Source organism: Eubalaena glacialis, chromosome 4, assembly GCF_028564815.1.
Source record: "Eubalaena glacialis isolate mEubGla1 chromosome 4, mEubGla1.1.hap2.+ XY, whole genome shotgun sequence".
In the NCBI taxonomy this organism is placed as follows: Eukaryota; Metazoa; Chordata; class Mammalia; order Artiodactyla; family Balaenidae; genus Eubalaena; species Eubalaena glacialis.
The window spans coordinates 43,347,559-43,419,647 of NC_083719.1; the positions used below are offsets into that span (position 1 = coordinate 43,347,559).

At 37.7% G+C, this 72,089-nt stretch overlaps 1 protein-coding gene across 4 annotated transcripts; it reads right to left on the minus strand.

Moving 5' to 3' along the window:
* Positions 1 to 9,449: 9,449 nt before the first annotated feature.
* On the minus strand, positions 9,450 to 56,368 carry IL6ST (interleukin 6 cytokine family signal transducer). 4 transcript variants are annotated; one of them, XM_061189265.1, is made up of 17 exons: positions 56,147 to 56,368; positions 45,922 to 46,009; positions 42,070 to 42,148; positions 36,180 to 36,485; positions 35,154 to 35,274; positions 31,101 to 31,267; positions 30,396 to 30,550; positions 28,458 to 28,617; positions 26,421 to 26,503; positions 25,200 to 25,410; positions 24,433 to 24,615; positions 22,532 to 22,633; positions 22,198 to 22,344; positions 21,784 to 21,924; positions 17,223 to 17,319; positions 13,525 to 13,606; positions 9,450 to 12,667 (listed from the first exon to the last, which is right to left on the minus strand). In XM_061189265.1, the coding sequence occupies exons 3-17, from the start codon at positions 42,131 to 42,133 to the stop codon at positions 11,930 to 11,932; spliced, it is 2,757 nt and encodes a 918-aa protein (XP_061045248.1). In that variant the 5' UTR covers positions 42,134 to 42,148; positions 45,922 to 46,009; positions 56,147 to 56,368; the 3' UTR covers positions 9,450 to 11,929. The 4 variants fall into 4 exon arrangements, with proteins under 4 accessions (XP_061045248.1, XP_061045249.1, XP_061045250.1 ...); XM_061189266.1 differs by lacking the exon at positions 45,922 to 46,009; XM_061189267.1 differs by lacking the exons at positions 42,070 to 42,148; positions 45,922 to 46,009.
* Between the last annotated feature and the right edge of the window lie 15,721 nt (positions 56,369 to 72,089).

The window sequence follows — 72,089 nt, forward strand, 5'->3', positions numbered from 1 at the left end:
CTGGAATATAGGAAGGAGGGATAAAGGAAGATATTAATTGGGCAGTGGTATTGACTACAATTGTCTTGAAAGTGGAATTGAGGTATTTCTCAGCTCTTTGCCATTAGCAGTTGCCTGGAGACACCCTTGTGAAGTTCCCTGTCTAGTCATACCCTGGAAGTCCTCCCTTGCTGTCGGCCCAACCCTCCCCAGCTCATAGGTACAGCCAAAGACATGGCATGAACATGAGCCCCTGAAACCAACAAATTGGCCTCCCCAGGACAGAAGTCTGCCAGTCCTAAAGAGGGAGGATGGAACCTGGTGTCATATGACAGGCACCTGGGACCTCAGGCTTCCCTAATTGTCTGCAGGATGTCTCTCTTTGGAGACAGCATCAAATGTAGGGTAGATTTTCCTTTGCCTCTCTGGCTCATTTATCCAGATATATCTCCTTTCTCTCTTTCCTGACTGGCTATGTGGCATCTTAAATGTCTTGTGAGCTGCTTTTGCCTTCCTGTTTTCCTCCTAGTCTAAGCCCCCTTTAGTTTTCACCAGCATCAGAGAAACTCTCCTTAACAGTTTCTCATTCCAGGCTTTACCCTCTCTTGTCCATTCCTCACACAAGTGCTAGAATAATCCTCTCAGTCATCCCACTTGCCCCGTTGGAGAACCTGGACAACTTGCAACCTCATATGATGACAGGAAACCTGGCTCCCAGCTGGGTACATGGTCACCAAGCAGGGTGGGGTTCACCCCCAGGGTTGAGCATGTGCACTGAATGTCTCCTTTGGCTGTGTGCCCTGGGCACCTCGCTGGCCTCATCTGAGCATCAGCCCTGTCACCAAGCTCCTGTCTGTCCCACTCACTTTATTTCTTACTATCCCCTCTGTGCTATGGGAGGCCCTGCGGAGGTCTCTGACATCATGGAGTCATGACACTTCATTTTTCATGGGATCAGGAGAGAATCTGACACCTGCAGGATTGTTTGCACAAGCCCTCCTTGTTTGGAAATGGGAATGGCTTGCTTTCCATGATTCTATTGGAGAAGAGAGAAACCTGCCCCATGCTGCCTCAAATTCAGTAAAAATGTGGTGATTGGATGTCTCTATTGAACTTTCCTTAATTTAGGTCAGAGATTTTTTTTTTAATTAATTTATTTTTGGCTGTGTTGGGTCTTTGTTGCTGGGTGCGGGCTTTCTCTAGTTGCGGTGAGCGGGGGCTACTCTTCATTGCGGTGCGCGGGCTTCTTATTGCAGTGGCTTCTCTTGTTGCAGAGCACGGGCTCTAGGCGCACGGGCTTCAGTAGTTGTGGCTCGTGGGCTCTAGAGCGCTGGCTCAGTAGTTGTGGTGCACGGGCTTAGTTGCTCCGCAGCATGTGGGATCTTCCCAGACCAGGGCTCGAACCCATGTCCCCTGCATTGGCAGGTGGATTCTTAACCACTGCGCCACCAGGGGAGCCCCGAGGTCAGAGATTTTGATTAGATGTCATCTTGGGCATTTCTGTTTCTGTCCTGGGATTCTCTCCCCCCAGCACTTGACTGCGGGTTGCAGATCAACCTGACTGTGGCCATGCTGAGAAAAATGGAGATGTGACAACTGGGGATCCTTGATTACTTTTGGCCAAGGGCTGGAAGCAGGGCAGGTAATATCTGGATGTTGCTCAGAGAGGTTAACAAAAATTCTTTTGCCCAATTCTGCAATTTAAATCATACATCACAAAAAGAATTATAGTTCAATCTGACCCCAAAAACCAAGGCAACATTAATATGAGAACAGTTTGCACACACTAGTCCCTCTCCTTTTCACCAATTCATGCCCATTACTTGTTCAAAATTCCACAGAAAATTATTTTCTTCCAGGAAGGCATGCCTGATGAATACAGCTTTTTGCTTGAATAGAAAATGAGTGTTTCCCTTAAAATCATTTCCTAGAAAAGGAAGAATCCCCCAGTAGTAAATTTCTTATAAGGTTTCTCATTTTATAGGTTCTCTCTCAATTACTTTGAAAATAAGTTCTGTTTAGGAAAAACCCGTTCATCAAAATTCACACTAGTTTGGAAAGCATGTGGAGATCACCAGGAGAATTTCCATAAAAGGAACCAAAGGCAAAACCCAAAGATTTAGCAATAAATAACTCCTGCAGTAAGATCTCAATTTTTAATGTGTTAGATTTCATTGTAAACAAATTTTTAAAAGACTCCTTTAAAAAACAAAATGATAAGAGGTTACATTAGAGATGATACATAGGCATTTCTAAGATAATTGGGGGAAACTGTGTTAATATTACACGAGTGGTACTTAGGGCTTGGAATGCTGTTTCCATTGACAGCTTCATCATGCTGTGTCTCAAACAACTAGATGGGCTGAGCTCTGGAAAAATGTGCTGATGATTCAAAAAGGGGAGCTTGTGATGACAAGGAAAGGTCTTGCTGTCCAAGAGCATACAAAGATTTGGATAGAATTATTTCATAAGGTATGAGTGAAAAAAATCAATAGTCTATATTCCTATATTCTATATAGTCTGACTTAAAATATGGACTGTAGTTAGACATCTGACTATTTAATCAACATCTCTGAAATTTAAACATTCAAGGTGTCCACATTTTTTTCTTTAGGATCTTCTCATTGAGAAATTGAGGTATCACTCTACATTTGGGGCTGTCTCATCGTTTAGCCTGGAGATAACTCAGAGCCTGGTGTGTGGCTTGGATTTATTTGACTTTTCTGATGTGTTCTTTTTTAAGGATAAGCCTGATTCTAAGCTTGTTTATTTCATCTTCCTTTCCAGACAATGACTTCTGAGGGCAGGGCTGTCCTCTTTTTCTATTAGAACCCTCCTGATCGAGTTTTTTCCTCTTGAGGTGTTGGAAAGTTCACTCATTCATCTTCTCATTTTCCTTGTCTGCAGGATGATAAGATTGAATAAGCTAGTTTGTAAGGATCCATACTGGCTTTAATTTTTTTCTTGAAATTAAAAAAAAAAAAAATATTTATTTATTTATTTTTGGTTGCGTTGGGTCTTCGTTGCTGCACGCAGGCTTTCTCTAGTTGTGGCGAGCGGGGGCTACTCTTCGTTGCGGTGCACTGGCTTCTCACTGCAGTGGCTTCTCTTGTTGCGGAGCACGGGCTCTAGGCGCGCGGGCTTCAGTAGTTGCATCACACGGGCTCAGTAGTTGTGACTCGCAGGCTCTAGAGTGCAAGCTCAGTAGTTGCAGCGCATGGGCTTAGTTGCTCCGCGGCATGTGGGATCTTCCCGGACCAGGGCTCAAACCTGTGTCCCCTGCATTGGCAGGCGGATTCTTAACCACTGCGCCACCAGGGAAGTCCTTGAATTTTTGTTCTTTGACTCACCAAGTATATGTGTTGCTTTAAAAAAGCTTTTGCCCTTGGTGGGGGTGGAAGTGTGGTGGGGATGGGAATCAGGAGATGCTTTCATGTTGGAGGTGAAGAAGAGGGTGGATTCCCAACTTCCCATGGCACTATGCAACTCTGGGTAAAATAAAATCTGAGACACATGCTAAAAATTAAAAAAAGAAAAGTTTCACTAACAAATTAAAAAGTCTGTTCTGTCTCTTCATCCATCCAGCTCTTTCTATAAACAAGATTTATCAAGCACCTATAAATACCAAACACTATGCTAGGTGCCAGGGAGTCAGAGACAAATAAGACGGGGACCCTGCCTCCAGGGGGTTCAGCTTCTAAGTCAGAGAGAGACAAACACTGGCCATCAGTCTGGTCTCAGGACACAGAAGGCCCTTAACTCTGCAGGGAAGGAGAGAGGAGGAGAATGGAAGGTCTCACCCAGGAGGATCTGTTTGAGGCTCTTACTGGTGAGTAGGTAAGAATTTTCCAGCTGAGCTATGGATTGGGGGCAGGAGAACATTTTAGGAGAGGAAATCATATGCACGGGCTGGGAGGTAGAAACACAGTATATTCCGCAAAAGAGGGAGTGTGTACCTGGAGAGGGGGCTATATGAGGCTGGAAAGAGAGGCACAGCAGGACCAGGAAAGAAGATGGAGCCTGAAAAGCAAATGTTGGCAGTTTGGTCAGAGTAGCAGGACCTCAGCAGGCCCTTCACGCTGCCAATGCTGCCCCCTAGTGGAGTAGTAGGAGATGGGCAGGAGCAGCAGGAAACCATGTTAAAGGGAAGGCCCCAGAGGTGGACAGGCTGGGAGTGGGTCCCTGCGCTCGGCAGCAGTCCCGGGAAGCCTGTGGCAGAACCACCTGGGACAGATGATCTGAGCACTCAGGAAAGATGCCCTGCCCCCAGATCCTTTCGTCACCGGCTGCAGTCGCCAGATTCCACCGTTAGAGGTTCCCCCCCACCCCCGCCCCCAACTAATGAGACTGTAGGAGTTGTGTCAACATGCATTCTGCTCAGGAAAGTGTGACATCTTTACCTCTCTTTTAGGTGTTCCTATAAATGCATGTGCTGTGGGGAGGGAAGGCAGGCTTCAGAGCTAACTCAGATGAGGGCATAAGGGGAGAGATCCTGATTAAGGAACTGTACTCTGGGCTCAAGGCCCAGTTAGGACGCTTTGAAGTAGTCCGTCGGGGAAGGGGGGAGCGTGAGGTGCTGGGGTAGGGAGGAAAGGACGAGGAGGGGGAGAGAAACTCAGAAAGAAGTTAGCAAGGTCTGGGAAACAGAAGTGCATTCCTGTACAAGCTGGCCTTCCAGCATGCCCACCATCCAGGGTTTTGCTAAGAGCGGTTGGGTACAGTTGGTATACATGGCAGAGAATATAGGCTTTGCAGTCAGGCTGGAGTTGGAGCCACTTCTCCTCTCTGTCAACCATAAGACCCTGAGTGAGTTGTTCTTTTCTGAGCCTATGAGTCTAAATGGTTCTGGTATTTACCTCTTGAGTTTTTCAAGGATTTAATGACCCAAAGTGAACATTCCATAGATGGTGTGCATTTGTTAACCTGTATACACCCTGCACCAGCATGGCCCCCAGTAGGTGATCAGAAACGTCTTGGGCAGGGAATGGCCCCTCGCCACAGCAACATGAGCAGCCAACAATTTCTAGTCACAATTCTAAACGTGGAACTTAGATGTTCTCAGAGGTCCTTTCCTGGGCTCTGATGCCTGCTGGGAGCTCAGGTGTTTGTAAGTCTAGATTGAACGTTGGGCAAAATCCACACTGACTTTGACCTATAGGGAAGAGTGGTTGCCTTTTCATTCTTTTGGGGGGGGTTTCTTTCTTTTTAATTAATTAATTAATTTGGTTGCACCAGGTCTTAGTTGCGGCAGGCGGGCTCCTGAGTTGCAGCACGTGGGCTCCTTCGTTGCGGCAGACGGGCTCCTTAGTTGCGGGTCCCAGGCTCCTTAGTTGCAGCTTGCCAGCTCCTTAGTTGCAGCACTTGGGCTCCTTAGTTGTGGCATGCAAACTCTTAGTTGCGGCATGCATGTGGGATCTACTTCCCTGACCAGGGAGCGTGGAGTCTTATCCACTGAGCCACCAGGGAAGTCCCTGCCTTTTCATTCTTTAAATGCTCCTGCAGAGTTCTTTCTGTTGTCAGAATCTCAGTGCCTTTGAGTACCTTTTCACTTAAATATTCTCTTTCAGGCCATTCATTTAAAACCATGATCCCCTTTCTGGAAGCGTACAGAACTAGTTCCAGAGAAGTTGATATTCATTTAAAAGCTATCACTAGTCAACAGGTTTTTTCTGACTTTGGCCAAAACTGTAGGGAAAACAATTTCCTATAAGGACAGGATCCAGGTGTGTACTTATGAGTTTCATCTTTAACCGTTAAGATTCTTCTAGCAGAGAGAGTGGCACTGACATATACACACTACCAAATGTAAAACAGATAGCTAGTGGGAAGCAGCCGCATAGCACAGGGAGATCAGCTCGGTGCTTTGTGACCACCTAGAGGGGTGGGATAGGGAGGGTGGGAAGGAGACACAAGAGGGAGGGGATATGGGGATATATGTATGTGTATAGCTGATTCACTTTGTTATAAAGCAGAAACTAACACACCATTGTAAAGCAATTATACTCCAATAAAGATGTTAAAAAAATAAAAAAGATTCTTCTAGCAAAGGAAGCCTGGACTGAGTCAAGGGGTGGGATCTCATTCAGTGTTTGAACCAGTGCTCTGGGGAATAAATCACTTTTGACCGCTTGGTTAATCTGGCCACTCTGTATCAAAAGGACCGTCCACAGCCCTCGCTGATGAGGTAGCCGGAGCGAGAAATGCTTGATCTGAGTTGTCTTCTTTTTCCCCTTTTATTTTTGTGTGTGAGGATTCCCACTATGTATCTCACCACATTATCCTGGAAGGATTCTAATTTCAACAAATGCATAAATGTATAAATAAGAGCCATTTAATGTTTTTAAAAAAATGTTCAAGAATGAGGAAAGACAATTCTAGTTATACTTTTCTGACACGTAAAATGACAAAACCAGAGTCACAAGGGATAAATGTAAAAGAATTGGGTTTTGAATGTCCACAGATTTCTAAAACTAAGCTATGCCTTCCCATCTGTTTGAAACCTTTTTAGCAATTGGGAAAAAATAACTATAATCTAAAAAATTTTGAACTTTGAATTTAAAGGTAGGTTTTTCTCCCTCAGTGTAGATAGAACTGTTTTAAGCTGTTGAGGAACCAAGTAGCCTTTCGAAGGTCTTTCTAGGTCGGCCAGCAGCCAACCTAAGTGAGCAGCAATGGGGGCATGAGCTGTTGACCTGGGGTCACTACCTGCTTCCCTCTGCTTCTCCACACTTCCTTCTCTTTCCACCTCAGGTCTCTTTTTCTCCTTCTCTTCTGTACTCTATTAAGTAACCAGAGCATGTTAACTAGACTTAAACATCTCTGTAAGAGCACAGTTTGTTGTACTCTTGTTTATATTTTGAAAGCATGGAAGGAATGTTTTATATTAATTTAAAAAGAAAAAAGTTTAAACCAGAAGTTAAAATTGCTTCTCTGTCTCTGGGCTAGGGAAACTGAATGCTGAGGGAACTCTGTAATCTTTTTGGCAGTAGGATGGATTGGATCCATAATATAAATTAGGGTTAGACAAGAGGTACCACAAAGAAGTCAGGCTGAGCCCGTAAGAGCCACAGCCAAAGATTTTAAACAAACACATAGCCCAAACCCAAGACGCTATTTCTACAACCTTTAGTATATATGTGAAGGGATGAAGTTAACTTGTGTGTTTGTGGGTTTTTCATTTACTGCATATTTAAGATAAAATCACAATGTGAAGACACAAATCTAGTAGTTCAGATTTCCTTCCAGGTGGAACTGTTACTTTCATACACTACTACTCAGCAACCTCAGGGGGTAGCAGTGGGATGCTGTGGATCAATTGGCTTCGTGCCTCACTGTGATGAGACTCTAGTAGAGTGTGGGCACAGACAGGCCACAGGATAGCACAGCACCTCTGTACTTGGTTGGTCCCCTGGCAACCCAGTTAAAAAATATCCAGTGGGAGGTAAGATGCTGGGATTCCAGAAATCATCTTAGTAAATCCAGAAAAATGGTAAACGAATTTGCCACCTCCGAATCTGTATTTATTAAGGCCAAGATAGGGTATTGATTTTCTTCTAAACCCTATCCATTATGCTAAATGAGCATTTAAAAAGCCACAGAACCCTCAAAAAGCACCTAGTTTACACAAAGGCCCAACACCAGTAATGATAAATACTGTTACCTTAAACATTATGTTTAATGACATCTGGTAGTGACCACACCCAGAAAAAAACTGAGTTAAGAATTTATTAAATTTACTTAAAGGATGCGAGCTGATATATAAGAGAACATTTAAGAGTTATGTCAACATAAAAACAATAGCTGTGGTTACAAGTTGCACATGCAATTCACTGTGCAAAAGTGAAAATACATACAATACTCTTTCTAGACAAGCCTTCTATATGAAGTTAGATTAGGTCGGGGTAAAAGAGCAAGTGAACTTAAAAGGATTGCACTTACAATTAAATGGGACATAGGGTATAAATAGGAGACATACCTAATGCTACTCACTGTACTGTAGTACTAGTAAATTGCACACTTATTTTTAGAGTATACTATTCTATATATATATATATATATATATATATATACTAAGACTAAAGAATTTTCAAATATCCACCTTTAAACTATCCCTTTATTTCTGACACATCACATTTTGATATTCATGTAACAGCATCTGAAGCATGTAGTTATCATTCTCAAAGCTTATGTTTAAGGGATAAAAGGTCTGTAACATCTATCACCATTGGCCTTAAATTCATTCTCATCATGATCTATCAACTTTAAAGAACTGTGTAATGAAGTTTAACCCGTTTTAAGGAACTACTGACTACAAAAAGCCTTATTAAAAAATTTAGAAATAGGTAACAAAAGAGCTCATCCAGAGCTGCCTTTTTATTTTTAATGCAATGTATATTAGAATATCGTGGGAATACACATACAAGTAGCATATACAATGAAAAAAAAAATAGATTAACCCAAAAGATATTACATTTAGCTTTGGAAAGTTTTGTTTTGACGTACATCTAAATTCTGTTTATAAATAGCCTGAAAAGGAACGGCTACCAAGGACCAGTTTATAGAATTAGGTTGTAAGTTTGCTAGTTTAAAATTTCTTAAGCCTAAATATCTTGCCATTTTATGGCTTCATATTCTTTTAATTTACAAAAAAGTGCAAAAAAAATTTTAAAGTAATCTTACCTGGGCAATAGAATCTAACACAACCTACAACAGAAAGCTATCCCAATATTTTTAAACAATTGAACTTTAAGTTTTATGTAGCTTATTATTTTGACATTTTACTCATTTCAACAAAAAACTACTGAAACAGAAATGTATGGTATAGAAATTTGTTCCTAACACCAAACAGAGGAGGAGATTGGTGTGGAATATAATGGAATAGACTAGGAAGAGTTCTCCTACTTAATTTATAGTTGGTCAGTACATGCCAGTTAACAGAAATATTTTAGGGAATTCTACTATATAATTATTTTATTTCTAAATTTATGTCATGATTTTAACTAAACTATGTGAGTAGAAAAAAGACATCTTTTAAAATCTGATGTCTATTTATAGTGCTATTTTAGATGTTCCACTTTAAATTTGACTTTTCATAAATATATGTTTTAAAAGTATATTTCAACTTCATTAACCTTTAACTTCAAAATAAACTAGGGTCTTGGATGACTTCGTGTGTAAAAAAAAAATCTCTTATCAAAGAAAAAGGTTGAAATTAAACAAACAACTAGGCACAGAACAGATGTGAACACAAAACACGTGAATGATTCTGCTTTTTCCCTTGCTTCTGCTCACATGTTGGGTATGTTCCCTAGTGCTGAATGATCCATGTTAAAAAAGAATTAAACTTTTAGATTTTAGTGGGTTTGAAGTCTGACAGTTTTCCAACAGTTATTTAGCCTCATGCCTTTATGAAGGATGAGGGTAGGATACCAAAGACACCAGTAACAATCAAATTACAATAACAACACATGTAACATATGCTTATTATTTTTTTAATCTTACAAGAGGGCAACTGCATCAAATTTTTGGATACTAGATATTTAATGAGTAGCTTATCCACTATCTTAAACATAGTCTAATTTTCACATAAATTAACTGGATTTGTTTCTGGGCCTACCTAAAATATAATTTACATATATCAAGACAGATTATTCTAAGACATGCCTTATGAAAGTAATTTTGTACTTAAGTTTCATGACTCCTTTTCTCTTTTGGGGCAAAGATGTATATTACATAAATATATTTATTTCCTGAATGAAGTTTTGCACAGTAACTATGTCCATTTAATATGCCTAAAGTGCTTTTGTGGCTGGGGGGCATTCACTCACTGCACCATGTTCTATACAAGTTTCAACATACAAATTTGCTTATATGATGTCCTTTCTTAAATATCTATTTGTTCTGATTCCCATAGATCATGAGTTCACATTTTATAACTGCCCACCTCCCACGTACAATTTCCACACTAAAATGTTCTTCGCAACACTGCTATTTGTTAGGAGGAAGGTTAGAGCTAAACATGGTTATAACAACATGACTACTTATTTTGAGGAAATGAAAAATGTAATAGATATAAATCTGTTGACATTTAGCAAGATAAATCTTGTTCTGATTTGGACCAGCCTTTGACGACCAACTTAAATGGTGGTAATGCTTATTACCTTGTAGTGTGTAGTGTGTGTGAGTTCGGGGTCTCTCTGTTCCAACCTGACCTGTCTGTGCCTAATTTTCCTCATCTACTACTAATTCTGACATTCTACCAACCTCATGTTGGTGTTGCCTAAAGTAGAACTGGATATATCAGAATAAAGCATCTGCTCTGTCTCGCAAAGACTGTATATAAGAAAGAACTCTGAAAAGTATCGGGCAAGAATACAAGGGATAAAGCATAACAGCAAGTCTAATGTGAACAATATTGAGAGTAATGAGTTGAATTACATCTCAACTGTAAATGTGTACTAATTTTTCTCAGCCTTTTATTCTTCAATAACCTCTACAAACTATTTTAAGTTGGCTTGGTTTCTGTAACTTAAATATGACAGAGAAACAACAAACTTACTTGACAGCAGTAGTCAACCACATGACAATTTCTTCTTACTTACTCAGCTCCTAGTTTTAGCCCCTGCTTCCTTGTCAAACGTGGTGGGTAGGGAATAACATAAATGTGAAAGTGAGTTTAGTGCTAAACTCTGGAAGCCCGAGTCACTTTTCCCCTGAAGAACAGGACATGTGGGAAGAGGTTTAAAATATTCCTAAATCATCATGTAGAACTAAGTTTCACCTACCTCAGAACTGGCAGACATTAAAATACTATCTCTTCATTAAGTGCCTCTACAATAAGGATATTTGCTAACTGTGATATTTCCTAAGATCAATATGTACATTTTTGGGGCGGTGCTTTGTTTGTTTTGGTGAGTATTGCCCAAGTCCTCTAACTTATTAGTCTGCTTCAAACACCTGCTAGAAAGAAAGAAAAAACTCAATCTACTTAAAAACAAAGCATATTAAATCAAAACACATTTTAAGGTGAAGACATACTGTATAAAGTGCTTCATCAACCAAATTCTCTGACGTCTTAACAAGAAGGGTCAATAATGTTTACATACATGTATAGAAAAGTGTTAACAATTTAAGCCTTTATAAATGGCAAAGAATTTTTTAAATGTTTAAGATAGTTCGTCGCATTCATTCCTAGCTCTTATCTGGACCCTCTGCTGAGTTTGTGAAATGGATCTTCAGAGGCTGTCAATAGTGATAGAAAGCAAATGTTTGAAAATTTACTTATTGTCTAATATTCAAAAATTAGTATTTTTAGTTTGCCAAGTTAAAACTCCAGAATTCCTTTTCTCCAGTAACTGGCAGCATCACTACCAATGGACGAGAACTAATATTTTATATGTTGGTATGATTATAAATGAGCCCAATTTTTTTCTTTTTTTTTTTTGTCAGACAACAAAAGCTAGGCTCATATTAGTTGTACCATCTGGACTCTTTTTAAATTATGTTGTCACTTGAAGTAGAGGGTCTAGACCTTGCTCCTCTAATTTTTATGCTAATTCTCCCCAAGATTTGATATTTGATGACTATTCTCATTAAAATCAGTATAGCTGTGCTAAGTTTACCACTGCTTTTAATTTAAATACCCTCTGTTTTCTAGATAGCAAAACAAAAAGTTTCACTTTATAAATTTCAGACAAGCTTTGTTTTTCTTCAGTGCAAACATCCTGAAACAGCAGTCATTCAGCTATTTGGAGGATGAAGTCAGTTTATGTAGTGCTTAAAGTCAAATCCCAGATATTCTGGAATGGAAACAGCCCACATGGGAGGACAGTACCTTCTTGTCCTTAAGGGCAAATGATCATCTTCAGTGAGTGAAGATCTGAAATCACAGATAAAATATTTTTAGCTTTACTTTACAGGTATTTCCAAAGTTGTAACAGGAGTTAGTCCTTCACTGAGGCATGTAGCCACCTCGTCTTACAGTCTGTGGTAAGTAACTTTTAGGCATTCCTTCATCAATTGCAGCCTCCATCCCAACTGTTTCAAATCTCTCTACTTGTCCCTCAGTGCCTGGACCAAAAGCATCTGCTGCAGGAACTTCCTGAAACATTTTCATTTGCCCAGATCCATAGGGCTGTGAAATATGATCTGAAATCTGTTGCTGTATAAGTCTAACAAAATCTTCTTCATTGACGGATGAAACTTGCTTTGACCTTTCAAAATGCGAAATATCTGGACTGGTTTCATGTTGACTGCAGTTTTGTTTGAAATACTGTTGCCTGGGCAAAATGCTGTCACTGCCATCCACATTCTCTACCAGCTGTAGATCTTCTGGCCGTTCTTCAGAATCTAACAAGGGCTGGGTGGACTCGGATCTTGAGAAGACTTGGACCGATGGCACCTGGTGTCTGTAGCCGCTATGTACCACAGTGGAATACTGGACAGTGCTCGAAGTGTTCTGCGCAGATTCATTTTCATCACTGCTAGAAATGCTTGGCCTAGAAGATGACATGCATGAAGACCCTCCAATACCACTGCTGTGTCCTTCAGTATTAATTTTTTCCTTCTTGAATAGGTCCAATGATTTTAGATCTTCTGGGAAAGGCTTTTTGTCATTTGCTTCTATTTCCACAACACTTACATCAGTGAAATTGCCATCTGGATACATTTGATCTTTTGAATTAAAATGCTAAGAAAGAGAGAAAATGAATTATTACCTATGGTGCATGTTCATTTAGAAACTCTGAAATAATTACATATGACATCTTAGTTAAAGCCACAGAGTAATGAATCTCTGAAACGTCTCAGTAACTTTTAATGGTGCAGAGATAATCTATATCACTAACTAAATCACGTGAATCACGGACATTGTGAAATGATTCTAAAAAGTATGAATTAGGCTGTATTTCCTCAGAATTCTCAATCAATATTGTTGGTGTTACATTTTGATAAACTTACTTAAAGGTCTAGAAATAAAATTTCATATTTCATGCCTAGTCTGGGCAGCCTAGGATTAATTGGATAGAAAAATGAGGAAAACATTAAATCAAACTCAAATGACTGACTGAGGTTTCATAGGATATACATTTCAATCTGTTAATCTAAAATTAACGGACTGTCAGAAGATAATAAGTACAAATCATTTCCCCTTTAGGGAAGTTCAAGGAATTTACTGTAGGTTTCCAGAAGCCATTTAATCATGTTAAAGTGGTAGATTTAAAATTTTATTTTAATATACAATCTAAAATGCTTGCCTTACAACAGAATTATCACATAGCAGCATTAAAACATAGTAGGTTTTCAACTTACAAGTTCAATCAAATATTTTTAATGTATACTAAATAGAATTAGGAATATAAGGACAAATATGCTATGGTGATAATAAACTCCTAGAATACATAAGTATTATTTTAAATTTTGACTAAAATTCTCATTTATGTACTATTTTCCTCTACTTTTCGATTCAGTATTATCTTTTGCTTGAACTCTATAATATATCCGAATATGCTTGTGTATTACAAGTAAGTCAGAAATATTTTATCTTACCCTTGGAGGTGTGTGAGGTGACCACTGGGCAATATGACTCTTTGAAGGATCTGGAACATTAGGCCAGATGTGTTTTTTAATTCTGGAGAGAAAAGAAATATCTCATATGTAGAACCACATGTAATAAACAATGAATAGTCCCTATTTCTAAACATTATCATCCAAGAATCTTAAGAATCAAACCAACCCAATTAAATAAACAAAAAATACCTGCTGTATCCCAAATCTAACAAAAACGTTATTTTTCTTGTAACCAATAGAAATACTGTTAAAAATGTGTAAGGATCTTAATCTTTATCCTTAAAGAAAAAGTGTTTGTTTATAAGACTAAAGCTGGTAATCAGTATTCAATTTTTAAAAATCTCTGAAATTAAATTCTGCAATAAAAACCACTTAAAGGGCTTCCCTGGTGGCGCAGTGGTTATGAATCTGCCTGCCAATGCAGGGGACACGGGTTCGAGCCCTGGTCTGAGAAGATCCCACATGCCATGGAGCAACTAAGCCGGTGTGCCACAACTACAGAGCCTGTGCTCTAGAGCCCACGAGCCACAACTACTGAGCCCACGTGCCACAACTAGTGAAGTCCGTGCGCCTAGAGCCCGTGCTCCACAACAAGAGAAGCCACCGCAATGAGAAGCCCATGCATTGCAATGAGGAGTAGCCCCTGCTCGCAACTAGAGAAAGCCTGCGCGCAGCAACGAAGACCCAACGCAGCCAAAAATAAATAAAATAAATAAACAACAACAACACTTAAAAACTTTAGCCAGGGTCACAAAAAATTGTGGTATACCTTCTCTCCCCAAAACAAAAACCCAAAAATGTTCAATTTTCACATTGGTACAAGATAAAATAAATTTGATTTTTCACAAGGAAGAAAAGGCTAACAATGAATTCCGGATATCCCCCATCATCAAAAACCTATTTAAATATCTTTACCTTAATACAGTCCCTAGCCCAACATTAGAGGTCCACAGTGTACATAGGTACACAGGAAATGAGTCATCTTGAGAATAAGTTCAAATAAAGATGAGTAATAAGATCCTAACAGACTGTCCTGCAGGAACAACTATGAAATCGGGACATAATATAAAAAGCAATAAAGTTAACAACCTAAATGAACTGACCAACCAAAAAAAAAAATGGATGAATCCCCTGAAAGATACCAATTACCAAAACAGATTGAAAAAGAAAACTTCAATAGCCCTATACTTGTAAGAAATTCAATTTTTAATTAAAAACCTCCCCACAAAGAAAACAGCAGGCCCAGATGGCTTCATTTGTGAATTCTATCAAACATTTAAAGAGGAAATAATACCAACCCTACACACTCTCCCAGAAAATAGAGGTAATATGTCCTGAGGCCATTCATTTTATGAGATAATTAGTATTACCCCGAATCCAAAACTACACAATGACACCACAAAAAGGACAAACCAATATCACTCATGAACATAAAAATGCAAAAATTATTAACACACCGAATCTAGCAAAATCCAAGGAATTCAAGGTATAACACCTGAAAATCAATGAATAAAATTCACCATATTTATGAAAGAAAGGAGAAAAATCATAAGCTCATCTCAACAGATGCAGAAAAAGCATTTGACAAAATTCAATACCCATTCATGACAAAAACTCTTAGCAAAACATAAATATAAGAACTTCCTCAACTTACAGCTAACATAACATGCAATGCTGTAAGACTGAACGCTTTTTCGCCTAAGATCAGGAATAATGGAAAGATGTTGGCTCTTACCACTTCTATTCAACATAGTCCTAAAGGACTTAGCCAGTACACTAATGAAAAGAACTAAAAGTATAAAGACTGGAATCTTTACTTGCAGGCAGCATGACTGTGCATGTAGAAAATCCAAAGTGACTAAATTAATTTATGAAGATCTCAGTATACAAGATCAACTGCACTTTTCAATATACTAGCAATGAACAATTAGAAAATAAAAAAATTTTAAATTTTATTTATAATAGCACACACAAAAAAAACACTTAGGAAGGAATAAATTTAACATAAGATGTGCAAGGCCTGAAAACTACTAACATTGCAAAAGGAACCAAGATAAGTATAGAGATATACCACGTTCACGTACTGAAAGATTTATTTGACTCATGAACATGTGAACTCAGGTTCAGATTGCATTTTACCCTAAACTGATGGACAGATTCAATAAAATTCCAATAAAAATTCTAACAGATTTTTAAAGGAAATTTATAAGCTGATATTAAAATTTATATGAAAAGGCAAAGAACCTAGCAAAAATAATTTTGAAAAAAAATACTGGAGGAATTCTACCACCTGGTCTCAAAACTTACTATAGAGCTATAATAAATCAAGACCACGTGTTATCAGGATGAATAGACATATAGAACAATGGAACAGGATTGAGAGTCCACAAATAGATCCAGACTTATATGGATAATTGATTTTGGCAAAGGTTCAAGATAATTCAATAGGAAAAGATAGCCTTATCAATAAATGATGCTGGGAATGACTAGATATCTATGGGAAAAAACTTTGACCCTGACTTCACAACATGCACAAAATATAGGAGAACATATTTGTGACATTAGGTTAGGCAAAGATTTCTTAAACAGGACATAAAAAGCAAGAACCATTAAAAAAAAAAAACCCTGATAAAATGGACTTGATCAAAATTAAACTTTTGCTTTCCTAAAGTCACAGTTAAGAGAATAAAAAGGCAAGCCACAGTTCAGAATTTGCAAAACATGTATTTGACAAAAAGTTTGTAACCAGATATATAAAGAACTCTTTAAACCTCAATATTAACAAGACAAATCACCCAATTTAAAAATGGGCAAAAGATTTCAAAAGACATATCACAGAAGAAGATGTATAGGTAGCACATGAAAAGATCTATTACTAGTTATCAGGGAAACAGAAGTTACAACCACAATGAGATAGCACTACAAACCCATGAGAAAGAATAGCTAAAATTAAAAACCTTGTCAGTACCAAGAATTGGGGATGATATGGAACAAATGGAACTCTTACATTGCTCGTGGGAATACAAGATGGTACACTTTGGAAAACAGTTTGACAGCTTCTTATAAAGTTAAATATGCACTTACCATATGACCCAGCAATCCCACTACTAAGTATTTACTCAAGATAAATGATAATATATCGTCACACAAAGATCTGTATGTGAATGTTCATAGCAACACATACAGATTTTAGCTATTCATAATAGCCAAAAATCAAAGAAACAACCTAAACTTTCATAATAGATGTACAGGTAAACAAATTTTGGTATCTCTATACTATAGAATACTACTAAGCAATAAAAAGAAAAATATTAGTATATGCAACAACATGGATGAATCTCAAAAATATGTCAAGTGAAAGACATCAAACACAAAAATTACATGTTTGATTCCATATATGTGAAATCCTAGAAAAGGTAAAGCTGCAACCAGAGAAAGCAGATCAGTGATTGCTGGGGCCAGGGGCTGAGGGAGAGGACAGAGTACAAAACAGAATGAAGAAACTTTTTAGAGTGATGGAAATGTTCTCTATCTTGAGTGTGGTGGTAGTTATACATCTATATACAGTTACAAAAATTCATTAAACTGTACACTTAAGATGGATGAATTTCATTGCATGTAAATTACAGATCAATAAAGGTGGGGGAAAATGCAAAAATATGAATACAGGTACTTACAGGTCTCGCTTATTAAAGCAGAATAATACTCCCAAAAGGGTTGTCAATAGGAATGCTAAGCAAACAGGTACAACAATAGCTTCAATTTCTCCTTGAGCTAAAAAAACAGAAAGGGGAAAGAAAGAAAATAACTGTTGACACATATGCGAAAGAGAAATAATGCAACTTCCCAACCAGATTACTGTTGAAAAGATGAAATACCATCCTAATATTTTTTTACAACCTTTTCAAACTTAAAGGTGTTTCTCTCCCCCCTCCCTTCCCCCTTGGTAAATCATATCCTAGCTACTTACACCTTACACAGTAACCTGACCACATAGTATGCATAAAACATATGTTGGCTGGTGGAATAAACTGATTAGTTCAGTTTATTGGATAGATAATCTATCTACCTGGTAAGAGCTTTCAAACCTATTTATTACATTTATGGTATGCACTCAGCAGAATCTTAGCAAAAGCTTATCTTTGAGTTCTAGAACTACTGGGTAGAATTGGAAAAGCCTTTTCTTTTTTAAAATTAATTAATTAATTAATTTTTGGCTGCGATGGGTCTTTGTTGCTGCGCGCTGGCTTTCTCTAGTTGCCGTGAGCAGGGGCTGCTCTTTGTTGCAGTGCGCAGGCTTCTCACTGTGGTGGCTTCTCCTGTTGCAGAGCACGGGCTCTAGGCACACGGGCTTCAGTAGTTGTGGCACGCGGGCTCTAGAGCGCAGGCTCAGTAGTTGTGGCGCACGGGCTTCGTTGCTCCGTGGCATGTGGGATCTTCCTGGACCAGGGATCGAACCCGTGTCCCCTGCATTGGCAGGCGGATTCTTAACCACTGCGCCACCAGGGAAGTCCCTGGGAAAGCTTTAAACAATCTCAATAATTGAATAAATGTAATCTTCTATAAGGAATAAAAATGTACAATTCAGGCAAAATTTTTAATAGTTATTTACTATTTTCAAAAAGATGATAAATCTGACATAGGGCTAAGAATTTTAGGAGAATCTTAACAGGCACAAGGAGTGGCAGAAGTAGGAATAATATCATCTAAAAAGCAGCAAGCCTGAGATTCCTAAATACCACATGAATCCCTATCTGCAATCAAAACTACAATGAGGTATCACCTCACGTCGGTCAGAATGGCCATTATCAAAAATCTAGAAACGATAAATGCTGTAAAGGGTGTGGTGAAAAGGGAACCCTCCTGCACTGTTGGTGGGAATGTAAATTGATACAACCACTACGGAAAACAGTATGGAGGTTCCTTAAAAAACTAAAAATAGAACTACCATATGACCCAGCAATCCCACTACTGGACATATACCCTGAGAAAACTGTAATTCAAAAAGAGACGTGTACCACAATGTTCACTGCAGCACTATTTACAATAGCCAGGACATGGAACCAACCTAAATGTCCACTGACAGATGAAAGGATAAAGAAGATGTGGCACATATATACAATGGAATATTATTCAGCCATAAAAGAAACGAAACTGAGTTATTTGTAGTCAGGTGGATGGACCTAGAGTCTGTCATACATAGTGAAGTAAGTCAGAAAGAGAAAAACAAATACTGTATGCCAACGCATATATATGGGATCTTTAAAAAAAATAAAAAGGTCCTGGTGAACCTAGTTGCAGGGCAGGAATAAAGAGGTAGACATAGAAAATGGATTTGAGGACATGGGGTGGGAGGGCGAAGCTGGGGCGAAGTGAGAGTAGCATTGACATATATACACTACCGAATGTAAAATAGTTGGCTGGTGGGAAGCAGCCACATAGCACAGGGAGATCAGCTCAGTGCTTTGCGATGACCTAGAGGGGTGAGATAGGGAGGATGGGAGGGAGGCTCAAGAGGGAGGGGATATGGGGACATGTATATGCATGTGGCTGATTCGCTTTGTTGTGCAACAGAAACTAACACAGTATTGTGAAGCAATTATACTGCAATAAAGATCTATAAAAAAATAAAATAAAAGAGGACTTATTAATCAAATGAATCACTAATTGGGACAATTTATATTAGAGATTTTTTTAATGATTTACCTATGGTTGTTTCTGGTTAACTCCTCCAGCCCCCTGTAACTAGTCTTTTACAGGAAAAATGTATGAAAGTAGTACTACAGTCATACAGTATTCACTTAGTCTTATCTTTCCACCACACGTATCCCTTTGTAAGTAACTTTACCTCCTACAAAGCATGACAGGAACCAAGAAATCAGATGAAGGCTCAGGAATAAACTATAGGTTGGAAAATATTAATTCATGAATGCTAAGGTTCTCATACATATGCCAAATCAAATTCAGGCAGATCCTCTCCTTTATTGGTGCTGAACTTCTGCTCACTATGTTTTCATGCCTTGGGCCTTTGCTCATGCTGAACTAAGATTGCCTTCTTCTTCCTATCTGTCCACATCTTAACGTCAAGGCTCAACTACTGTCTTCCCACAAAATCTCTGAAGGTAAAACTCCCCACTACAGATATCTTTAAATTCCTGCTCTATTTACTATCTACATGGCTCAAATGTCTCTCTGTTTTGTTTACTTGTACCATATTTCTTCAACTAAGCTATATGGTCCTTGGGAGCAAATTCCGTGCCATGTGAAGTAGCCATAATGAATCCATAAAACAACAGATAGGTCAGAGGAAAAAGCAGATGATGAAGTAATACTAATAAGTATGATTTCGTTTTTGGAAAAAAATGTATGCATAGAAAAGACTAGAAGAATATATAAATATGTTGAGATTATTTTGGATGAGGGATTAGGAGTGATTTTTCTTCCTCTTTGTATTTTACTATATAGTCTAAATTCCTTATAATGAACACTACTTTTATAATCAGGATAATATTTTTAAAGTTTATTATTACTATTTTTCAAAGATCATGGCACAAAGTTTTATTTCAAATATTACAGGTATCCCCCCACTTTTGGAAAGTTCACATTATGTCACTTCACTTTCAGGAAAGACCTACATCGTATACTAACAAGCTTTTTTCATAAATTACATTAATGTCTGTTTTTGCTAACAGAAATAAATTTATGAAAAAAGCTTGTTAGTGTACTAACATAGGTCTTTTGTGAAAGTGAAGTGGCATAATGTGAACTTTCCAAAAGTGGGGAATACTCTTTGCTCTACACCACTTTGGCTTATGAAAGGTTTCATAGGAATGCTCTACTTTTGGATGGCGGGGGAAACCTGTATTTGTTACATAAATATTCTACAAACATGTCACCACAAATCTTATCCCATAGACTATATTCATTATTGGCCATCACAGCAAAGCTCAGGATCTTTTAATATCTATTTTATGTAGTCACTTATCTACTTATTTGCTCACTCAGCAATCATTCAACCAATGAGGAATATGGTTGAATGATTTATTTATTTATATGATAAACAGCTTATTATTTATCATTCACTGTCTTGGTGCTTGGGTGTGGGTGTTACAAATACAATTACAATAAAATAAGGTAATTTCTATAATGATTCAAAATGTAGTAGATACAGGAAAGAATGCAGTTTAAGTCTGCTTTAGGGAGGCTACAGGAATAGCCAAAACAAGAAAAGGTATAGGGCCACGTACTGGGAAAAGACAAAAAGGTGGGGAAAATGATGAGAAGTTTAGGGTCAAAGAAAGAGATTATGAAAGCACATGCACAAGCAGTGCATCTACTGGACTTGATACTTGGTTTATGTAAGTGAAAAAGATATGAAGAAACTTACTACAATTGCACCTAAATTTCTGGCTTTGGCAAAGAGTTGTGGCATGGAACAAAGAAAGAAAAATGTATTTGGGAAGGGAAGAGAGGATGGCTGAAGTCATAGGTAGGGAATTTGAATAGGCAAATAAGAAAACAGTGCCAAGAACAGAGCTCTGGAGAATATAAAACATTTAAAAGAGCAGAAAAGGAGACCAAGAAGAAAGTACCAGACGGGGAGGAGACTTAGGAGAGTGCTATTAGAAAAACAAACGAAGGGAAGAGACAGTTTCAAGGATGAACAGGCCAACAGGGTCATATGCTGGGAAGCGTAGGAAAAAAAAGATGACTACAAAGCATGCATGGGATAGGACAACTAAGGGGTCTTCTATGAGTGACACTAGAGAGGTTTCAGTGGAGTGGTGGGTTGGAAGCCTGGTTTCAGCAGGTTAAAGACTGAGCTGGAGATATGGAAATGAGACCGCAAGGGTGGACCAGTCTTTATAGCAACCTGCCCATAAGAGGAAGAACAAGAGAAGAAAGAGACCACATCCAACTTTTGCCAGTGAAAAAGTGAACCCATTTAGAAAGATATACAAATTCTTTTGGGATTTACAGAGTACAAGTGAAATCAGTCAGAGACAATTAAAGAAACAACAAAAAAGTAAGGAAAAAATTTTCTGTAGTTTAAAGAAATAACCAAAACCAGATAAACAACAATATAAAAATCATAATTTATGAACATTTCATTTATATGAATCCAAAGATGCACTTTAAACAAAATTTTAGCATATAAATTAAGCCCATTTTTAGTCTGATTAAATTTTAAAAAGAAAAAAGAGAAAAAAAGAAAGATCAAACATCATTATTTCTTACCAAACTTTGGTGTAGTAAAAGTGAATTCTGGACCATCCTTTCCACCTTCGTCTGTATATGCTGCCATTCGTACCATATACAAAGTGTCACTAGTCAAAGAGGACAGTGTATATTCTGTGTGGGAAGAATCCACATTCACAGCTGGAAGAAATCAATAAGTGTGCTTTATTCAACTACTCTTGCTTGGTTTGGCCTATACTTGACATTGTGAATGTATTAAAACATATTTTACTAGAAAACAATGTTTCTTTAATAGGACCATGAAAGCAACCATAAAGCATATTCTCAGGTATCTCTTTTCTGAGGATAATATGCTATATACTAAGATGTATAACCCAATAAGGTGAGACAAATTAGTATTTAAAAGCTTAAGAAAAAACACCTGATTCTTAATAGCTGCTATAGTTTTATTACCAGTTTCATTTCCAATGATGGTTCTATAAAATATAGTATAATTTCTGATAAATCCGTTCTGCACATCAACAGGAAGTTGGTCCCACTCTAAGACAGCTTCATTTTTCCCCACTTTTTTTGTCCTGACAGTAGGTCCTTTGGAAGGTGCTGAAACAGAATAGGGTATTTACCAACTGAAAATCATTAGAATTTAGTAAATCATTAAGACTTCGTAAAATTTCATTATCATGAAGTTATTTGAACATAATAAGACATATCCTTATTTAAAAGGGATAAAATGTCTTTGTTAGTTAAAAAACTCAACATTTTTCAAAGAAAGTAGGTCTGGACTTACGAGCTTGTTTAAGGTATGCCTTTATAGACTTGGGGGTTCCTGGTCCATCAGCATACACTGGAGTGACTGTTACCAAATAACATTTGCTCTCTGCTAGGTTTCCTGAAGTAAGAATAGTGGATTAAGCATTTTTTTCCCTATAGTGAAAAAAACCTAATTAATTCCATTATTTACTTTTACATTATAATTTCACGACCACTGAAATTTCTTTTATTTTCATTCATTTTTTAAAATTGAAATACAGTTGATGTACAACATATTTCAGGTATACTAAATAATAATTTGACGTCTGCATACATTATAAAATTATTACCACTGAACTTTCCTTTTTTTAAAACTGCTACTTTTAAAGTAAGCATTGCCTTTTGTGTACTGGATTCAAGCTTAACAGAATAAAACTGTTTGAAAATAAAAGGTTACTTTTATTGCCAATACAGTGAATAAAAAATATTTATACTGTCAATAAAAGTAATGATTGCATTTATATTCAGGATTCATAAAACACTGATCTCAAATTATTCTGGGCCTTCCTAAGAGTTTGGCAATTTTTGTACATTTTACCTACTTCTCTGAGAACTGCCTGAGTGCAAGATGTCACTAATCAGAGCTAGGGAAAGTGCTAATGGCTGTGGTTTGTCAGGTGACTGGGAAAAAAAGAATTAGTGTTATTTCTCCCAGAAAGTAACATAATTTTAAAAGAAAAAATTATCTTAAATGTTTCCTTTATTTATACTCTCTCCAAATTAACAAAGCAATCTATCTATCCCTTCAGCATGCAATAGCAAAAAATTTCTTTTTGTTATACTGAAGTTTATACTTTCAACAAGAATTACATTTCCTTAACTATTATGCATGAAGTGACATACACTTTTTTGATTTCTTAGAGAGTAATTTTCTTGATGATTCAATATTATCAAGAAGATAATCTTTGTATATTCTGCTGTAATACAGTGATGTTTTATCAGGCCTACTGAGCTATGTGGGGATACCTGCACAACCTGAAGGTCTCCAGAGCCTACGGTATGCTATAGTAAAAGTTCCTGTTGCCCAGTTACTATCAATCTATCTCCTCTCTAGCTCCACCTTGCTTTTATTTGGATAAGGTTGATAAACTAGACAACCAGGATTAGTAAAACTATATATTAAATAATAGGTTAATGAGGGCCAAACAGCCTATGTTATGAATAAAGCTCATTAACTTTATGGCTATATATAAAGATATATGGTATATCTTTGTTAACATGTTTTCTCTGATTAATCATATTATTTGTAGCTGAATTCTAATGGTTATCCTTCTTTACACACATACAAACTGAATGCTCTGTTTTCTCTTTAAAGTTGTTGTATCACTTGATAAGTAGTATCTTACAATGAAAGCAACCCATTTTGGAGCTCTATAATACATTACTTTCTGTCCTTCATTAGTACTTGCAGTTTAAAAGACAAGGAAATCTAAGTTCTAGTTCTGCTTCGCTTCTTCAACAGCTATAAGAAGTTAACAAGCCATCTAGATGCTCAGGGAAAATATTTTCTCATTAAAGAATGAGGGAATTGAATCAGGTACAGAGATACTATTAGCAACAGAGGTTGGATTATCTTGTATTTCTCTTACTTTAGTTTTGTGAACATTCCTTTGATGATCAAAACAACAGTGGAATATTACAAGAAGATAGTATTAACCCCACTTAGTCCATAAACAGACCCTGCAGTTTAGAGAGGTTAAGTGTGACTTGCTGAGAGTCACAAATCTAGTACACAAGACGTAACTAGTAACTATGATAAACTGGATATCTTTTCAATGGACCACAAAGCCTACAAAGCAGAAAAGAATATGTAAAAGAAAAATCTGTCTAAAGAGCTAGAAAAAGGACAGCAACTTAAATGTTTGTAGCCAGGTATACCTCTTAAATAGGTGCGATGTACAGTACCGTCTTCTTGTTGCCAGTCTGGGATACAGGGCGATTTATCTGATAACACACACCACTCAAGTACATATCTGTTTACAAATTCATTTGGAGCAGTCCATTCTACCCAAAGCACATTATCTTTGGGAAATGCTTTAAGATCCGTTATGGGGTGAGTAGCTTTAAAACAAAGTTTGAATACTAATATGATAAATGAACATTTAAAAATTTGATATTCCAATATTTTACTTTCATTTCATAACCATGTGATCTATCTTGCTATCACGTTTTTGTAGCATGTAATATTAACATGTATTTACATGAATAAAAGCACTTTATTATAATTTACATGTAAAGTAAATAGTCGATTTATTTTGGAACTTAAATTCTTCCTTTCCCAAAGTTCTTCAAGTATTTTGTGTACTAAGTTACAATGTTTTTCTTCTTTGAAAGCTACAGATAAAGCTATAGAAAAACAATATATTTAAGTCATATACATATAAAGTTCCTAAAACCTTAAAAATATATTTTAAAAAAGATAAATAATCAGAAAATGCTTAAATGAATTAAGTAGCTTACTGCAAAGTTTAAGTGAGCCACAAAATGATGGACCAGGTTTGGCTGCTGACCGACTTCTAAAAATATGATCACTGTTGATACTGAGGAGACAGTCTTAGAATACTTACATTTTTTTACAGGAGCCCTGCCCATACCTAACTACCCTTTCCCATTCATAAGTCAGGCTCCATCTCAGGGACACAAACCTTGAAAGTCCCAGGCAGGAATAGTTAAAACAGATGCATCTGATTTGCCAACCAGATTTCTTGCTGTCAGAGTTGCTATGTAGCGATCATTTGTGAGGTTTACTGTCAGTTTTGTGTCGTTAACTGTGTAATTTTGTAAACGTGATTTCCATCTTGTGAGAGTCACTTCATAATCCAAGATTTTTCCATTGGCTTCAAAAGGAGGCAATGTCTGTAATAAAATAATTTATTTTAAAAATGTATTTCATAAATCTTGAATAAAGTTAATCAGTTTTCCTTCATGTTTACAAATTCTGCTATTATGTCAAATCTCTAAATATTTAATTGGAAGGGACTGGCAACCTTACTTTGAACTCACTACTGAAGTAAAACTACTATACACTGAACGAAGACTGACTTCATAAAGCATGACGTCAACTATGAGGGAAAGCACCATTCTGTTAGCCTTTCGTTCTCTACACAATTCTGCACTGTGGCTATGTTGGCCTAAATTATTTTATGTCTTGAGTATTTTTCTTTCTACCTTATTTTAGTATGATCCACTCATGAACATTTATGGAGTGCACAACAACTTTATTTCCTATTACCAGCATACACTTTGATTACCCAAAACATTGATTAATTATTTTCTATGAGGCACTGAGGAAAGTTTGGTACAAAACAAGGCTGCTAGGACTTCCCTGGTGGCGCAGTGGTTAAGAATCCGCCTGCCAATGCAGGGGACACAGGTTTGAGCCCTTGTCCGGGAAAGATCCCACATGTCGCGGAGCAACTAAGCCCATGCGCCACAACTACTGAGCCCACATGCCACAACTACTGAAGCCCGCGCACCTGGAGCCTGTGTTCTGCAACAAGAGAAGCCACTGCAATTAAAAGCCCATGCACCACAACAAAGAGTAGCCCCCGCTCACCGCAACTAGAGAAAAGCCTGTGCACAGCAACGAAAACCCAACGCAGCCAAAAATAAATAAATAAATTTATTAAAAAAAAAAAAAACAAGGCCCCTCTTCTCATAGAACTTTCACGGAACTATGCTGAAATATCTATGAGGTATCACCTGTAGTTTAGGAACCTGACTTTTTTATAGTATATATAAAGCTTTGTGTTTCTATTTATTAAAAATAGTTATCAAATAGATATCAAAAATTAAGCTCCACTCATAATACCACATAAAATATATTTATATGAGATAAAAGAATATAAATAGGCAATTTTTTTTACCTTCCATATGAGTTGTACAGATCTACAGCCATGAGTATGAGATGGCTCTATCTTATACCAGAAGCTTGGTGCCTTGGATGGTCCTAAAGAGATGACATAAACTTTTTATTATAACAGTAAAATAAAATCCTAGAAGTTATTCTCTTACTTTGTTCTTAATATTCTTGCCCTCCAATCATATGGTGTCTCTAACTCTTTCTTTATACCAGCCTTTTCCCATCCCAGCATGATATGCCTGGGTCTTCCTTTAGTCAGGGAGATAGCTTGATGATTTAGATTACATTGAAACTCTTTTGTAATCTTAAAATTTTAAAGGTACAAATATATCCTAAGCAATAACCAAAGATGTATCACTATTTCTTATTGCTAAAAATCAAACTGAAAAATCATATTTAAATACATGCTTAAAACCCCTAAATGCATACATTTAAGAATAGAAGACAAAATAAATGGAGTTAAATGTAGTATAAGTTTACTACCTTATGTTGGGATGAGTCAATGTAATGGGATATTATAAAAATGAATTCACAGGATTGTTGTAATAATCACCATGTGAAAAAGCACTTTACACAACATCAAATGCTGATAATTAGGTTTTAAAAATTCAAAAATTTTATAAATATAATTGCAAAATATGGTATTCAACAGAATAAAAAAGGATCTGAATAAAATCTAAGCAGTGATGTGCTGATCATGAAGAGGTAATTACAGGTGACAAAACAGAGAAAAGAGGAAAGGCAGACCAGGAAGGCTGGGGAAAAAGCTGCTGGTACAGGGAGTTCAAATAGATATATACATGAGCACAGTGCAGCGCCCCGAAAGAATAAAGAACATGAAGTTATAAAGGAAATTTTATGGGCTGGAAATGGTTCCTAATATAAAGAGGACCTAGAAGCTTCTTTCACTAATTTGAAGAAAAGCATAATCCATAATTTTTTGGACACCAGATATCTCTTTGATTTGACAAGGTTATGTACCATCGCTCCAGAAAATTCACACAAGTACTAACCACAATATTTTGTCAACATTTTAAAGTAGTTCAAGAACTCCCCCAAACTGACCCAAGTACTTTTAAAGGCCCTAAGAATATCAGTTTAAGAATTCCTGACCAAGACAAAGGGATCTGATCGAGGATTCCCAAACCAGCAATAGTAGGATTACTTTCTTTCCTGGCATTTATCAAAATGAGAGAAAATTCTTGGTGGAGAAGGGTACTTTACTTTTCTGCCTTTGACATTCTCAATTCATGTAACTCTCACGAAACCTCTGGAAGAGCTCCATGGAAGTGAAGGGATACAGGTGGTAGGGAAGGTTTTAAAGCCATGGCTGCTGCCACTGACACCTAAAGAGGGTGACCATGATAGGAAAATGTTCCGGAAAAAAACCAAAAAAACAAAAAAAAAACTAAATGCCATAGGATTATGTCTTGATGGCTACAGAAGAAATTATTAACATTAGCTGCTTTGGGGAAGGAATTGTATTTTACATTGTGTATCCTTTTATGCCTTTTGGATTCTACACTATATACACTGTATTATCATGAGAAAAAAAGGGAAAATGAAAATAAATCAAATCCAACCAAAATGCCAGGATGCTTTTCCAGGGGCTTATTAAGTACTGATAAAAAAAAAATGAATAAAAACTATAGTACAAATATCTTTTTGATAGTGAGGGTCTAAAGCACATTTTGCTAGATAGTGTCATTTTAACGATTCAGGATATGATTCTCTAGTTAGAGATATTTCTGGACTACTCTCCTTTAATAAAATGTTCTGGATTTACAAACCGTTAAGTTAATGGTTTTCTCATGGTATCTAAGACACTATTCCATAATTCTCTTTAATTAGGTATCAAAAAGATTTGTACTATCAATAATGCATATTAGATTTTATACTTGATATCCTTTAAAAAGTGTAAAATATCAGTTTGAATAAAATGATCACAAAATTGGAAGCAATGAGATCTATATTATTAAAACCAGACATAATTTATAGTCAGAATTCCAATGCTTTTTTCTTCATATACTTATTTACTTACTATCTTCATATGTGATCCCACTCGCTTCTTCACTCCAGTCACTCCAAAATCCTTTACCATCTTCCTTCATACAACGAATCCTAAACACATATTCTGTAAAAGGTTTAAGGTCCTGGACAGTGAATGAAGATCGGGTAGATGCTGTATCTTCAGGAGGAATCTGAAAACAAAGCAAATTGACCAAAAAAACCCCCAAAGGTATTTATTATAGGCCTTCTAAACTGCCTAAGATTTTAAAAGCTAATTAATGAAATAAGACTAATAACTAATGAAAGAAGACTAATTTGACTGAAGCTCTGGAGAGGAATAAATGCAAGTGAATAAGCAGTCAAAATCAGGAAGTTAATAGGTTTGGGAAATACAGAAACATCTATTACTAATCCTTTCATCCTTTCTTTTCTTTATTTCTTTCTTCTATGCTCTTATAACACTCAGGGTCTCAGCAGGAAAAAGATGGAAATTCCAATTAGAATTTAATTCAAGGAGGGTTTACTATAGGAAGTATGGGCAGAGTGTCGGGAAACCTTAGTATAGGCAGTACTCTGGGGCTTCTAGGTGCTACCACCTTTAGACCCAAAGGGATGAGGGGCGGTACCAGAACGTGGAAGAACAGGGACACAAAGGGTTAACTTGAGAGAAGCAGTGACCTCAGGTTGAGACAGGAAAGCTCCAGGGAGGAAGCAGGGAAAATAAATATGCTGATCTCACTTCTCTCTCCTCTCTCTTGTCAGGACCCCTCCTCCCATTAGCTAGGAACTCATTAGGAAACTAGAGAGAACCAACAGATAAAATCCATACAGGTCAGCATCTCAAGACAAAGAGTAGGGTGGAGAAGGGTAGAGTGTAGATCTAGATAGGCAAAAGGAAGATATCCAGTCCAATTAAGAGAAACAAAAGCTATCTTTGTAGATAAACTTGGTTTTCAGGAAATAAAGACACAGATAAATAACAGGTTCTTTCTACCACTCCGAGATTTCAACATTGAATACCAAATAGGTGTCGAGTCTTTTTTGTACCAATGAATTAAGATTCTATGATATTAAAAAATATTTTGAAGAACTTCTGGTATGTATCCTCTCTGTACAATCCTCATGTACAACATGAAGCATCAATCCATTTTGGTTTGTTGCTTTTTCTGATTGTATTCTGAGTCCTTTAGATAAGTGGAATGGAGGACAGCAGTAGGAAGGTCATGGGCTCAATTCCCTTCTAAGCTCATTATTGCAACCAGAGAAACAAAGCAAAAGCATTCTGTTAGTGATAAATGGAGTTACAACAAAGAATAGTATGGGGAGCTCAATGCTATGATGATAGCCTTTTGAAAAGCTCCAAGTACTTCTTTTGCTGATAGCATCATCTTTGGGTACACTGTCCTTTTCCTTTTTGGTCTTACAATCCCTTCCTCATGGGTTGGCAAACTTTCTATAAAGGGCTAGACTGTAAACATTTTAGGCTGTGGGCCAGATGGTCTCTGTTGCAACTACTCAACTCCTTCTATGTAGCACAAAAACTGTCAGAGACAATATGTAAACAAATGTGTGTGGCTGTGTTCCAAGAAAACTTTATTTACAAAAACAGATGACAGGCTGAATTTGGCCTGCTAACTCCTGCTCTACCTTATCTGCATAATCTCTTCATTTTTACTCCTCTACTTAATCTACTTCCTGTTATTTGTGGTCCTTTCATCTCCTGTCAAAAATGCTATTCCCTATCATCCTGCATCACTTCCATATTTCACTTAAAAGCTACTGTATTGAGCAAAACTGTATTTTCTATCTGGATGTCTTCCTGTTGGTCCTTGCTTGAGATACAGATCTAGAAGAGGTGTCAAGCAAAATACTTCACATAACCAGAAACTTAAGACATTCAATGATTGGGATTTTTAGGTTAGTGGATTGCAAGAAAGACTATTTGAATAAACAGTAACTTTCAATTTACCTGGTTCCAAGTTGAGGCATCTCTGGTCCTATATTGAATGTTATATTTCAGTCTTATAAAACTCTTAATACTTGAGTTGATCCATGTCAATTTTAAAATACTAGACAGTTCCTCTGAGTTGCTGACTGATAAATTATGTGGTGGATTGGGCTTCACTGAAGAATAAAATAGATCCAATAGATTATAACTTCTTATACAAAGTCAAATATACTCTTTATATTTTATTTCACAGTATTCTTTTATTCTCATCAAATGAAATAATTTCTCTAAAAGCAATGCTATGCCATACTATTATAATGGAAAGGAAAGGCTCCTAAAGAAACTCTAGTTTTTTTCCTTGTCAGCTTATTACGTTTGTTAATCTTTTCAGGTTCAGATATTAAAAGACAGTTAAGTATTTATGATATATGAAATTTAAAAAAAGAATAAAAATGGAACATGTATATTATGATTACAATGCTATAAAATGTTTGATGTTTGGACAAATACCAGAAGATAATAGTCAAAGTGAAAACAGCTGTGAGTGTGGTTGGATTCTGGATATTTTTCTTCTTCCAAATTATTTTTAATGTTGTTGATGAAGTGAATTTGTAAAAGTCACTAAGATAATAAAATAAATGCTTGTTTCTACATTAATTAAACTTAAAACTAATCTATAAACCACTGTATATTCTAATAAATTCTCAAATTTAGGTTTACAACTACCTTTATCTACAGGATCAAAATTGATATGATCTGAGGTAACCTTCCCAAGAGCATTCTCTGCTTCTACCCAGACTTCAATGTTGACAAAATACACAGGAGAATAATCAACAGTGCATGAGGTGCGGGTGTCACGTTTTGCTTTACAATCATCAAACTTCTCTGTTGCCCTAAATACAAAAATGGTAGAATCAGTCATTAAAAATAGATTTGAAAAAATTAGAGTGAAAAAGGTTACTTGAAAAGAGTTTGATGAGACCCAGATTATTATAGCTTAGAATAAAAAAGTTAATTCCAATAAGTTTAGAATAAACTGTTGAACACTAAAAACAAAATTTGTTAAAAGTTCACCTGTTTTTCTTTAAAACTGAGTTTGATCTATATCTTAAAACACAAAATTATTTTCAAAATTTTACTCCGAAAATATCACACTTAGAACGTTATGCTCTATCCCCATTGACCTTTCTCTAAAAATTATTCATTTCCTGTGATATTAGTACTGTTTCTTTCCTTTCCTGAAACAGAATCTTTACTGTACCAGCAATGTCTTTCTTTAAGCACAGTATGCTTTTTCAAAGCACAGTATGCTAGGAGGTGATAGGGTAGGGATAAGAATTTCTATCACCCCAGAAAATTCCTTCAATCCCTTTCCAGTCAAAACCTGGCAACCACTTTCTGATTTCTATCACCATAGAAAATTTCAAGTAATGTGACTATATTTACTCACATATGTTTAAATTATTATCAATTAAGAATATTTATATATATATACTTGCTATTTTTTAAAATAGAAGGATAAATCAAAACCAAACCAAAACAAGTAACTTCTAGAGCAGCGGTCCCCAACCTTTTTGGCACCAGGGACCAGTTTCGTGGAAAACAATTTTTCCACAAACCGGGGGTGGGGGGGTGGTGGTTTCGGGATGACTCAAGCACATTACATTTATTGTGCACTTTATTTCTATTATTATTACATTTATAATGAAATAATTACACAACTGGAGCCCTGAGCTTATTTTCACTTGCCACTCACTGACAGGGTTTTGATATGAGTCTTCAAGCAACTGATTTATTATGGTCTCTGTGCAGTCAAACCTCTCTGCTAATGATAATCTGTACTTGGAGCCACCCCCCAGCACTAGCATCACCGCCTCAGCTCCACCTCAGATCATCAGGCATTAGAGTCTCATAAGGAGCTCACAACCTCGATCCCTCACATGTGCAGTTCACAGTAGGATTTGCGCTCCTATGAGAATCTAATTCTGCCGCTGATCTGACAGGAGGCGGAGCTCAGGCAGTAATGCGAGTGAAGGGGAGCAGCTGTAAATACAGATGAAGCTTCGCTCGCTTGCCTGCTGCTCACCTCCTGCTGTGCGGCCCGGCTCCTAATAGGCCACAGACCCCGTCCGTGGCCTGGGGGTTGGGGACCCCTGCTCTAGAGGGAGGGAGGAAATAAGGTAAAGGACACAGGGAACAGAGACCTCTGTGAACACATCTTGTCTTAGAAATTTGTGTGGGTTAATTTATTATTTTACACAATGAAGAAAATTCTTAAAAACCGAAAGCAAAATGAAACATGAATTCTTGTATTGAGTTGGTGGTGTAACACACAGAAAGGAACTATTTCTAGTAACTCTAAAAGAGTAACTTAATTATGTCCCTAGTGAGAGAAAAACAATCTTAAAATTCTTTTTAGTAATCACATTGTTGGTGCTAATATTGGAATTGTTACTCTGTAGCTGTTTTGTTTACTGTGGAATAAAGCAAATGAATAATTATGTTGGTGTTGCTGGGAACTAAGGTTTTCAGCATAGAAGAAAGGCGATGTAGATGTTAGATAGATGAATTAAGTAAAAACCTATAGTCTGGATTTTAAATTGGAAACACCAGTATGAGTTCATGATGTATTTTATCTTAAAAACATTCTTAGCTCTTTCCACTGAAAAAGCCTAGAAACAACAACCCAGTAGCAATGAGATTCCCAACACCCAGACTGTAGTCTCTAAATAGTACTTCACACTAACTGGAACCATGACTACTTAGGAAATGGTTGATATTAAGATGAACCTGGAACATCATGTCACTTCAGAAATCAGGAAGCTATCAAAGACTAATGAAGCTGTGTCGAAAGGATGAGCCAATTTGAAAAGTTCCCACTAACCAAAGACGGGACGATTTAAGTTTAAGAAGAATAATAACTGTAATGGATTAAAACACATCAAATATGTTTAAATATGAATCCATAATGAGGAGAAAAACCCCTTACATCTACCTTTGGAGGATGGTACAGAACCAACTTATAAAACTGGTTAATAAGGGAAAATATTAACACCATTTTGCTTCTCTTATATGAACTGTACCTCAGGGTAACCAATAGTTGATGGAGAAAAGCTTTCTTTAAGTATTTCGGGTGAAAAAAAAAAAGAAGAAAAGGATAGAATACCATTATTTTGTACCTCATATATAAATAATGATCACTGATGAATGCCCAAACCTTTAAGTGAAAAACTAATGGGAAACAACATGGTTAAATTCCAAAACCATTCTGCTGCGTCATTAATCCTTTCACAAAAAGAGCACATACTTTATGATTCCATTTATATGACATTCTGGAACAGGCAAAAGTCTATAGGGAAGAAATGAGACAAGTAGTCGCCTTGTGGAATGTGGTGAAATAGGGTGGTGGTTGGGATTGACTGGGAAGGGGCATGAGGGTGTAATAGTAATGTTCTATATCTTGATAGGGGTTTAAGTTACACAGATGTATATGCACTAGTCAAAACTCACTGAATAATAAACTTAAGATATGTAAGTATATCTTGAGAGAAAAATAAATTTTCTTTTTTTCTCTTTTCTTTTTTGGCCACACCTTGCAGCTTGCAGGATCTTAGTTCCCCGACCAGGGATCGAACCTGCGCCCCCTGCAGTGGAAGCGCGGAGTCTAACCGCTGGACTGCCAGGGAAGTCCCAAGAGATACTGATACATAAATTTTATCTAAAAACAAAAACGTTCCTGTTTTTGTAAACATCTAGTTAATTAATCTAATTAATGGTGTAAATGCTGAAGTGATTAAGGGGGAAGTATATAAATGTCTGTAACTCACTTTGAAGTGCATTAAAAAAGAGATTGGTAGATGGAGACAAGGATGCACAGATAAACAGGTATGTGATAAAGCAAATATAGTAAAATGTTAATTGTAGAATCTAGGTAATGAGTATGTATAAACATTCACTGTAAAATTCTTTCAACTTTTCTTTATGTTTGAAAAAAAACTAATGGGGAATTTTATAATACCCGAAACCATTGCTTAAATTTAGCATAAGAAAAACAAACATTACGTGGTTGTTCCTAATGGAAGTACACATCACTCCTATGAATTATTTTTGGAAAAAAAAAAGAAAAAGAAATTAAACCCAAATCTGATTAAGAGTCTAGATCTAATGGCAAGTTTTAGGAAATAAAGGGACAGAGGAATGTATTAAATAATGTGTAACCATTATTTTAACAACTGAATTGCAAAGAGAAAGAAGAGAGAGAGAGGTGGAAACTATGGCTAAGAGAGACAAGCCATATGAATTGGCAATATATGGTGATTATTTACATCTTGAACAAATGTAAAAATACATACATATATCTATGAGACAACCGGGCAAATCTGAACACTGATTAAAAATGTGACAATATGAAAGTATTTTCAATTTCATTTGGGTATGTCGTCATGTTTTTTTAAAAAGTGTCCTTATCTTTTAGATAGATGTACTAAAATATTTATGGATATGACGATATGATGTCTAGATTCTCTTTAGAACGATCTGGGGCGGGGTATATATAAAATACGACTGGTCATGAGCGGATCATTATTGAAGCTGGACGATGAGCACATGAGGATTTCTTATACAATTCTTTCTACTTTCATGTTTCAGATGTTCTAAAATAAAAAGTTAAATAAAATGTTTAAAACTTTGCATTTAGTATTACTACTTGACAAAATAAAAATTCTAGCACCAAAGGCTAACTTAATAAATTCAACGCATAACAAATTTAAAATAACTTGCCATTCAGATTTTAAAGTGTAGTTTGTTTCCAGGTGCGTTTCCCTTCCAGGATCCCACTGACACATCATTTTCTTTCCTTCGTTCACAATGCAACTCAAATTTTTAGGTTTTTCTGGAGGCACTAAAAGGGAGAAATTAGCAATTTTCAAAAAGCTTAATATTCACAAATAACATGCAATTTATATACTACTCTAGACATTTAAAACAACCTACATTAGATAGAAAAAAACAAACCCAAGAAAAAAGGACATAATGAAAGACTGGTGACTAAAAAATTAATTTCTTTTCTATTTAAATTCAAATCTTTTAGATAGTAACATACATTTTCTATCATAATTATCATTAATAGGTATGTTTCAAATTAATTTTCTACACAAAATCAACTTTCATTTATAGCTGGATAGCATTATCAACTGACTTATCCATTAAATGTATTTTAAAATAATATTTGAATGTTAGGAAGAGGCAATTAAATAGAAGCAAAAATGATTCATTTATATATCTCTCCCTATTGCTTTCCCAAACTCTGCTGGAGGAAAAGCAAATGCCAAAATTACAGTTTTAGGTGATCCACAAATTTGGTAATCCATTCTTGGATCATACTAAGTTTACTTATTTGCCTCAACACGGAAGAAGGACTCTCTCCAGTATTTATTCACCTTCTTCAGGTAGTTGCTTTACACTGCATTTTCTCAGCAACTAAGGGAAATTGAAACTTACTATGAATACAGTCACAGATTTCAATTCAACATTTTTTGGGGGTGTCTAATGTCAAAATAATTTTCCAGAAAACTGACAGATACTTGGCTTTCAGGAAAAATATAAAACTTGTGTTACTCTTTAGGTTTTTTGTATATTTGTAATGCAAATGCAGTTCTACTTCTAAGCTCATTAAAAAAAAAAATGTCCAAAACTCACTGAGCTGACAGTTTCTGCATTTCATAAAGACCAACAGACAACAGACATTAAAGTTGTAATTCAACAGTAATGACAAAGTCTGAAATAAGAAAAAAGTAAAACACTTACGGCCTGAAATTATTCTGATTCCATAAACATTCTGATCAATCTGTCCAAATGTACGAATGTTGCACGTGAGTTGAATATTTAATAAAGATATATCTGTAAACGTGACACTAGATGCTGTTCTGTTTATGACAGTATATTGTTCAAAAGGAACAATAACATGGTTTGTTTTCCAGAAAATGTAATTAGCATTCACATGAAAATAATCCATACATTTTTCCTTTAGCACACAAACTGCTGTGAAATTAGAACCAAGTTGTACAACTGAAGATTCAGGGTGGATATGACCACATGGATCTAGAAGTTCTCCTGAAAAGGAACAATAACAGAAAATATAAAAATGGACTGAATTTTTCTGATACAAAATGGTATTCTGTATCAAGGCAGTTCCTCAATCTTCATTAAAATATCACTAAAGACACAAAAAAAGAAGAAACTGTGAAAACTGTGAAACTTAATATGATCAGAATTTAATGTCTAAATTTGTAAAGAAATATACAAATTATATGGCAGATGGAGCTGGATTTAAAAAAAAAACAACCTATGCAAGCTTCAGCCCTTTTTATAATATTTTAACTTTGTTTAGGAAACAGTTTGCCTGCAGCATGATTCGTATTTGCTCTGCCCCCAATCTTGTTCCTCGATTCAGACCCAACGTCTAAATTAGACTCTCCAGAAGACAGGCAGTGGTCTCTGCTCTTCGCCAGTCCTGAATTCCTTTGGAGGTGCGAATGGGGGCATGGAAACATAGTCTACATTGTTCATGTATCAAAATCAGACAAAATGGAAAGAGCAAGGGAGCAGTAAAAAACAGAAAGACTAGAATAAGATGGCCAAATACATTGGTTTTCGCAATAAGTATACGGGATAAAATCTCATATTAAAAAACAAAAAATCAAATTGTATAAAAAAATAAAATACAACCATATGCTTCACCTACCACCTACTCCATCTTGATGACATCTAAACCCCTGTCTCTGGCTCTAACTTCCTAAGTTTTCAATGGCTTATAAGACATCCACCTGAGATATTCTGTAAGTACTTTAAAATGAACATGTCTAAAGCTATATGCATCATAGTCCCTTCCAAATTTATTCTTTCTTATTCTTATTCTCTACCTCTGCTAATAACACCACTCCCATCCAGCCATCTAGGTAATAACCTTGTAGTCCCCTCTCTCTAATTAGCCTCCTCCCCTGAGTTTTCTGTATTCTTAGTATGTATATCAACCTCTTCTCATCAACCCTATTTTGGCTGCTGGTGCTTAGGCCATCATATTATACCACAATCTGACCTCCTTCTAGTTTATCTTACATACAGCTGCCAGAGTTACTGTTCAAAAATGAATATGCCATTTCCCTATTTTAAATTATTTAATGGCTATCTATTACGATCAAAATAAAATTCTCAAATATTTGGCATGATTCTATTCTCTTTCTCTATTCTCACTGTCTAGAAACTTAAGGCAGCTTTCTCTGGTGAATCCCATTTACCAATGGGATTTGAAGTTCTATCTGAGCTTCAATTTCTTCACTTGGAAAATGAAGTTAATAATGGCTATCTTTTTTTTTTTAATTTATTTTAATTTATTTATTTATTTTTAACATCTTTATTGGAGTATAATTGCTTTACAATGGTGTGTCAGTTTCTGCTTTATAACGAAGTGAATCAGTTATACATATACATATGTTCTCATATCTCTTCCCTCTTGCGTCTCCCTCCCTCCCACCCTCCCTAATAATGGCTATCTTGAAAAGATTTTTGAGATTAGAAATTAGTTATGTAAAGAACCTACTACAATGCCTGGTATTCAACAGGCCTCCAATAAATGGTAGCCTATCATCATTACTACTACTCTCCAGAGACAAGTAATCTAGTCACATTGATGGGGTCTGGAAGGGTCTCTTAGAGGTGACTGGTTCTAGCAGTTAAGATAAAAGACATACAGAATCAGAGAATTACGAAACTGAGAAAAACCTTGGAGATCATTTACTTTAACCCTTTATTTTATAGAGAACACTGAGATACTTTTACCGAGTCACCCTCAAGTATCAGGCAGATTCTTCCAATTCCCAACTTGGTCCCAAGTTAGACTGCACAAAGGATAAAACTACTTTAAAAAGCTAAACAATTATCTTCTTATCCATATCTCTCATAAAACCCATAAGGCCCAGAGTCAGAATGTTTATTTCTTTGTTTCAAAACCTATGATGTGGCCTATTTACATGACCTTGCCATTATTTATACATGTCTATGGCAAGTCCCAGTGCACAAACTACTCTAAATTTCTATCTTGTGGCATACTAAAAAGTTACCTTGTGATACTGAGCCAGTCCTTAAAACTCCCTTGACCTTACTTTATTCCTTGGTAAAATCCCTCCTGTTTTACTTTCTCTATAATATTTAGAGGGAACAGTACCTATGAAATATACTTCAGAGTACTAAAGAATGTTAAGACATAACCAGAGACTAAATAACAATGTTTAATCACATAGAATAAGAGAAATACTAGAAATGGGCAAATGTTTCAGTTTTCAAAGTGAAACACAGGCTCACTGAAACCACCCCATACCAAACTAAACCCATTTTTATAGGACTACTAGGCTATTTGAGATCAAATTTTAAAAAGAGAGTATTTTAATTTAAATAAAGGTATTTAATAAAGTTAGTTGGGATATTCATGTAGACAAGATGAAGAACTGTGGATTAGAATACACTATAACAGATATTAGGGGCTTTCCTTGTGGTGCAGTGGTTAAGAATCCGCCTGCCACTGCAGGGGACACGGGTTCGAGCCCTAGTCCAGGAAGATCCCACATGTCGAGAAGCAACTAAGCCCATGCGCCACAACTACTGAGCCTGCGCTCTAGAGCCCATGTGCCACAACTACTGAAGCCCGTGCACCTTAGAGCCCGTGCTCCACAACAAGAGAAGCCACCACAATGAGAAGCCCATGCACCGCAATGAAGAGTAGCCCCTGCTCGCTGCATCTAGAGAAAGCCCGCGCACAACGAAGACCCAACGAGGTCAAAAATAAAATATTTATTAAAAAAAACAAAAACAAAAACAAAACAGATATTAGAATGAACATTATGAAACTGCTGATATTTAGCTATTCTTGATCTACAAAAACAGAAATTTCATAGCTTCAAACTAATAGATTTTTAATTGGTTGATTACTCATACATAAAAAAATCACTGACTAAAAATGTCAATGAGAGGGAGACTTAAGTAGTATGCTGAAGTGCCTGCCCTCAGTCCTTGGGGCAGACTGTATTTTCCAAAGAAGGTCATACCTATATATGTATCCCATTGCACATGCTCATCTTACAAAGTGACTGATACTCCTTCTACAAAGAAATGGGGTCTGTATTCCCCTCCTGTCCTCAGATCTGTAAGGGTGCTTATGCCTGCTCCAGCCAACAGAGTGTGCTAAGTGACTTCCAAGGCTAGATCATCAAAAAAATACAACTTCTGACTAGCTCTCTTTTTCTCTTGGGACATTTGCTCTTGGAACCCAGCCACATGCAAGGAAGCCAAGGGCACGTGGAGAGACCATGTGTGGTGTTCTGGCCAAGAGCCCCAGCAAAGCCCTCAGTCTACAGCCAGCATCAACACCAGACATATAAGTAAATGAGCCTTCAGATGATTCCAGCCCCCAATCTTTGAATATTTTAGCTGAGGCCCCAGACATCAGAGCAAAGAAGAATCAGTCTGACTGTGCCTGTCTGTATTCCTGACCCACATAAACCATGAGAAATAATAAGTAATGTCATTTTAAGGCATGAAGTTTTAGAGTAATCTGTGTGGCAGCAATAGATAATGTAGTCCTGTTATTTTCAACATTTTTATCAACAACTTGGGGGAAAACAGAGAGAGAGACAGAGAGACAGACACACACACATATTTATCAAATCAGCAAAGGACAAGACTCTAATGGACTGCCAACAATTTGGATGATAACAATAGGATTCAAAATTATGTTGAAAGATTAGACTGATAGTTAATGGATTTTGCAAGAGAGAAAATTATCTATTTAGGTTGATAAGAAATAAATATAGAGTGAGGGAGAAATGGCTTAAAAGGTAACTCATGTGAAAATGATCTGAGAGGGCTTCCCTGGTGGCAACGTGGTTAAGAATCCGCCTGCCAATGCAGGGGACACAGGTTCGAGCCCTGGTCTGGGAAGATCCCACATGCCGCAGAGCAACTAAGCCCGTGCGCCACAACTACTGAGCCTGTGTGCCACAGCTACTGAAGCCTGCGTGCCTAGAGCCCATGCTCCGCAACAAGAGAAGCCACTGCAATGAGAAGCCCACACACTGCAACGAAGAGTAGTCCCCGCTTGCTGCAACTAGAGAAAGTCCACGTGCAGCAACAAACACCCAACGCAGCCCAAAATAAATCAAATTAAAAAAAAAAAGATGTGAGAATTTTCACTGACTGGTAGGTAGCTTAACATGAAACTATGGTGTATCATAGCAGGCAAAAAACTATGTTGCTTTAATAAAAATGATGTTCAGATCAAAGTAAGTAATAAAATCACTATACTCAGACCATGTCTAGTTCTGATACATTTATTTTTTTCTTAAGTGCATTTTATTCAATAATAATAATAAAATAATAAATATATAAAATAATAAATATATTATTACTATCCTTTTTATAATTCTTACTGTGGGCCAGGCACTGCCCAAATGCCTTCTGTGTATTAACTCATTTAATTCTCACAATAACCCTAGGAGTTAGGGACCGTTATTATCCCCATCTTACAGATCAGGAAACAGACATAGATTAAGTGACTGGCTAAAGTTTCATAGTCGGTAAGTAGGAGAGGTGGGATGGTATTATATTTTAAATGTGATATGGGAAACTAAGAGAAGAGTCAGGAGGGTAATCAGCACATATAGATTGGAAGCCAAGTCCTATAAAAGAATAATTAGGATAATTAGGTAAATTTAGTTTGGGGAAGAGAGGGGTTATAGCAGCAAAGCAGTCCTTCAATACTTGAAGAGTTGAACATGGGAAAGGAAAGTGGGCCTACTATAGAAGGATTTCTAGGATTAATGAGAAAAAGTTACAAGGAAGAAAATTTGGGTTCAAGACTAAGGAAAGACTTAAATAAGGAAAAATTTCAACATAAGGTTTGTATCATTTCAACTGTTTAAAAAGAGGCTGCATTCTTGAACTTGAAGAGGGTTTGACTTAGAGCAGTGCTTCTCAAACTATCTGTGGTGAAGGATCAGTTTAGGTTTTCTTCTCCCAATCTTTCACAAACTTATACTTTTGTTTTATATTAATGTTCAATGGGACAAGTCCACTGATCACATGCTTGGATGTCACGGCTATGTCAAATTGTTAAAAGAGTTTCTAAACATTTACTCTTAATTTCTGTACTCATCTTGCTGTGGACCAATAACCACCAGTTCTCAGACAGGCTGTGGCCTAGTATGAGCAGTACTGCTCTAGGCGACCTCTTCATTCTGTTATCACAATCACACTGCTGCTCAGTGACACCTTTGGAGTGAAGGTTAAGGAGGGAAGTGCTAAAAGTTAACAAATTTCCTATTTCTTTCTTTATAAAAACAAACAAAAAAACCCCTTTTTTCCTTCTCTACGTTAAAGTTACTGTTAGTATAGCTAAACAGGATTTAGGATTACTGAGTAATTGAGTGTTTCAACTCAAATTATACAAATTATAATTTATCAAGAGTATTTTTACTTCTTAAATTCATTTTTAAGACAACATCATTCTCTCAATAATGATCCTAGAAAGAATAAATATATAAGCATAATTATTTAATTATTCAACATAAGCTTAATTATGTAATTATACAAAAATACACAAACCTAATTTGTGGGGTTGGGAGGTAGGATATTTCATGAACCTTACCTACAGATTCAGTGGTGAGGGAAATAAACAAGGCTTGCACTATCCAAGTTTGCAATGTCAACATCTTGCATAGATATTTCTGTAAAAGACACATGTAATATTATTTTAAATATTTTTACTCTTACTACACATAATAAATTCAGATACAATTTCTAAAGCTCTTTTGTTTCCACTGTATAGCTGTTTTCTAAAAGGTGGTAAAATTCTTATGAGAATGCAGAAAACAAGTTGAAGTCTTCAGAATATTTTTATTTATTCCCACTAAAGTTATGGCTACATAAAATATTACTGGGAAACATAACTTATACTTTAAGGTTAATTAAAAGAGCAATTCTGTTTCTGTATTATGAAGTCTTGCACTATTAGTAAATACTCTGAGACTGAGAGCTTCAGAGAGACAAAATTCTACATGGCAAAACCGAGCATTAGCAACTTCAAAAGATAATCGACAAAATGGGGGAAAGAGTTTGTAATTCATAGCCTGACCAAAAATATCTCCTGACATATGAAGAATGCCTACAAATCACTAAAAAAATTCCAACACCTCATCTTGCCTGTTTAGAAGAAAACAGGCAAGATGAGTTGAACAGGCAGTTTACAGAGAAGGAAATACGAGTAACTCAAACATATGAAATGATACTTTCAACCTCACTCATAGTGAGATGCAAATTAAAACAACCCAGATAGGAATGCAAGGTGATACAGACACTTTGGAAAACAATTTGGCAGTTCTTTACTAAGTTAAAAGCACATGATAAGCCTCAGCATTGACACTGACAATTATATCAAGTTCAAAAACAGGCTAACTTAATCTATGGGGATAGGTCAGAATAGTGGTTCTCTTTTGGAGGGAAGGTGGTGGGAGGACAGAAGGGAGCATTCTGGGATACTGAACATGAGCTGTACACTTATGATTTGTGAACTTTATTGTATATAAGTTGTAGTTAGTAAAAATAATAAAACAAACAAAACTATTGCAATATCATTCTCACCTTGAATACTGGCAAAAATATAAAAATTAAAAAGTTATCAGCAGTGTTATGAGAATACGACATAAAGGCATTCTCATATACTGCCAGTTATAGTGTAAACTGGCATAACCTTCCCATCAAATTGTACACCTAAAACTATGAATTTTATTGTTTGTAAATGAGACCTCAATTAAAAACAAAAACCCTACCCAGACAAGGTGTATGGCCAATTTTGCGCTATCAGTCAAAATTAAAGTACATGTACATTTGAATCTAATGATTCTACTTCTAGTATGTTATCCTATGAATATGAGCAAAACAACACATGTACAAGGTTATTCACTACAACATTCTTTTTAATAGTAAAAGGCTGAAGCAATCTAAATGTTCACGAATAGGGGACTAGGTAAATTATGGCATATCCAAACACAGTATACATGTAGTCATTAAAAAAATGTACAGATATAGAATTATATCTAAAATACATTGCTAAGGTACAGAACAGTATATTTGTTATTTATGGGCAAAAACACAACAAAAAAGGCAAAACATACTCATTTCCTTATATGTGCATAAAACATCTCTAGAAGGATAAAAATTCAAATACTGGCTGCCACTGGCTGTTTGAGACACTAGAGTGGGAGGGAGACTCTACAGTGTGCTCTTTGTACCTTTTCCAATGTTGTACCCTGTGGCTTCAGTACTTAGAAAATAGAAAATAAATATAATTTAAATTAAAAATACTTAATGTGTATCTCTCCAAGATAAAACTACTAACTTCTTGATGAGGGCTTCATAGTACTACGCTTGAAACATAGTATCATTTTACAAAATATAAATACTTTTTTACTCCCTAACCAGGTAACAGTCACTCTATAACAAAATAATTTGATAATGAATTGTTTAGACTGTCTCAGGTAAAGCTATAAAAGAACTAAGTTGCAGGATCCATTTTCCTCCACCTGTTTTATTCCTTACTTCCCAACTTTAAATAGTCCCAGAGTAGAAAAATCTACCACATCATTCAACTGTTCATCAAAACAACAAAACAGAAAAATATCTGAGCATGTTGGTAGAGTGGTATGTGGTCATGTCATCCTGACCACCTACCCTACCAAGTACCTTGTTCACACTGTAGAGAGGTTTCTTTATAGTTCTGAAAACTGGCAATCTTTCTATTTATGTACTATAGTCTTATAACAAAACTCTGAAACAAGAAGTCCCATGAAAGTATTTACGATTACTTCAAAGCAATTAGATTTATGTGAGCAGTGCCATGAAACACAAGTAAAAGGAAAACAGGCAAAGGTAGGTTTCGCATTTTAACAGTTAGAAAGTAATGTTTCCTAATTTTTAAAGGATTGTCATTGAAATGTGATAAAGGAACACCTATTAAGGAACTTGATGTCATAGTCCAAACCTAAGAGATGGAGACACAGTAGTATTGATACTATCTAAAATATTATATGCAATATAGCCCACTTCATTTGGAGGCTTATCTTGTTTTAAAATTGATTGAATTGATAGTACTCTGCTTATTTTTCCCCTTTCATTCTGTTGACAACAGATAATCAATTTAAAATTCTATTATTAGCACTATACTTTCTCCTCATCTCTTGCAGAATATTCTATGCATATATTATAAGCACATATTGTATATACTGATTTTCCTTGAAATTTGCAAGTTATTTTGGAAGGTTCTATGAAGCCAAAACATGACCACTAACCACAGATACAGGAAAGGATTTTTCCAAGAACTGAGCGGTTGTTCTACAGCAGCAATTCCTCAACTATGGTGGTTTCAATATGGTAATGTGTTGAAAGGAGGCATAAGATGCATCATAAATAATTCACTACTATTAATGTTAAAGTAACAAAGTTTATGGATGATTTAGCTAAAAAATTAGAACAAATCCAAAGCTATCCTTATAGCTGTTTGTTCTTACTTTAATTTCCATGGATTTTTTAAGTGGGAGAAAAAGTAGTGGAGTTTAATTGATAAATATTTAATAGTTTAACCCTTTATAAATTATTTTTATTCCTATGGATTGTGATTTTTGAGTTTTTTTCCCTTTTAATTTGATAAAAAATTAGGATAGAATGAAAAAGAATGAATAATAAATTTAGATTTACATTACATGTGAGGAAGACTGTCAGTATAAACTTTATTACTATAGAAACGTACTACTATAACTGTAGAACAGTAGATGAATTACGACTGCCAAATAGAAGGCAAAGTAATATTTGTTGAATAAATAAGCTGAGCAGGGATCAGGATGGGGACATTTCAATATGGTACCTTTTACATCATGTCATACACAGCAGTGTTATTATGGATAAATTCGCAAAAAGTCAGTCTTGCCTACATTAACTGATTATCAAATTAATTATTTAAAAAGTTATCCAACTCTGTGCCATTCCATTAGTACTAATTATGAATTCATAATAACTAATACTTGTATACTATTTCACATTACACAAACCGCTTTCATGTAAATTATTTCACTTGATTCTCCTAATATCCTAGAGAAGCAGGTGGATAGGGCAGGGATCATTATTTTATTATTTTTTTTAAGTTTTTTTTTTTTTTTACAGTAGTTTTAAGTTTACAACAAAACTGAAAGGAAGGTAAGGAGATTTCCCACAGACCCTCTGTCCCCACACACGTATAGCCTCTTGCATTATTAACATCACTACTCACCAGAATGGTACATTTCACCAAGGATGAACCTACACTGACACACTACAGTCACCTAAAATCTCTAGCTTACTTTAGGGTTCACTCTTGGAATTGTACATTCTTGGGTTTGGAAAGGCAGGGATTAATTATTGGAACTTTACAAAAGAAAAAGCAAAAATTCAGACAGGGTAAGGTACTTACCCAAATCACAAAATTTGTAAGTGAAAGAGCAGGGATCTGAAACTAAGTCTTCTGCTTCTAAATGTCATGCTCTTTTCGTTGGGTCTCACTGTAGAGAGAGGACAGTCTTGTTTAGAAAGACGGTTTTGACAATATTTTTTATATGTGTACTTAAATTCCTGCCACCTACTTACTGGTCTTTCAGGTTTTGAGAAAGCATCTCATTTTAGATATCTTCTGAGTTTCAGTATAAAGCACTCCCATAAACACTTGTATAAGAGTATTCAAGTATCCTAGTGTAGTTTTGCTACGTGCTTGGAAACATTATTGGCTCCCCCATGCTTAATCTAAACCTCCTTGATATCCATGTATGTCATAGACATGTGAAAGGAACATTTTGCTGAATCTGACAGAAGCAGTTAAAGCAAATCTTACACAAAATCATACCTTTTGTCTTCCACTAGCAGTAAGTTAAGGCTACTGACTCCTCAACTGCCAAATTATTATATGCACACAGACGTAAAAATTCATTTTAAAATCTGCTCAGTATTAGGTTAAATTCTAGCATAAGGAGCAGTCGTTCCTCTTTGAAATGTAACAAGATAACTTCAAACTCAGATAAGGAGTTGAATCCCCCACTATTGTTTCACACACGTTAAACCTTTGATATAATTTAATAACATATAAGAAATTTAATCTATAACAATGATATTTTTAAATGCAAAGAAAATACATAATTATTTTAAAACTTTCAAATGAGTAGGAATTGATAATATGTCACGTGAAAATCCCCTATAATCCCATCAAGATAACTGTGAACAATTTGGTGTATAATCTTACAAAAGTTTCTATGTGTATAACTTTATATTGTATAAATATATACTTTATCAGTCTACAAAAATGGGATCACAATAACGTTCTGTAACTTTTTTTCCCCTTAACACTACGTATTGGACATCTTTCTAAGTCAGTACATAAAGATTAATTCCTTGTAGCCTTTGCTCAAATTCACCTTCTCATACAAGTCTTTTCTGACTAGCCTATATTGCATATCCTCCCTTTCCTGTTTTTTCTCACTAGCACTTAACCTTCTAAAATAGGCTGGCAAACATTTCTTATAAAGGGCCAGATAATAAATATTTTAGGCTTTGTGGGCCTTCAGGTCTCTGTGACCACTAACTAGTAAACTCTGTTTTTGGAGTGCAAAAACAGTTAAGGACAGTATGTAAACAAACTGGCATGGCTGAGTTCCAATAAAACTTTATTTATAAAAAGAGAATGCATGCTGGATTTGGTCTGCAGACCATAGTTTGCCAACCCCTGTTCTAAAATACTATTTAATTAACTTATTTTGCTTATAGTCTGTTATGGGTTGAGTTGTGTCCCCCCAAAAGATATGTTGAAGTCCTAACCCCCAGTACCTCAAAATGTGACCCTGTTTGGAAATAAAGCTGTTACAGATGTAATTAGATGTTAAGATGTCATACTGGGGGGCTTCCCTGGTGGCACAGTGGTTAAGAATCTGCCTGCCAATGCAGGGGACACGGGTTTGAGCCCTGGTCTGGGAAGATCCCACATGCCGTGGAGCAACTAAGGCCGTGCGCCACAACTGCTGAGCCTGTGCTCTAGAGCCTGTGCGCCACAACTACTGAAGCCCGTGCATAGAGCCCATGCTCCACAAAAAGAGAAGCCACCCCAATGAGAAGCCTGTGCACCTCAACGAAGAGTACCCCTGCTCACAACAACTAGAGAAAGCCCGCGCACAGCAACAAAGACCCAATGCGGCCAAAAATAAATAAATAAATAAATTTATTAAAAAAAAAAAAAAAAAAAGATGTCATACTGGAGTAGGGTGGGGCCCTACTACAATATGACTGGTGTCTGCTATGAGACAGAAATACACAGGAAGAATGCCATGTGACTACAGAGGCAGAGATTAGAGTGATGCAGCTGTAAGCCAAGGTATGTCAAGGACTATCAGCTACTACCAGAAGTTATGAAAAGGCAAAGGATTCTATCCAGAGTCTCCGAAGGACTTTTGGTCTCCAGAACCTTAAAAGAATAAATTTGTTTTAAGTTTGTGGTATTCTGTTATAGCAGCCCTAGGAAACTAATACACTGTTTGTGTCCCCAAAATAGAATGTGAGCAAATGAGGTAGGAAATTTTGTATGTTTTGCTCCTTGCTATATTCCTAGTATCTAAAATCATACCTAGCATAGTTTAATTTGGGTCTTTTTCATATCTTCCATAACTCTACTTTTTGAACATATAGAACACAGTTATGGCAACTGCTTTAGTGTCTTTGATAATTATAACATGTGTCAGTTTTCGGTTAGTTTTGATTAACTGAATTTTCTCTAATATATATATTTTCATGCTTCTTTGCATACCTGGTAATTTTTGATGAAACGTCAGACATTGTGAATTTTACCTTGTTGTGTGTCGGATACTTTTGTATTCCTATTAAAGATTCTTGAACACAGAATCCTGTCCTGTTCCAGGACACAGTTAACTTACTTGAAAACAATCTGATCCTTTCAGGTCTTGCTTTTAAAGATAAGTTGGGTGGGATTGGAGCAGTGCTTATTCTGGGACTAATTATTCCCTACTACTGACACAAGACCCTTCTGTGTACTCTATCCAATGTCTCATGAATCAAGATGGTTTCCAATCTGGCTGGTGAGGACAGGCACAATTCCTAACCCTGTGGAATCATTAAGCACTGTTACCTCTAATCCTTTCATGAGCTTCTTTCTCAGTAGTTTCTTTTTTGTTGTTGTTTTTTTGTTTGCTTTGTTTTGGCTGCGCCTAATGGCATGTGGGATCTTAGTTCCCTGAACAGGGATCGAACCCACACCTGATGCAGTGGAAGTGTGGAGTCTCAATCACTAGACTGCCAGGGAAGTCCCGGCAGTTTCTTTATATGCATGCACTCAGCTAAACAGCTTAAGGGGACTCTGAAGCTTTCAAGAATTCTCTTGTTTCAAGAGTTTCAAGATTCTCCAGTATTCTGTTCTATGAACTCCAGCCATCTTCTTCAATTCAAAGAATATCCACTGAGCTTAGCCTAGATTTCCCCAACCTATGACATGGTTTGGAAACTCTCTCAAGGTAGTACGCTAGTTCAATCATAGGATCTACCTCATTTGTTTCCCATCTCACAAGATCATTGCCTTTCATCATCCAGTGTCCAGTGTCTTATCACTGTTCTATGTATATTTTCTGTTTTATGGTTGTTTCAGACATGAGGGTAAACCTTATCCTTGTTCCCCGTTTTGGCCAGAAGTTGCAGAGTCATTTGGATACCAAATCAAACAAGGATTACACAAGAAAACTATTGTCAAACTATTATGAATTGGTGTGAAAAAACCTAAATAAAGCATTTGCAAATTTGTTCTAGCAATGTATTTAAAAGGAAAAAAACCCCATAAATACCAACAAGTATTTTGCCTAAAAATACAAGTATGGGGCTTCCCTGGTGGCGCAGTGGTTGAGAATCTGCCTGCTAGTGCAGGGGACACGGGTTCGAGCCCTGGTCTGGGAGGATCCCACGTGCCGCGGAGCAGCTGGGCCCGTGAGCCACAATTACTGAGTCTGCGCGTCTGGAGCCTGTGCTCCGCAACAAGAGAGGCCGCGATAGTGAGAGGCCCGTGCACCACAATGAAGAGTGGCCCCCGCTTGCCGCAACTGGAGAAAGCCCTCGCACAGAAACGAAGACCCAACACAGCCAAAAATAAATAAATAAATAAATATTTAAAAAAAAAAAAAAAAAAATACAAGTATGGTTCAACATGAGAAAAGATGCCAATGTTATCCACTATATTTTCTAACAGATTAAAGACAAAAATAACACAATCATTCCACTAGATGCTTGAAAAGCATCTGATAATATTCAACAACTGTTCAGCTATAATTTTTAAATAACAACAAAGTATTAGAAAACTAGACTGAAAGAGACCATCTTTATATTCATGAAGTAGATAAGAGGATGGACTCTGTAATCAGACTGCCTGTATTCAAATCCTAGCTCCTCTATTTTTTGTAAAACATCTTAGGCAAGTTATTTAATATCCTTAATTTTCATTTTCCTAATCTGTAAAATAAGGATAACCCCACCACCTACTTTCGTAGGACTTCTGTCAAGATTAAATAAGTCAGGGGAGGGGGAAGGGTAAGCTGGGACGAAGTGAGAGAGTGGCATGGACATATATACATTACCAAATGTAAAACAGATAGCTAGTGGGAAGCAGCCACATAGCACAGGGAGATCAGCTCGGTGCTTTGTGACCACCTAGAGGGGTGGGATAGGGAGGGTGGGAGGGAGACACAAGAGGGAGGAGATATGGGGATATATGTACATGTATAGCTGATTCACTTTGTTATAAAGCAGAAACTAACACACCACTGTAAAGCAATTATACTCCAACAAAGATGTTAAAAAAAAAAAAGATTAAATAAGTCAGTATACACCGAGTGCAGTGTAGTATACATCTGCCGCATACTACATACTCAATAAATGCTAACAGCTGTTATCAGTGCAGCTCTTGGTGTTGCTGCCACAGTACTTTATCAGAAACCTATAGTAAACATCATATTTAAAGATAAAAATTAGAGGCATTCCTATTAAGGTCAGGATTCAAACAAGATGCTTGATGTCATCACTTATTCAACACTGTTCTAGAAGGCTTAAACAAAAATATAATAAACAAAAAACAAGATATAAAAATGGAAAAAGAAAAAACTTGTAGATGATATGAAAACAAAGAGAATCAAATAACAAACTATTAGAACCACTGAGAGTTTAACATAACAGCTGAACAAATGATCACCAAAAAACCCCTCTCTCAGCAATAACCAGTTAGAAAATGTAATAGAAAAAAATCCTATTGACAATAGCATCAAAAACTAAACTATATCTAGGAAAAACAATTAAATCAGAACAATGCAAATAGTTTATGGAGAAAACTATAAAACTTTACTAAAAAGTTCATTAGTAAGACTTAAATATCATGGAACAAATATATATATATATATATATATAGAGAGAGAGAGAGAGAGAGAGAGAGAGAGAGAGAAAGAGAGGGAGGGGGAGAGAGAGATATCAGTTCTTCACAAATTAATATATCAATGAAATACAATTTTAATCCAAATTGCAAAGTGGTTTAATTTACAAACCAATTTAAAATTTCACATAAAATATTAGAAAATGGCCAAAAGCCAATTTTCAAAGAGAATAAACAGAATACTTGATATACCATCTATTAAGATATACTATCAAGTTATAGTAATTAAAACATGGCATTGGCATAGGAATAGAAAATTAAATCAAGTACAAAACAAAAGGTCCAGAAACAGACCCAAGTATATATAAGAATTTAATATCTTATGGGAAAAAAAGCTACTGGTATCACTGGGGAAATAAAGGACTATTTAATAAATAGTATTGCGACAACTGGCTCCACAAGCAAAAAAATAAAGAGCCCTACTTCATCACAGATACATACACTCCAGACTGATTAAGGACATAAATGCAAAAGTAAAATTGTAGGACTACTAGAAGAAAATACAGAGTATGCTTATGACCTTAGAGTTAGAGCAGGTCTTTTACAAATTATCTTTGACTGTTTGAGATCTATGAAAAGGTTTAAAGAGTACTCTGATGACCATCCATGTTCTCACCATAGCTTAAGAAATAAAACATTACAAATACAGTTTAAGCCAAATAAACAGTTGTTGCCCTTAAGAAGTTCAGTTTAGAGAGGTGGAATATGCACAGTGTGCTACAGGAGCATAAAGAATACCCAATTCAGACAGGGTCCAGGACAGCCCATCATGAAATAAGAGTAAAGGTTTTCTGGACAGAGACAGTAGCATACACATGAACTATACACCATCTTTGACTCTGTAACTGTAGATTACCAATGGCAAAATCCCAGAGCACGCCAGTCTACAAACCAGAGCTGTGCTATCTGAAACATTCTGTGTTAGGGGGAGTGCAAAGGGGAACACATACAACAGAACATCCAAACAAAAACAGATTGTGCAGAAGACCAGTATGAAATGCATTATTCAGAAGTAATGATAAAACTAATCTACCTTAGAGCAAAGGATGAAACTGATTAATTTGGATCAAGAGCAAATGAAAATTTGGAGGCTGAATATTCAAATTTTAACAGGGCAACAGATTTATTGTGCTGAAAGGAATGAAGCTCTTGCTATGGATATGTATACATTCAGCTTTAAAACAATAATCTATACTATAGCCACATTTCAAGAGATGTAGCTTTCTTACTCATGTCAATTGGCTAACACTTCTCATTAAATCTCACTAAGATATACTAGATAGAATAAAAAAGAGATTGTAGCCATTGTGACAATAGCACAAGCATTTCTGAAGCATTTCACATTGTTGACCACCTCTGCTTTCTGAATTTCTCATATCTCTTGGTTTCTATGTAACCATATCATGTGGTTATATTCTTTCCTTTATTTACTTTACTGTCTCCTTCACTGAATTCTCTGCTAGGTTTTATCTGCTGGCTATGAATGTACCCAAAAGTATTTGGCATCTACTATTCTTTTAAAATACCAACTTCTTCAAAAATGTATGACTTCAACTACTACCTTCACACAAAATAATTTCAAATATTCTGATTGAGATGTTCTAATTTCAGTTATGTATCATCATCTTGGATATTCTGCCTCTGACTCAAATAAGTTTAACAGGTCTAAAAACAACGTACACATATATACATACTCATGCCCACATAAATACATAAATGCATGCACTTTAAAAAAAAAATCACAGTACATTTTTTCCCCCTCATCTAAAAACACTCACCCTTCTTGAATTTCCTACGATGGGGTCCATCCTTGTCTCTTGCCTATCCATTACATTCTAGCTTTTCTCAGTTACAAATCTTATTCAGTCTTCCTTCATGATCCTTCCCACTTGTTTTTTCTTTTCTACCCTCCACCATGACCAACCTAATTTATGCACTGCTCACCTCAATACTTATAACTGCCTTCCTGCTTCTAGTCTCTTTCTTCCCTCCAAATCATTCTGAACATTATTATTGATGGATGAAATCTCTCTAAGCATACTTTAAACTTGTCACTCTTTTCCTCAAAAGCTTTTTAAAGGGTGAATAATAATGCCAAATATTTCAGCTATTTAAGAACCTAAAAATTTGGTTTCAGTGTGCCTGCCCAATCTATCTTCTTCAATATTTAAATCTATTCTAAAAAAACCAAAACCCTTTACTCAGATTTTGCCCTCAAGCTCTAGAGAAAACAGTGAGCAATCTGGTTTCTACTCTGCTCATGCTGAAATTATATTTGTAGTTTTCCAAATGCAAAGCAAATATTTAAGCTCTTCATTTTACTTGACTTCACCATGCCATACACAATTTGGTCTTACCTTTTATCATGCCTTACCAGCTACCCCTACAGACTTTAAGCTCAAGTCACAGCAAACTACTAGACTTTCTCTAACACATTTTACTATTTCAGAGTTTGGGCTTCTACAAATGCTATTCCTTGGCTCTAGAATGTCTTTCTCCAAACTGTTCTGCACTGTTTATATCTCAGATGAAACATCATCTCTTCTGTGGAATTCCCCCCCACTCCCACAAACATCTTTGCTCCCAATGCACTTGTATACAGTTCCCTAACAGGATTCATAATTCATAAATGTATTGTAATTTTTGTTTATATGTCTTGATATCCTGAGAATCTAACATACTCTGAAGCACATAGCGGACAATTAAGAGTGGGTTTTAAAAGACCTTCCGGAATGGCCATATTATTCTAGTTAACTGTCACTCAAGTATACTATATGAAGAGGTAGTATATTTACCATCCTTAGGAGCTCAGATCCTGAAGCCAGGCTGTCGAGGTATAAATTCTGGATCTACCACTTAATAGCCGTGTGGCACTGGGAGAGTTAATTAAGCTCTCTATGCCTGGGTTTCCTTCTTTATAAAAGGAGAATAGTAAGATCTACTTCATAAGGTTATGAAGATTAAATGAATTAATATAAGCAGAGTGTTCAAAACAGTGACTGACAGAAAATAAGCATTACACATATATTGACTATTATAATTATTATACCTTGATTATTTCTGACCCTTTCCACAGATACCTCTATTGGAATGGGCTCCTTTCATTTTTCCCTTTATCCAAATCTTACCCAGGTTTCAAGGCTGACCTCTGTTAAATCCTTTGATCCTTTCAACTCTTAAATGGTTACTCCCTAATTTAAATACCTATAGCATCTTCTGTATCACTCTGCATATAATTAAAACTGCCTTGCATCCTTGTCATTTTTCACAAAATGTCTACCCAATTTCTGTAAACTCTTTGAAGGTCCTAAGGACGACTCATGCATCTTTGTCCGTTCCTACAGCAAGTACTAAGTGCTTAGTATTTGTTATGTAAAATAATAAAGCTCAGTAGAAACTTCAACTCTGATCAAAATGTCTTTGCAATCAAAGAAACGGAGAAGACTGTGAGAACATTCCATGCTTCTCTAAGAGCCAAGCTGCAAATGTATTAGCGCCAGGGAATTCTGACTCCCATTAAAATAAGCTGCTCTGAAATAGCTTCTGGGAGAAAAAAACCCTCCCTACAGAAGAATTTTGGGGAGTTCTTAAGTTCCCAAACCAAATTGTAGCAGTGGATCCTCTATGAGAAATGTGTTAACATGACACAGTGACTGATTGAGAGTACAGGATTTGCAATTACATAGATCTAGGTTTCACAGGGACCCTGAGCTTCAGTTTCCTTCTCTATAAAGTGGGTATTGTAACACCTACTTCACAGGTATATGATAATCGACATCCACCCTAACGTTTAACTGAAATGCAAATTCCCTTGGAAAAATTTTAAATAAACTGAAAACACGGCAATTCGTAAATAACTGAACACATTTTTCATTACCTAAGAAAATGTATTAAATTAGCTGTGTATTTATAATATTCTAAATTACCTATAAGAAAATTAAACAAGTGTTGTCAATAATATGGAATTGGGATGAAAGAAAAATTGTACTACAAAATTTATCCTCCTTTTCTGACACTTTCTCCATCCTGCAATTTTTTTCTTCCACTTGTGATTAAAAACAAGTGTTCAAAATCGTCCCCAAAGAGAAATATTTGGAAAGCACAATTTAACTTAATAGCAAGTTGGTTCTAACATTGTAGTATTCCAGCTTACAGTTAAAAAATACTTCCAAATAGGAATTAACATGAATTTAAGAAATTATGATAATGGCGAATAGCTCATATGATGATCTGAGTAATTTCAAATTAAGAGTTGTTCCAACTTGAAGCTGGCAGTCACACAGTCTAAAGGGTTTGTTTACAGCACTGACTAAACCAAACACTCCAATCTTTTAGAATATTCATCCTGGCATTCTAACAAGTAATTATTTTAAAGCAGTATAATCGCTGAAATGCCCAATACTACACAAATTAAACCGAAATGGGTTTCCTTCTGAAGAAAAAAAGAAAAGAACAAAAGTGGCAGGTCTTATTTTTAAGCTGTGATATTTTTTTCAGTTTGAAAAAATACTGAAAAACAGAACCTTGCTACTTGGAATAATCTTTAAACTTGGGGGAGGGGGTGAGAGAATTTAAAAAGACAGAATTCGGCGCCTTTACAATACAGTGGTATGCGGGGTTCATTAGGGCCAGGCCATGTAAGCGATCAAAAGAAGAAAAGAGACATTAGCTTGGAAATTGTGTAAGTATGGTGTAACTTTCAGCAACGTTGAAACGTTACCATTTAAGTACGAAAAGATGGCTTTGGGGAAAGAAAATTCACCTCCGAGTTGAAAATGAAGGGTCAAGTGCGGGACTACTGGAATTTAAGGGGAGATGGAAAGAGGACTGGGGAAAAAGTGGGGATTTGGTAACCAAAAAGGGGTATGGTCCAGAAGGGCGTGTGTGTGTGTGTGTGTGTGTGTGTGTGTCTGTGTATGTGTGTGGTGTTGGAAGTGAGGCTTGTACTTAAATCTAGGTGATAAAGTTGTGGAGATCAAATTCGGAGGTGTGGGAACAGGGAGAGGAAGGAATGTGGGGATTTCCAGGCTGGGATAACAAGAAGTTTGGGGCGCGCGCTGTCGGGGCGCCCCTCTCCCGGAGAAGGGTGGCCCCCTCGAGTGCCAGGTCCCCTGGCCCGCCCCGACGCAGCCCTCCCCCTCCGGCTACACGGCCCTTCAGCTCGACCACGGCCCCTCCTCACCTAAAGGCCGCGGTGACTCGCTCCTCCGCGTGTCCACAGTGCACGTCCCCCTCGGCGCCAGGCTGGGCCGGGCCCGTCGGCCGGCAGCCGCGGCCCCCAGCTCAGCTGCGTCCGTGCGTTCCCCACGGGGCTCCGCGGGCCTGTAGGCTCCTCGCCCGGGCCTCGGGTCACTCCCGGTTCCTTCCCGCAGACGCGGCACGCGGCCCTCCTCCCGCGGCGGGGCGACGCGCCCCCTGACCCCGCCCCGCGGCGCCCCGTAACGCCCCGCCCCCGGACTTGGGATCTGTAAGCTGATTGGCGCCCGCGAGACCCGACGCGCGCCGGCATTGGCTCAGCGGCTGCCCGAAGGCGACGGGGAGGCCCTCCGAGCGGCTGCGATTCCCGTAATGCGGTTCCCGGCGTCCCGGATTTGGGTCGCTGCGTCCGCGTCGCCGCTCCCAGACGAGATCGAAGGGTTCTCCCCACCTCCCCTCTGCGGGCGGAAGGAGCGGAATGTTCCATTTTTCCGTGGAATAACGGAGTCGTGAACTGAAGTCCGGGTGCTGCCCGCGCCTGCCGTCCTCCCTTCTTGCCGCGGCCTCTTCGGCCTCCCTTCGAGGCCTTCCCCAGGGTACTCAGAGCCGCTAGGGACAGCCGGGTGTCCTTGGGGACCGGGGAGGCGTGGGAGCTCCTGAGGGAAAGTGAAGGGCTCGGTGGCCATGACTCCACACGAGATTACCGCAGATTGTGGCGGCTTCGGTCCAAGTCTTATGTAAACGAACCTTGCCACGATATATATTTTTAAGTTAGTAAATGAGTTTGGGTGTGATTGATCAATGAACCCCAGAGTTGGTGACACGCCAAGAAACTAGTTTTTCTTGCGGTTTGTACCTCCCAATCTGTGACAAAAATACCGAGTAAAAACCAATTTCGTTAAAACGCCTTCTTCCCCGCTCGTGGTCCGGAAAATGAACCGTCAGGCTCACTTTGATACAGTTTTTTTTCCAAAGCAAGATGAGAAGCTTAAAAGATAAGCGTGTGTGTGTGTGTGTGTGTGTGTGTGTGTGTGTAAAGAAACACACCCAAGGCCAGGACCTTTTGTGGAAGAATGGCAGACTATAGGAGGGCAATAATGGTTTAATGGACCTGAACAAATTATACCCATAAGTTAACAGACAATTATAAGGTTCTTCATTATATTGGGGATTCAGATAGAGTAAAGCACAGACCAAATTACCATCTCTTAGTTGATCAGATAATTTTTAAAAGACACGGAAAAGTGGGCCTGCTACCTGTCTAGTGCTAAGGGAGTCCCAGGCAAGCTTGGGGTTGGTGCTGCAGGAGAGACAAAGCTCCACTGTGTTCGACTCTTGCTGCTGCCTGTCATCCTGTTATCTAACCTGTAGAGAGTGACTGGATTGTATTGTAGCTCTGCCATTTATGGAGGTTTTTAAAACAAACTTATAAAATGTTAAATTGGGGAGGAGATACATTAGGAGTTTGGGATTAACATATACACACTACTACCTGTATATACAATAGATAACCCACAAGGACCTACTGTATAGCACAGGGAACTATACTCAATATTTTGTAATAACCTATACAGGAAAATATCTGAAAAAGAATACATATAGCTGAATCACTTTGCTGTACACCTGAAACTAACACAACATTGTAAATCAACTATACTTTGAAAATTTAAAATAAAAAAAGTTGTTAAAAGTTTTATTTAGATCTATTGGACATTTATTTAGGGACAATGTATAGAGGTCAAATGTACCTTCTGTTTCCAAATTGCCTGAGTTTGAATCCTGGTGCTGCCACTTCCCATGTCTATGATCTTGGGCAGGTCTTCTCAGATTTTTCATCAATCAAATGAGAATAATGGTAGCAACCTAACAGGATTGCTACGAGGGTTAAATGAATTAAAATACATGAAGTGCTTGGCACATAGTAGGTGCTCAATAAATGTCAGCTGTTATCATTATTGAATGTGCTTTCTCCACCTTTTTGTATTGCAGTGTATATTGAAAATGATGATTCTTCTGTGGCATAGGGAGAAGATAGAGGGGAACAATATCTCACAGCACACTAGCCTGCCTTGTGCACTGGTCAGGAAAGCAAAGGACTGAGTTAGTTCTTTTGTGGATATCTTTGCATTGGCTAACACTAACCCGTAAGAAACTCACATTTTGTGGAGAATAGTTAAAGTCTAGGTTAAAACAAAGAAACAAGGGCTTCCCTGGTGGTGCAGTGGTTAAGAATCTGCCTGCCAGTGCAGGGGACATGGGTTCGAGCCCTGGTCCGGGAAGATCCCACATGCCGCGGAACAACAAAGCCCATGCGCCGCAACTACTGAGCCTGTGCTCTAGAGCCTACAAGCCACAACTACTGAGCATACCTGCCACAACTACTGAAGCCTGCGCACCTAGAGCCTGTGCTCTGCAACAAGAGAAGCCACCCAATGAGAAGTCCGCCCACCACAATGAAGAGTAGCCCCTGCTCCCTGCAACTAGAGAAAGGCTGCGCGCAGCAACGAAGACCCAACGCAGCCAAAAATAAATAAATAAATAAATAAATTTATTAAAAAACCAATGAATCAATATTGGAGAAAGATTTTTCAGGACAGCAAGATCCCATCTCTCCTTGGCTGGAATTAGATGACTCTGAAGATACCTCTGTAGGGTACTGGTCCTGAAACAACCACTTTCAGGATAAGGATTTGTCATTAGCACGCCCTGTCAAAATACAGAGATAAGTGGGGAAAAGTGACATATCAATTGAGAACTTTCCATTAGTGCTTTGGGACTTATTCGGGATTTTAGATGTGTCAGCAGCAGAGGGGGAACCTGTACAGTGAGAGGGCAACAAGAGGACACTGAGGTTACTCAAGAGAAAATGAACAAAGTTAGGGGAAAATGCTACAGAACAAAGGTGATAAATGTCGAAGACAAACTCTGCCTGCCTTGCTATTTGCATAAATCTGGCCCTGACCAGGATGGCCATTTACTTCCTTGCCTGTGCCCAGTTGTGTTTCTGAAACTCTGTGTCAGCCTTGAATTATCCTCCTGTCCTGCATCAACCTAATGATTTCAGCATCCATGATAATGACTCAGTTAGCACGCTGACCTCACAATTTCTCATCTTTCTCATTTTCAGTCATCTTCAACTTCACTCTGATATCAGGAGCCCACAGATGTAGCCACACCTTGAAGCCAGTCATCAGATGAAATTACTCCATCTGCAAAACTTTGGCTTGTGAGTTTCCCTCTCTACCCACAGCCACCTACCCTCTACCTCTCTTACTTACTCCCACTGAGTCTGTAGTTTGTCCTCAGTGTGACCTCCAATCTTTGTTCTCCTAGTTTATCAGTTTTTTCCCACCTTCTTTTATCTTCCTAAACTCTGAGAACCCTTTTATCAACCATTTTAGCTGCACTCTCACTAGTGTCTTTAATTCCCTTGACCTTCAGCCATGTTTACCTTGTCAATGTTATTTCCTAACTATTTCCCTTTTTCTTGAACTAGCAACTCTATCCCAACATTTATTCTTAGTGCAGAACCTTTTTTCGTTATTCCCTGGAAAAACCAAGACCATCATTTGTGAGTATCCTCTTTTCCTCTAAGAGGAAGAACAATCTTATTCTTTTAAAAGATTTCCTCCTAAGTTCTTGGTCCTGCCTTTACCAGGTGCAGTCCCCTAGTTTTATATTTTTCATTATTAGCATAAAATACCTTAGAAAATTTTAAAAATTAAATATTAACTCAAAGAGTTGGGGACAGCTTTTCTGTATGTGTTAAAATCTTTGTAACCTAATAATGTCTAATTCACTGAACAGAATTAAAAGTAATTAATTCAATATATGTTTCAAAAAAATGAAGCAGCTTAAGGCACATTATAATCCACTTAATAAAATAAGTTTGGAATGAAATATGAACTTAAATCAAGTTGTAACTAAATTTCCAAGCTAGAAAACAGGAAAAATTCATTTCATAGCAACAAAACTTAGCAACATTATGACTCTGTTTCGAAAATACTACTGAATACAAAACTACAGTAATCAAAAACATTGTGGTATTGGCACAAAAACAGACATATGGATCACTGGAACAGAATAGCCCAGAAATAGATCCACACACCTATGGTCAATTAATCTTCCACAAAGGAAGCAAAAATATACAATGGAGTAAAGTTTCTGCCAACTTCTCAATTTTAAAATGATAGTCATAAAACTGTGGTATTATAAATCTGAATAATGGTCACCAATAACTATAAGTGGCCTTCCAGTAACTAGAAGGGAGGAGGAGGGGCTTTTTGAGGTTCTGGTCATGTTCTGGTTCTTGATCTAGGTGCAAGTTATGTGGCTATGTTCAGCTTGTGAAAAATTTTCAAGTTGTACTCTTTTAGCATACTCATTTTTCTGACTATATATTATTCTTCAGTAATATTTTTATTTAAGTCTTTAAGGCATTTTGAGTTTATCTTTGTGTATGGTGTGAGGCTGTGTTCTGACTTCACTGCTTTACATGCGGCTGTCCAACTTTCCCAACACCACTTGTGGAAGAGAGTGTCTTTACTCCAAAGCAGGGAATCCAGTCAAGCTGTGCTCAGAATCCTGACCCACAGAAACTGAGATAAATGTGTGTTGTTTTAAGATGCTGAGTTCTGCAGCATAGAAGACTAATACAGCAGGCAAAAGTTGAAAGCTATCCATGTAAATGTTCATAATGAATGTTATTTTTACACATTCAAATCAAGCAGTTCTTAAGTCAATAAGAAGATCTGTATCTGGTGAAGGAAATTATATCAAACAGGAGGCTGCTCTGGTGTCCTGAAGACCCAGGAATTAAGGGGATCTCAACCATTCCAACTTATTCAGTTTATTTTTTTTCCATAAACATTTATTGAGTATCAGCTATGTGCCAGACACTGAGATTTGGATCTAAACAAGACTCACGTGTTGTTCTTCCCTCAAAGTCTAATGAGAGAAAGAGAGAGATAAATAAACCAGCAATTATAGTAAAGTCATAGAGCATTCTATGTAAGAGCATTCTGGGAGTGCTCCTGCATGAATACTTCAGGAACTGGGGATTGTAAGAACTCTGTGCTTATCTCTACCTCCAATCTTACGTCCTCGGACCTTGTGGTGGATTAAAGATGGCCACAAATTCTTTAATACTCCTCTGTGGAAGATGAGGTCTATTTCCCCTCCTCTTTAACTTGGGTAGGCTTGAGTGCTGCACTGATTATTAAATAGAGTACAGAAAAAGTGACACTATGCCAGTTGGGGGGACTAGCCCTTAAGAGGAGCTTTTGCCTTGGTCTCTAGAAGTCCTGAGCTATCGTGTAAGAAGTCCCACTACCTTGTTAGACCATGTGAGAGGGCTGAGGCGACATGGAGAGGGACAGTGGCCCCGCTGTCCCGGCACCAGGCGTGTAAATAAAGCCATCTTAAAACTTCCAGACTGTATCAGCTGCCAGGTGAATACTACTGTGATGCCAATCAGGGCTACAGAGAGCAGAAGAATTGCCTCGCTGAGCCCTGCTCAAATTCCTGACCCACGAAATTGTGAGATATAGTAAAATGTTTGTTGTTTTAAGTCACTAAGTTTTGTTAAGGAGCAATAAATAACCAGAATGAAACCCTCAAATCCATCATGCACAATGCTGAAAATCTGACCATCTTATTCTTTGAAGGTCTGTCAATGCCCTCCTATCACCTTAGCCCCTTTTGTATGTCATAAAAATCCTCCTTCACCTGACCTCTACTCACTTCTCCAGCCTTATCTCTAATATAACCTCTAACTCCTGGCTGTCACATTACCAATTTGCTAATGGTTCCTGGGCCAGCCTCCAGTATACTGTTTCCTGCTTCCATGCCAAAGAAAGAGCTCATGCTGTTCCCTTGGCCTATCATCGCCTTCTTCATTTTCTTCATTTAACTTGATCACCTTTCTTCAGTGTCTTAGGGGTTATGTCCTCCTTCCAGAAGTCTTTTCTGACTTCTCCCTGCTCTAGGCCCTGAGAAACCCACAGCAAAAGAATGCAAATGGGGACTTTCCTGGCGGCACAGTGGTTAAGAATCCACCTGCCAATGCAGGGGACACGGGTTCGAGCCCTGGCCTGGGAAGATCCCACATGCCACGGAGCAACTAAGCCCGTGCGCCACAACTACTGAGCCCGCGTGCTGCAACTACTGAAGCCCGTGCGCCTAGAGCCCATGCTCCGCAACAGGAGAAGCCACCACAATGAAAAGCCTGCACACCTCAACGAAGAGTAGCCCCCGCTCGCTGCAAGTAGAGAAAGCCCATGTGCAGCAATGAAGACCCAATGCAGCCAAAAATAAATAAATTAATTAATTTTAAAAAAATGAATGCAAATGATTCCAGGTGATCTCCTCTACTTCCTTTTTTCCAGAGTGAGCTAACTTCTGGGTCATTAGGAGAGGGCTTCTGTCCTCAGTCTTGACATGCCCTGGCATCTGTTGAGATGAACAATAGCCTTATGTGGCTCTTAGGTGTCATCACTGCCACATTAGGCACCTATGGAGATGTCTTTGGCCCACCTGGACTCTGGATATACATTCCATGCCACTTCCCACTTTCACGACTCATTGTCTTGACTATGTAGCCTCTTGCTCTTCTCTTTGCCTATGCCTCTCTGGGGCTGCTAGAGATTCAGAGGGGCTGCCTCAGGCTTTCCTTACCTATGGCACTCTATGTGACCATCTTTAACTTACTACTGTCACGATATTGTGGGCTAAGAAACATCTGCTGGGCTGCTGCCTGCCAGGATTTTACATGGTAACAGATCCCCAACATCATCATGAGCCTTCATCATCTTTCCCCACCTTAGATCTAACCTCAAGGTAAGAGGCATGGTGGAGGACCTTTTCTTACAGCTTCAGTACCTCAAGTTCTCTTGCTTACCCTCATTTATCCCCTTTTGTGCTCCTCAACTTGGAAAGTATCTAGTCTGGAGGTGGGGGTGGGTAGGAGGTTGATGTTAGCAGAAGGGACAATTAAAACTGGTCAGCAAACACTCTTCCCAAATCTCTGTCGTATACCTGGACCAAGGCTTCTGAACTTGGAAGAGTTTGACACCTTTATTCTCTGCTAATGATGTGCTAATTTTTCTAAAGTAATAGGGGAAAGTTAGTAAATAGGGGAATGCAGAGAGAAAAAGCATAACTTGGAGTGAATACTAAAATATCTCGATATACCAGAAGAAAGTTCTTCGCTTCCAAATCTACGCTCCCTCTTCTCAGATTGGCCAAGACAGTCATAGGTAAGAAACCCCAAATCGGAATGAAGAGTGTCTGCTTCCTTAGTCGGATTTCTGCCATGTGGGTAGTGAGAAGGGAGAGATCAACTAGATGAAAACTTGCTTTCAAGTACCTGGGGCCAGAGCTTAGAACTGGATATTTTCCCAGGGGTTGATTGACTTGGGAGCTGAGCCTCATAGGTCATGTAGAAAATTTCCCAGTGACATTCAAGGCAGCCCACACTCTCTACTGTGGTAAATAAAGGGAAAAACTAAAAAAGCTACCTGGCACTGAACTTCTTTTGGTGGCTAGCTCAGTTCTGCGTTGTGTAGCTGTGGGAGGGAAGGTCACCGCTACATGTCTCTCCTGCTTTGGCTCTTTCTTCATGCCTTCCTTTCTCCTACACCCTCTTACCTCTTAACATCATGATCGTGAATGTTTTTCCATATACAGCCTTTTTCTGCATGCATGAAGGCAGAACAAGAAATGAAAGAATGAGCAATAGCTCCCGTGTGTTTACCTGTAATGGTAGGAGGTGGGAAGGAAGCTGAGTATGTCTTTAAATCTCTCTAGCGTCTAGCTGCAGATGGGCTAAAGAACCCAACCTCAAATGCAGAAAACTATTCAAAACCATTTAGTCTGTGATTTTGATTTAAAAAAAAAAAGATAAAATGATTTTTTTTCTAGGTAGGAATACATTGTGCTGCTTTCTCTAACTGCTCAGAGACAAATTTTTGATGCCTGAATAACAAGGGTAGTCATAACAGCAACCATTTTCTTGAGTGTAGCTTTGTGTCGGGAACTCACTGTATTAGGTATTTTATATCCCAATTAATCTTTGCAATGCGGAAAGTGTTGTCATTCCCATTTTATATACGGGGAAGCAAAAGCTCTGAAGCAAAAGCAAAAGGGTTTAAACAACTGGCTGAGGTCACACAGCTAGAAATCTGTTCATGGGGACTGAAACCTAAGTCTTTATTGCTGAAAAGTCATATTCTTTAATGATGCTACATTGTCACCTCACCACATGTCTCACAAATGCCTTCTAATGATTTTCATTATTTTGTGCTTATCAAAATGTAATGAAAGAGGCTTTGGAGAAAAGTCTTTTCTACCCACACAGCTTTGTCGTGTTCCCTCTAAATCAGGGATGGCATGGCGGTAATTTCTATGGGTACGGATTACTATGTGTGAAAAATCTGGGACTTGAAACCTGAGACTGTGCTCTTAAACACTCTGAAAACAGCTATTTATAAATTATAGTGTATAAAGTTATTTTTATAATTTAAAATATGTACAGTCAGTCTCAATTTCTGTATCAGCTAGGGCTCCTTATGCTAAGTGACAGAATAACCCAATACTACTTCTGAGAAGTCCAGAGCCTCCAGGAAAACTTTGATCCAATAACTCAAATGATGCCACCAAGGATGTGTCTTCTCTCTCTCTCTCTACTCTGTTTCCACAGTATGGCTGGAGCCTTGGGCTCTACTCAGTGGTCACCTGAGTCATTACCATGTTTCCATTCTGTGGTGACAAAATACCTGCAGAAGTTTGAAACTTAACATTACCACACCATTTTAATAGGGGAAAAGTGAAAGCTTGCCTTCCCCCAAAGCTCTAGCAAACATTTCTTCATGTCTCATTGGCTCTAAGTAGGTTACATGTCCACACACAAACCATGGCAAAGGGAGTGAGCTAAGCTGATTAGCTTCAGTTCATTGGGTCCCACCTCTGTGGTTCACACCAGACACATGTCTGAGAATGAGAGGGTGGTTCCCTAAAGCAAATACAGGGAATTATTTCATGGAGGGAGAATGTACACTGGGCAGGAAATGGCAGGTGTCCATGGCACCCATGCTCCTACGGTCTAGAAGTATTCATATTTTCTAAGAATATTTTTTACTTGCATATACTTTTGGTTTTGTTTCTTCATCTACCATTACGGCGTAAGCAATTTCCCATGTTGTTAAAAGCTCATTTTACTAACTATACTCATCATGCTTTTATTAGCTCAATGAAATCTTCAAATAGAGTCCATCGATATAGATATTGACAGTAGATGTAGCTGGAGGGTATGGTAACTTCAAATTAGCCAGGGTATTGTCTCAGAAGGAGGCAGCTGCCTGACTGCTCCCAACTACTCTTGCTTCTTCTACAGCTAAGCCTCAAGCCCCTCTCTGCATGGCTTTCGGGGTTTGGTTTGTGAGGGGAGAGGGTGAGGAGAGTGTAGGCTCAACCAGTATTTGGCCTACTTTACCCTATCACCAACATCCCCCGACAGAAAAACTGTAGACACCAACACATACTCCTTCATGACCTGAGAAACTTTCTAGCTTGGGTAAAAAGACCAAACAGTGGGAAGAAATTAATTAGAATTATGGAACATTATGGGTGGAAGGAGCTGCCATTGTATGACTTTGAAAACCTTCAGCGTGGCCCTGGCATCAATCTCTGAAGATATACAATATCGCCTCTGTGCGAGGTGTTTTTCATTTTTGGTTGGAATTTTCACTTGTAAGAGGGCCAATTTCGCTAGGATTTGGCCAGAATATTTTAGATCCTGAATTTGTGGGTCCAAACTCATTTGTGCTTTTTCTAAATAGAATAGTTAGGTTGAGTCTGTGGATTAACAGTCAACATTGTGCCAAGCAAAATATTTTCTTCTTTGAGGCAAGTAATGAGTTCCAATATTCTTCCTGAGCCTTTCACACATAAGGAAACAGGTCACATCATTAAAACTGCCTCGGGGGAAATTATATGATAGCATTTGTAAAGCTAACATTCTAGAAGAGAGGGAACCATACAAATACAGAGAATTATTAATTGCTATTTTGTGCCCTCAGATGACTTGACGTTTTGTGTGTTAGTCTCTAAGTGAAGTTCACAGTGATCACATTATGTGTGAGGGTGCAAGGCACTGGCCAAGGGGTAGGTAGCTGTTGGCTCTGATTTCTGTTCTGCTGGGCCTTGATGGAAGCAACCAGTTAGGTGAATAGAGGCAGGCAAACACCTTTTACATGATGTGCAATTGGTAATGATTTGGTGTTTATGATTATGGGTCTGAGAAGAGTCACTGGAGAGGAGACAGAAGACCAGATAACTCTACCACTTCTCAGCTCTAGTAACTTTAGGCAGGTTACTTGTCTCACCTGAACCTCCATTTCCTCATCTGTAAAATGGGAATATAATCTTTTTCAACAAGTTATTAGGGGGACTTCCCTGGTGGTCCAGTGGCTAAGAATCCACGCTCCCAATGCAGGGGGCCCGGGTTCAATCCCTGGTCAGGGAACTAGATCCCACATGCCGCAACTAAGAGTTTGCATGCCGCAACTAAGAGATCCCGCACGCGGCAACGAAGATCCCGCGTGCCGCAACTAAGACCCGGCGCAGCCAAATAAATAAATAAATGTTAAAAACGAAAACAAAAACAAGTTATTATGACCATTATGAAGAACAGTATAGAGGTTCCTTAAAAAACAAAAAATAGAACTACCATATGATCCAGCAATCCCACTCCTGGGCATATATCCTGAGAAAACCATAATTCAAAAAGATACAGGCACCCCAGTGTTCACTGCAGCACTATTTACAATAGCCAAGACATGGAAGCAACCTAAATGTCCATCAACAGATGAATGGATAAAGAAGATGTGGTACATATATACAATGGAATTTTACTCAGCCATAAAAAAAAATGAAATAATGCCATTTGCAGCAACATGGATGGACCTAGAGATTATCATACTAAGTGAAGTAAGTCAGACAGAGAAAGACAAATATCATATGACATCACTTATATGTGGAATCTAATAAAAAATGATACAAATGGACTTATTTACAAAACAGAAACCGACTCACAGATCTCGAAATCAAACTTAAGGTTACCAAAGGGGAAAGGTGGGGGAAGTGATAAATTAGGAGATTGGGATTAACATATACACACTACTGTATGTAAAATAGATAACTAATAAGGACCCACTGTATAGCACAGGGAACTCAATATTCTGTAATAACCTATATGGGAAAAGAATCTGAAAAAGAATGGAGGTATATATATATCTCTGATTCACTTTGTTGTACACCTGAAACTAGCACAGCATTGTAAGTCAACTATACTCCAATAAAAATTATTTAAAAAAAACTAAGTTATTATGAAATCTAAATAAGATAGTATATGTAAAGTTGATTTATGTGGAAAAATACTTTATAAATGTTAAGGTATGTTATTATTGTCATTATGATTATTATTACTATTAAGTTTAATCATGCAAAGACTTACAGATTGATGAGTAAACTGTCATAGCTTAGTAGAGATCTGTGGCTTGGGGTCTCAAAATAACAACAAAAACATAAATGTTGGTACTAGTCTCCATTTTACAAAAACAAACATAAATATCTACCCCTATTTTACACACAGACACACAGACAGACACACACACAGCAATTTGTTTAATTGGTGCCCTTGGTAATGATGGGGTAGATTTTTTTGACCTTTCTAGTTCTTGCTCCCCACTTGTCAAGTAGTCAAGGCAGGATTCTTTCCAGATTCCAGAATCATAACTTCTGAGAATTGGTAGATACCCCAGAAATTTGATTGTACATCCAACCTTCATATTTTACAGATGAGAAAATTGGGACCTGCTCTGCCTCTAATTGTCCCTGGTTCAAATAAATAATTAATGGCAGAATTGGGATGACAAAGCACAGTCCCAGGCTCTTACCACTGTCCCAAGTAAGTGTGACATAGGACCTAACGACGTGGAGCAGCCTGGGTCTGACATTAAACCCTCAAGTGATCCCATTACATGGAGATACAGTCTTTTGTCTGTAAATAACTGAGGTTTTTGAGTAACTGGCTGAGCCTGATAGAGGTCAGAGAGGGATTGTTCTGATATCATAAATTGTATTATCTGTAAGGATATTGTTTAGAAAACATTGCCATGGTATAATTCTTGTTAATTGCTTAGGATGAGAAATTACACCCACCATTTATTAATCATGCATTATATGCCAGGTATTCTACTTAAGATAACTTAATCTTTCCACCAGTCTGGAGAGTTGGTATTAGTCTCCCATTTTACAGATGAAATCAAAGCTCAGAGAGGCTAGGGAACTTACTCAAGGGCACAGAGCTGGTAAATGTCAGAGCCAGGATTGTAAGCCAGGTCTGTAAGGCACTGAAGCCCAGACTCTTTCCGCCACTTAGTGTGTATGGATGACTCAGAGACAAAGACTGATTGTCTCATTGATGGCCACATCTTTAGTTGCTAGCCAATTTGAAAACAAAACTTCTGCACAAGAATTAGTTGTCCTAACCCAGAGTTGCTAGCTTAACGCAATTCACACTGTTAAGATTCTCTACTTCTAACAAGTGCTCGGAATCTTCCTTGTTACAGTGAATTCACAGTGTTGTGACCCCAGCTCTCCAAATCTTTCCAAACACGTCAGGTTCCTTCCTTGAATGTGAAGGGAAGGAAAAGAATCACTGTACATAGTCAAATATGGAAACTTTGGTTTGAATAAATGTAAGAGGTACAGATTTGGGCAAACACTCAAGTTAAATAGGATTTGGTTACTGCTCAGGGTTAAGGCATAACAATAAATACTTTTCGGATAACTAACTGAAAGACAGATGTGTCCCCTCTTTTTCTTGGGAACCGTACGCATACTTGAACATTCAGCAAAGGATCCTGGAGAGGAAGGTGAGAAGATTTTTACTATTCTACAATTGGGCTAAAATAATCTTACATGTAGAAATACACATTATGCTTTCCTTTGGAAAACCTCATTCTACGCACAGGGCATATGGACTGTGAAGAGGGTGGGCAGACGACTAAGTTGGGGTGAGAACATCTCTGAGTCCTGGCTCTGTAACTTCCTGACTATGCAGCCTTTGGCAAGGCGCATAATCACTCCAAATTTCACTTTCCTAATGGGCAACGTGGGACTAACAAAGGCTGCCCCTGGGTACTGCACAGGGATGGTACGAGGGCCAAATGAAAGAAAGACCATAAAGCACTAGGGAGATGTAGGGAGTTACTATTAGCTGCAGAACTTCCTTGCTTTGTGTGTGACTTGCTGTGATAGGCTGGTGGGTGGGGAGGTGGTGGTAGGAAGTGCGGTGCAGAGGAGGATATTGGTAGTTTTTGCATCCAGATGCTAAACCACAGCTGCCAGCAGAAAGCCAGGGCCAAGCCTGCTCTCGCTAGCCTAGCCGCACTTGAGACTCCAGTTTTCCCTCTTCACGCTCATTCACTGCCTTGCCCGTGAACAGGGAAGTATTAGGCCCTTCACCTCCTACAGCCACAGGGAGGAGGGAAGCCAGCACTGAGCGACAGAGAGGTTGGGCACCTAACAGTAACTGCTACCTACTGAGTGCTTACTGTGTGTCAGGCATGATGCCAAGTATTTGACATATATGATCTTATTTATTTCTCATGTCAGAAAATGAGATAGGTATGATTATTATCCGCATTTAACAAATGAGGAAACTGAGAGACAGAGAAGACAAATAACTTGCCCAAGATTATAAGTAGACAGCGGTCTTCACCAAGAGTCAAATCCAGGTAGTCTGATTCTAAGACCCACATCCTCAAACACTAAGCTATACTGTCTCAGAAGCCCGAGTGGTCTCTGTCTCATGTGCCTCCTCACACCCTTAGCTTCCTGCCGTCAAACACAACCCCACTGGTGGGATCCTGTTTCTGAAGAAAGCAAATGCAGAGAAGGGGATTGGGTGCTAATGATGATCTAGAAACTCCATTTCCTACTCACCACCTAGACCTGCCTCAGTGCGGTAATGGCCCGTCCTGTGAGGGTGACCAAGCATTTATCTGGTAACCTGTGTCTTTTTGCTCTTGGAGATTCCAGCTAATAAATGTCATAAAGTTGTCTAACTCTAGTTTTAGGCCACAGCAGGATTAGAGTTGTAATTAAGGCAGGGTTTGGTGTGGTGGTCATAGCCAAGAAAACTCTGTGAGCTGGGGATGGGGAACAGTTGCTAACAGTGGCAGCAACTGGTAGCACACCAACTCCTATCTCCATGGACCAAGGGTATCACCATCTATAGGAAAATATTTCCTGAGCATTGCTGGGACGCCACCACAAAGCCAGGTGCCAGGTATTTACACATGATAAGGTACTTAGACATAAGAGAAAGCAGTAGAAGGTAGTATATGGTGAAAACAGATCAGTAGCTCAGAAAGTAAGTGAATTCTAAAGAGGAGGAGACAATTTGGAGTAGAGCAGTCAGGATGACCTTTATGAAGGAGGGAGTGAATTGGACTTTGAAGGAGGGATGGAATTTGACTACGTGAAAAGGAGTGGGGATTGAAGGGAGAAATGTAAGAAAGGATAGCATTGTAGGAGAAGATATAGTGCCAAGGTAGGTTCAAGAAAAGTGGGAACGAGCACTAGTGTGTAAGGATGCTTTCAGCTAGTTGAAACAGAAATGGCTTCCGCACACATAGTCCAGAGGTTGGATGAGCTTCTGGGTGGCTTGATCCAGCAGCTAAACAGTGCCAGGTTTTCAGGTCTCTGCTTTACAGTTCCTAGAGTCACCTCCAACAGTCAGGCAATATATTCCCTGCTCACATCCAACAAAAGAGAGATTGATTTATCTTTCCCAGAAATCTCCAGCTAATCTCTCTTTGTATTTCATTGGCTCAAACTGGCTCTAGACCTGTCTGTTTGCAAACCCGTCATTGAAGGAAATGGAATATTATGATTGGCTTACACCAGTGGATCTCAAACTTTAGTCTGCATTGAAATCACCTGGAGGGCTTGTACAAACACATATTGCCACCTTGTTCTACCTAAGAGTTTCTGATTCAGTAGGTCTCGGGTTGGAATTTACATTTCTAACAAGTTACCATGTGATGCTAGTGCTGCTGGTCTGGGACCACACTTTGAGGACCACTATCTTAGAATAATCATTTGTGGGTGGAATGGAGGTTGGGGCCTCAATCACAATGTCTCCTATGGATATGGCCACCAAATGTCCTGGTTTGCCTGGCACAGTTCCTCTTTATGTCTGTTAAGCCAGTGTAGTTATGTCCCCTTTACTCTCAAAAGTGCCCTGGTCACTTTCACATATAAATTACATGATTACCTGACTATAAGGTGCTTTAGTTGAAGACAGAGACCCTTCTCTACAAGTGAGCACAGGCTAGGATTCATCAATAAAATATGTCTTCCAGTTGGGAGATCTCTTCTTTGTCCTGTGTCCAAGGATCTAAAAGAGAGAAAAAATGGCCATCAGTATCAACCATATTTTACACTGTTGGATCCTGACTGATGTGTGTTAGGAGCATTGCTCTTAATTTATATGGAAAGTGTTCTCTACTCATCGTAAATACAGCTTTTGATATCCTTTTTGCTTAACGTTCTTAACAGTATAATTCATTTTACTGAACAGTAAGGCATCAATTGCAAATAACTCATTTTATGTCATATGGTCATCGACTTACAATTTTTATGAAAATATGAAACATTTTATATCAAGCTAAAATATCATATTTTAAAAACTTTGACCATAATGCAGCTCACAGTAAAAGAGAATTCAGAATTAATAAACAGTGTTGGTTGCCAAGTATTTCTGCTTCATCCAGAACTAAAAGTTTTTGTTGAAAATTTACTACATCTGGCATAGTAGGAGGCCATGTAATTTCTGGAAGAAGAGCAGTGAAAGAATATTC

Bases quoted from the DNA above. Each gene is read 5' to 3' on its own strand.
- IL6ST (XM_061189266.1), bottom strand. From the start codon at position 42,133: ATGTTGACATTGCAAACTTGGATAGTGCAAGCCTTGTTTATTTCCCTC. The intron at 35,275-36,179 runs GTAAGTGTTTTA...TCTCCCTTTTAG, and splicing joins AATCAGAATAATTTCAGGCC to TGCCTCCAGAAAAACCTAAA. The intron at 25,411-26,420 runs GTAAAAAAAATT...ATTTTATTACAG, and splicing joins CTGTACAACTCATATGGAAG to ACATTGCCTCCTTTTGAAGC.